Consider the following 72,089-nt stretch of genomic DNA (forward strand, 5'->3'; position numbering starts at 1 on the left):
CATATAAGAATCTTCATACATATAACTTACTATGATTTGATTGTTTTGGTTTTATTTTAAAGAAACTCCACATATATTTGTGCAGAAACTGATCTTATAATTGAATGAAAATCATAGTTCTAAAATCACTTAATATTCCTTCCAATTTAGTTGAAGACCACCTTTTCTGATTACCATCAGAAAGTTTCTTCTTTCTTGTTCAGTTTTCTTTTACATCTATATGCATACATATACATATACAATTTATAATATATGTAATCAATGAAATTGTATATATATTTATACACTTTTTAATTTATTTGTCTATTAATATTTACTTTGAAAGTAAGGGTGAAAAATATTTTAGTTGTTTTTCTTCTCTTGATTCACCTGATTTTACACAGAATATTCCATACACTATTTCATACTTTGAGGAAGACTGGTGCTCCATTATTTACATTAAATCACTCTGAAATATCCAATATTAAAGTTTGGTTTTATTGCTCTAAGTAGAGAAGCCCTTAAAAGAAGTATTCACATGTCTAGAGGCAAAGAAAAGTTTACTCTGAGAAATAACTCTGTGAATCTTATCAGCAAATGTTGGTCTGGATGTTTATGGATGTTTTTAACTTCAATGGTATTTTTATCTAAGTCATCTATCTAGAAAAATTGCTTGACACCACTTGACTTTGTAGACAAAGCCTATATGGAACACTTTTAAAATTCTATATTCATTCTTTTTATTGTCATTAAGGTAAAAATTCACATAACATAAAATTGACTACTTTAAAGTAAACAATTAGTGTAATCATTCATTTTTATTGATAACTTACATTAAGCTAGACTGTGTGCTATGCAAGGGGTATGAGTAGGGGGGAATTGGAATTCAAAACATTGGGCCCATTCATTTATTTAAACAAACAAACAAACAAACAAACAACACTTTATCTGGAAGCATTTCCTAATCCCTCCTTCACTCCTAATCCTTCATCTTCTATATTCCAAAATAACTTTTCATCCTTCTTAAAATACTACATTATTAGGAATGTGTATATTTCCTGCCTGCAACAGGAAAGACCACCATTTTCGTGATGGTGGTCTTTCCTATGATATGAACAGAGTTGATGTTCAATAAATGTGTTTTAAATTTAAATGTTAAGTTTTATACAGAGGAGCTAGCAAGATAAAAGACAGAGCTACAGTAAGACCCAAAAGTGCCTGAGCTCATATCTCCAGGAGGAGCCGTTCAGGTGGCATAGGTTATCAGTAAGTTAGAGCTGTGCTAATCAAGTTTGATGCAGAAATTGGTGTCAGCCCTCTGTTACCAATTCATGATATGATAAGTATAAAAATTAGCGTTAAGTATCCAGAAACGTTTATAGCTGTCTTGACAGAGTGATATATTGATTGATTCTAACAATGAAAAAGACAACGTGTATTTTATGTCTTTTTAATTTAGTTTTCTAATGATCTATTTTACTAGATTACTGATCCAAAAAATTGGGTGGCAGGAAGAAAAAAACAAACTATTTCTTTTCAGAGAGTTTTAGAATCATTGTAATACAGGGCGTTCAACAGTTGAAGAAATAATAATGAGGGTTAGGTGGTCTTTGGAGCATTACTCTTCATGGCACAGTAGGAACAGAATGTGAGGTGCTAGTTTGAGTCCTTATGTTTAAAGGGGCTTCAATGTCAAATAGGTTTATGCTCTACTCTATCAGTGAGGAGAATTCACAGAAGATGTTTAATTAGAGGGTAAAATGAGAAACACTGTAATAAGAAGGATTCTCCTGTTGTTTGTAGAGGGATCACATACAATATTATTTATTGATCCAGACATTCTTTTCAATCCCATTTCTTTCTCTTTCCTTTCTTCCCATTCCAGCTCTACCACCTCATCCCATAACCCAGTTCCTCAGACATGAACATATGAAAGAGCTCTCTAAGCCATTACTCGTGAGAATTTGTATTGTCTGTTAGCATGATCTTCTTTGAGTCAGATATCTGTGAAATCCCAGCTCTCCCATTCACTATCTGTGTGACCTCAGATACTTCATCTTTCTGAGCCTTGGTTTCTTTATTTGTAAATTTTTAGAATCCATCTTGATCGGTTATTGTGGGATTTAAAAAATTTAAGAATAAAGTAAAACAGAAAACACTTCAGCTGTGTGATTCTTCTGTTAATTCTTGCTTCCCAACCTATTTTCTTGGCACTCTGAAATACATCACCTTTTGTGAAGATTTCTGAAATTCCCCTATTTCTTCCTCCTACTAAAACTTTTTAGATAACATTTTCTACAACAGTTGTACACAACTGCAACATTTACTGCAACAGTTGCAAACACAAAAAAGTAAAGAATATGATGCTTACTCCAAGGCAAAATTAAGTTCTTAACAGACAGTAATCTTGTATCATTCATCTTTGTATCATAAAGCCTAACTAAAATACAAATACACACTGCAATTAACACTAGAATTTTGAGAGGGAGAGAAGGATGAAAAAAGAGAAAGGGAAATTCACCATCTAGGAATGTTAAAAATTAGTCGTGGAACCTAGGTTCAAATAAGCACTTTGGAGAGATATTAACATTATTGTGCCTTAAAACTGGATGAAAAATGATAAAATTACTTGCACAAATAGTTTTGTTTGTGTGTGTGTGTGTCTGAGAGAGACAGAGAATAGTTTAAAAAAGTAACATGTCCAGACGAATGTCCCCTTAAGAGCAAAACTGCCCCCATTTAAGAGCCACTGTCCTAGTGATTCTCAAAGCTCCCAGGTGATGCTGATGCTATTGGTCCAGGGCCACACTTTGAGAAGACCTGCTTCAGAGAATCAACTCAGAGCTCACCTCCCAACTCAGCTATGAACAGATGGCATACTTCCTCCTCTCTGTCCTTGCAGGCACACTGTTGAGGCTGCTCTTCTTCCTTGGTTACTGCTTCCAGAGGACACTAACCCCTCAAAGGTGAAGAAAAAGAGACATACGCTTCCATCCTCATACTTCTTCCACCAGATAAGTTTTTCTACCCTGTGCCACCACTTTTGTACAGATGACCCTCTAGTATAAGACTCAGGCTAGAGAGTTTCTCCCAAATAAATCCTGAAATAAGTTACCCTCTCCTTTGGTGGCACATGACAGGGGGAGGGGGAGGGTCTTTCTAAAATACAAACCTGTTATGCCAGATTCCTGCTTCAAGACCATCATTGACAGACACCTACTGGACAGAGTCTACTTTCTCGATATATTAGTTCTGACTTGCCTTTCCTTAGGCACCACCACTCTCTGTTACAAGTATGCTCTGTCTTTGCCTTGCTCTTTGACATATACCACTCTCTTAGAGCTTCACATTAATGAAAGGCATGAAAATGGGAGTGAAAATCCATATGCTCTAATCCAACGTCGCTGAAGGGGAGCAGAATTTGCAACCCCATAATATGCTTTGACATAAGGATTATTTTGAGCTGATTATTTTTTAAGAAACTGCAGACATAGAAGCTCTATAAACCAAATAAGAGTAAAAGTTATGCTTTTACTATAAATTTACATTTATAAAGGAAATCTCCATTCGTAAGGGTATTTTCTCTCTACCAGGAAGACTAGGATAGCTCTAAATAGTAAGAAACTCTTATCAACGGAGAAGGCACTGACTTAAATCTACATAACAATGATACCCTTGTTTCCTGATAACCTCCCATAACTGGCTCCCCCTCCCCCCAACACCTTCTTCTATCTTTAGCTGGAGGTGGTATTTAAGGTGGTGGCTTGGGCCACTTCTGGGAGTTAACTCAATTTTCCTTGATATCTCCCATATATACAGAAAGTATACACGTTATTAAACTTCTGTTTGTTTTCCTTTGTTAATGTGTCTTTTTATTACGGGGGTGTCTCAGCCAAGAACCTAGAAGGGTAGAAGCAAAATTATTTTTCATCCCCTACATTGCTAATATACCAGAGATGTGACTCTGCATAAGCGTTTTATCTCCATTTGACTGATTAAGAAACTGAGTCATCTGAAGGTTAATGACACCAATCTTGTTATATAGGAGATTATATATGAGCTTTTAACTTCATTATCTCATTTGATCCACTTAAGCTATATAAACAGGTAAGGTGGTACCTATTATATTTTGAGTTCCCTGTTTAACGTTGTTCTTCTATTGCCATAGTGTACATGAGTATCAGGAGATGCATTTTTTTAAATGTTTGCTGAGGAACAAAATGTTGCTGCTCTATTCGTCAAACCTTTCAGCAAAACTTGCCTTCAAGATTAAATAAAAATGAATTATTCTTTATTTGAATTGGTCAAACTTTCTTTTAGATGTTTTTTATATAATCTACACATTCTCTGGGACTTGGGGCTGAGGAAAGGGGAAAAGACTTCTCACCTGATCTTACCAAGGGACCGAAAATCACCTCTTTCTTTCTCTCCTAAAGAAGAAGATACAATAACCCAGAGCGCTACCTGCCTGATGCTCAGTGCCTATTCTGTAACATTTCTTCCTTCCTTCAAAGATTCAAGTGCTGAAAGAGTACTGAGAAGCAACAATGTCTAGATTTTGAAAAAAAATGCAGAAATTTCATGCATGAAGACATTTTCTCCCCTATGAGAAGGCACAGTAAAAATTCTCATTCGAGACAGCTCAAAAATGGAATAGTTAGAAATCAAGAGAAAGATGAGAGAAACAAATGGACTGAACTTATTTTCAACAACAAAGTATGATCAAAGCTGACAGAACTGCAGAAACTAACACACCATTGTAAAGCAATAATACTCCAATAAAGATGTTAAAAAAAAAAAAGCTGATAGAATGGACTTCCCTGGTGGCGCAGTGGTTAAGAATCCGCCGGCCAATGCAGGGGACACAGGTTCTAGCCCTGGTCCGGGAAGATCCCACATGCCGTGGAGCAACTAAGCCCGTGCGCCACAACTACCGAGCCTGCATTCTAGAGCCCACGAGCCACAACTATTGAGCCCATGTGCCGCAACTACTGCAGCCTGCACACCTAGAGCCCGTGCTCCACAACAAGAGAAGCCACTGCAATGAGAAGCCCGCGCACCACAACAAAGACTAGCCCCCGCTCGCCGCAACCAGAGAAAGCCTGCATGCAGCAATGAAGACCCAATGCAGCCAAAATTAAATAAGTAAGTAAGTAAGTAAATTTATAAAATAAAAAAAAAAAATACTGACAGAATGCTTGAGCAAGGAAACAGTTGTGCACTCCATGCTCTCTTTTCATTCCTGAGGCAGTGTTAGTAAAATCAAAAGAATAAAAAAAGTTGATGAAGCTGACCTGCCCATTTTTTGTTTTCATATTGCCACAGTTGAATACCAGACATGGGGACCACTTACAGATTCAATTGTAGACTCATTTCATCTATTGCATATTCCCTTCCCCAACACACCTAATCATAAAACTTTGCATACTCTCCATTTCTCAAATATGACTTGTACATTCAGGTTTTTAATCCTGCTGTGACTCAAAACAAAGAGCGATTGATTGAATTTTAACCCACAATCAGCTAACCTTTCTTATTTATGTACTCCCTGACTCTAGACCTCTGTGTGAAAGGAATGTCAAAATACAGTTGGTATTGCTAAGAGAGCTTTCTGAAATGGAGCTGGGAGGCCATTGAGGAAGTGGGACTTATACACGTCTCAGTCTGAATGTAATCAGAACTTTTGACCACTTATTGTCTTAATGCAGCCATCCAGAACATCAGCACCATATTCTAGAAACTCAAGATACTTATTGGATCCTTACCCTAAATAACTCATGATAGGCTATCTACTTACCAGACAATTATCCTAAGTAACTTGTGACAGCCTATCCCTTAAGGACAAATATTTTCTTTTTGCATCAAAGTCAATCATGATTCTTGCAAGACAACTTTAATAACGTTGTGGCTGTTGCCTTTATAAGTCCCTGACTCTTTCTCTTCCTTGGAACACTCTTGGTTTTACCTGAATCTGTGTCACCCATATTGCAATTCCTAAGAACCCAAATTAAAGCTCTTCGTTCTTTGTGGCCTCTATACTGATTACTGCTCAACATTTGGAACCCAGTTTTATTTTATTTGCAAGATTCCAGGATTTCCTGGCTTTGAATCTAGATTTTGGCCCTTAAGTTTTCATTTTACCCAGCTTGGACCTGATATTCAGAGTTCTAATATCTACCTATTTTTATTTAATCTGGCTCTAGATTCCTAACTCACAGTCGATCCTCCTGATTTGGCTCAAATACCATTCACAGGTATCAGTATCTTAGACTTAGTATTCTTAGAAAAAGAAGGAACTCTGTAGGTAGCATGCACACTGCACACACCAGCAGGCATATATACACCTACACCACAGTTGTTCCATGCTGGCTATTCATCAGTATACTGTCTCCTCATCAATGTCAGAATGGCATTGACATTCTGCTTTGTTCAAATAAAAATTCAACATTCATTTCATTGACGTATTTGTTGGAGGAGTGAGAGCTGAGGAGAACTCCAATGCCAATGCACCATCTAACCCTTGTGAGCTCTCCATGAAAAATATCAAGATTAGTACTGGGCTTTGTTTGAATCACCAAACACTGAATATCTACAAATTTTCATTTACTTATTTTCACTGGGAATTTTTCCTGATGTTTTTTGTACTAAGACTATCAGGAGGTTATAAATTTAGTGGGGAGAAAGTCATTTTATAATTAATCAAACTAATGAGCTAGTAGCTTTGTTTTTAAAAAATGTTATCTTGTGTATGTTCATGCACTTAATATACAGTTGTAAATATGGGTGTTTTGAAGTGGTGTTACCAAAAAAGAGTGTTGCCTGGCACCTTCTGGTGACACAAATGGTTGTTGCTCCTCTGATATATGATTCCATGTCAGATCACAGCTAGTTTGATCACTGACACCTCCATTAATTTGTCAAGCCTTTATTTTACATCTCCTTTATAATTTATTCATCCACTCCCTGGCTACAAAGGAATCTCAAGAATGTCTTCAGCTTTATGCCTCTTATTTTCCAATATCAGACTATATACCCTGCTCTGATATCCACAGAAAGCTTTAAAGTAATATGTGATGCATCCAAATTTCTCTTTGTTTTCTAGAGTTGAGAGACAGCTATCACACAGAGGGCAATATCTGAAAAGGAACAAGGCCAATCTGAATTAATATGGCTTATGCTTATGGTTTAAAAAACTTACTAATTTTTAAATTAAAAAAACTTAGCATCACTATAATGTATAAAAAGAACATAGGTGTGATCGTGGGGGAGGCTGTGCATGTGGCGGGGGAGATACATGGGAAAACTACATTCTGCTCGACTTCGCTGTCAATATACAACTGCTCTAAAAAATAAAGTCTTTAAAGAATAATAAAAAATAAATATAAAATTTTTAAAGAGCATGGACTTAAGAAGTAGGATAATGTGCATTTCAAACCTCATTTGAATCTTAAAGAATTCTCTGGCTCAATTAACCAGTAATATCATAGGAATGAATAGCTTACACAAATCAAAGAAAAACAGATGGGAATAGGAGTCTGAGAGACAGACTGTGAAAACTCAAAACATCCAGGTAAAACTCTATCTCCTTCATCCCATGTTTCTTCTATATGATTCTCTCCATTTCTCTGAGTGATAGTCTAATTCTCTTCTCTTCTATAAATTTTCTCCAGATGGTAAAAAATAGGACATAGAAAATAGGACAATTTAGAAATCCCAGTGATATGGAAAACTCTCTCCTAGTATCCACATATTGACCTTAAGGAAGAACAGTCATTCTCCATGCTTAGGTGATGTGCCTATCTCTTGCACCAATCACTGTTGCCAGGAGTATGGTATATTGTGATTACACAACACTCTGTCCCGTGCCTAAACTTGTGTCCAAAGATCAGGATCTTATACTAGGAAGAGGAGATGAAGCTTGGAAGAAAGCCAAAATAGCTTAGCTACCACTGACATCCACATGTTATCCTTGGGAAAATTACTAAAGCATGGTGTTTCAGTATTCTCATCAGGGAAACAATTAAAATATTTTTTTTTCAAAATGAATACCAGAAGTCTATTTATCTAATGATATTTGGGTCTCATCAAATTCTGAAATATCAGCATAATATAGTTTCCTTCATGGAATGTGTTTACAAACATAAGCAAAAAACAAATAAAGCATATTGAAATGTGAAGTCTGGACATATAGTGAGAATTGCTCCTTAACTAAGTGTCGTGTCTCCCTCTGGAACACTTACTTTCCACTTCATTGTGATTTATATCCATATATTAGTTAATTTGTTACTATAATATTTTTTTGAAAATTGTCAAACCTGTAAATGTTAGTTTTGCAAATTTCAATTATTTAATAGATTAATATACAGTTATAGGATATTAAGAAGAACAATGAAATTAAAGTATTTTTAAATAAATAGATAAGAAATGGACATCTAGTTAATCCTTTATCAGGAAAAAGAAATAGAACTCTATAATTGTTAGTTACTGGTAATGTTGTCTTGAGGATTCTGAGATTTCATTTATTAATCTTTCTACTTTAGAGGTTTTATAAGTAAACTAAATGGTTTCAATTTCCTCACTTTCTTTATAACTACTGAATACTCTTGATGAGAGCATGCAGATACGTTTCTTCAGCTTAAAATCATCCTATGTTAAATGACAATGATTTTATTGGTATAATCAAAAATATATTTTATTTGCTCAAACTGCACTTGTATATACATGGCTTCTCTGAGTATGTGGGTTTATATGCACTCACATTTATTTAAAGTTATCAGTATTTTTAATCAAAGAGTAAATAATAAAACCTTAAAAGCAAAAAACATGTACAAACTGGAGCATCAAGTAAATGGCTTAAAATGAATAAAATCTACATATCAACATGATTAGTTTATTTTTTTAAATATTATTGGATGGTGGCAAGGCACAGCAACTATACTAATCATTTTCTTAACCTACAGATATGAAGAAAACTACATAAAATCTATATAATACTATTCAAAGGCACTATAAATATATTCAAAATGCTACTATCTCTAAAGAAGTTTCCAAAAGAATGATTTTACATTTTTAAAGGCCAGCCATATCTGAAACAAAACAGGTAAGCCATTTTAGTCCTTTCCTCCCAATTTTGCAATTCATATAAATGTGATTCTTTTCAACAGTTCTTAGTTCCTTCAAGCTAGTCGATCATCAGGCCAGAAACTTTTCAGGTTAAATATTAAAAATGTAACAAAAAGTAGTTAACGTGATAAAAATTTCTCTATCTTAAAATGGACATCATCTTAAAAGGAAGGTTAATTGATTCTTATCAACCTTTTATATTGCCATTAAAAATAGCTTCCTAAATGCATGGGAACTTGTCTGCAATGATACACAACAAAAGCTTAACAATGTATATAACTTGGTAGTGGTATCTGAAATGTTGGTCAGAGAAGAGTAAGAGTACACCTCTATAATTTTACAAAATTCATAATTTTTAAATATTTTATAATTTGAAATGATTATTCTTATGACATTATTTAATGCAGTAAAATTTGTAACACTGATTCTTGCCCAAGTCTTATCAATTCCATGAATGCCACTCTATCAGGATGATTTTAAGACTGGTTTTGACATTGCAGACTGTTCTGAGACTGCACAGTTAACATCTTGTTTCTAGGAATATATTTTGTTTACTTAGTGGTCTGTACCATTAAACTGAGGGGTCGTCTTTAGTTGAATACTGCGCAATTCAACAAATACCTTTGAGCAGTTCTCATGTTCCCTATCCTATGCTGGGTCCTACTTCAAGGCTAAAATCCTGAGTGAGACAGACAAGGTCCTTGTCCTACAGTGTTAGGATAAGAGTGGGGGCAAGAAGATATACATTAACTCATTAATTACAAATGGAAATTGAAAGAGAATGTACAGAGTGCTACAGAAACATACAGAAAAGAGATTTAATCTTATCTAAAGGTCACAGAAGCCCTCTGGAATACTTAAACTGTGACTTAAGGATTAATTGCTGTTAGCCAGATGGAGTACATTGCAATTAGAAGGAAGCACACTGAAAGATTTCTGGTACAAAAGGAGAATATTGTGTTTAATAAGCTGAAAAAAAGCCTCCTATAGATTGAGACATAGGCAGTAGCCTAAGTTTTACCTGAAGAGGAGGGAAAGGGCCAGGTTTGGAAGAGCAATGTAAATCATATTAGGAACTTTAGATTGAGACAGTTGGAAGTCACTGAATAATTGGAAGTAGGGACACAATACACCAAATTGCACTTTGTAAAAGCTCTTTTAAGACAGGAAATATGTCCTTACATGTTTGGGACTGACATGTACACGCAGCTATATTTAAAACAGATAACCAACAAGGACCTACTGTATAGCACAGGGAACTCTGCTCAATATTCTGTAATAACCTAAATGAGAAATGAATTTGAAAAAGAACAGACACATGTACATGTATAACTGAATCACTTTGATGTACACCTGAAACTAACACAGCATTGTTAATCAACTATACTTCAATATAAAATAAAATTTAAAAAAAAAAAGACAGGAAATATGGCCTTACTTCTCTATGTCCACCCCAAGCACAATGCCTGGCATAGATTAAGTATTCAATTTACTGAGTTGTAAATATACTGGCTTTAATGCAGAAAAGTATAAATATTGAAAACATCCTAAACAAGTCTTTGTCAAAACTGAGAAAGTTAATACTTTGAAGGTGTCAAATATTACTTGAAAGAATACATGTGAAATTCTGAAGACAACACCATCTAAATGAGGATAATTTAAATTTAGGTCCAAAATTACTCTTTATTTTCAATTTTATTTTATATCTTTTACTTTGCAATATTCTTTTCAAACAGTTATAGACCAGGAATGAGCAAACAAGGGCCCATGGGATAAATCTAGCCTATCATCTGTCTTAGTCCATGAATTAAAAATGCTTTTTATATTTTTAACTAGTTGAAAAAAATTTTTCTAAGCTTATTCTGTATGTGAAAACCTAAATTTTATGCAATTGAAATTTTGTTTTTATAAATAAGGTTTTATTGGTGCACAATCACACTTATTCATTGGCATATTGTCTATGGCTGCTTTCATGCCATTACATCAGTGTTGAGTAGTGGTGACAGTCTGTTAGGTCCACAAGGCTAAAATCCATACTAACTGGCTTGCTGCTAAAAAAGTGTGCTGGCCTCTGCTGTAGATGCTGTTACAACTTAGCCATTTAGGGCAAAGCCTTATTCTTTTAGATATATGTCCCTAGAAACATTTTTATCTCCTTTTTTAAATTTTCTCTTTTTTCAACAAAGAGACACCTTCCCCAGACCTTTTTCTTACTTTCACTGATCTTCAATGTAGAGTTTTCACATTCAGCAAAAGTAACACTCATAACTCTCAGTGTCCTGTTTTTCTTCAATTTCTTCTTGAAGCCTCCTTCAAGATCAGGTGCAGAACGAAGCCACCCACCCTAAAAGTCAGCAGGTTGTTTAGGTGTTACTCTCCCTGAAGCATTCTGAACCATCAGGGATCTGTTCTTGTCTTCTGTTTCTTGTGTCAAGACTTTGAAATCCATGAGCCAGATCTCAGTCCAGGAAAATATGAATGAAATAGGCAGCACAAATCCAAAAGCATCCTGAGAGAAAAACTTTGAGAGGATCATGGATGCTAATAAAAAGACAATGATCACTGCCATCACCAATACCATGGTCTGCTTATGGTAGTTACAAATAACATATGAAGCCTTAACACTTTAAATTAAATACTCCCCCCACCAAATCTACTGAAATAAAAGGAATAGCAGACATACTGCACCTTCTCCTTCTCTAAAATGTTTCCAATGCTTCCATTCATACTCAACTGTGTTTTCCACAGTAAGATTACAATTAAGAAGTTAAAGGCTATAAACGAATATAAAGTCCTTCAGACACCGGATATGATCTTCTTTTCTTTTCCTTATTAGAACTCAATCCTGGCCATGGGTCATGTGCAATGATGGAGTAAATTTTAGTCAATAGCTCTGAGTCCCACTGAAAGCTTATTCAGTGTTTTCCAGTATCCTGGAGGTAGGTCAAAGGAGCCTTTTTCCCAGCTTCTCTATCTCTAGAGAAAAGAAACCTGGCCAAGATGTTCCAGGCACAGCCTCTCCTGCAAACTGGTTTGTGGTCTGGCTGGAGAGTAGGCTCTCCCAAGAGGCAGGGAAGAATGCTTCAGGGCGTGGACCACAAGCAATCCACAGCCCACAGTCCAGCTGCCCAGTGACCCTTTTTGATTACTCAGTCCCTAGAATCACTTTTAAATGAAAAATAAGCCTCTTTTGTTGATCTCACTGATTTTTTTTGTTGTTGGAATAACGCTGTGTGTGTTAACAATGCTTACACTCACGTGACAGGATACAGATTCTGAATTTTGACGGAGAATAAATAAGGTCAGTTTTGTTGATACCTTGTGCTAGAGATAAGAACACATTCATACAAACTGTGAGAATACTCAATGTAAAGTAATTTGTCTTTTCAATGAGCAGCTGTAGCTATGTGAGCTCAGTGATGCCAAGCCATTTTTTTTCCTAATTTTTATTTCCTTTGATAGCACATCACCCTGTTTATAAGAGGGAGGTAGGATGTTTGAAATTAATTGAATGCATATATACTTATGACTTATTTTACTTCTTTTGCCAAGAAAATGTAATTTTCACAAATATAATGGTAATTATGACAATACCCAGATCATCTAAAACTTAGTATCAAGAGGTATCATTTTGATATTATTATTGCTCTTATTAATGCCATGTACTTTTTTATACTTAATGCTTATACTTCCCCATGTTGCTTTTAAATAATGTTCTTATGTCACTGCATATTAGAAATCTAAATCAATTTCCATTTTACTGTTAATACCAGCATCTCCTTTGTAATCTTAGGGTAATATGACTTGTAAAATTTTATAAGGTTTTACTGATGCCATACTCTCTGAACCTCACAGAAATTTCAATATGGATATCCCAAACCTGTCTAAAAAGTATACACTCTGAATAAGGTTAATAGAACAAAGAGAAAACAGCCTTAGGTATTGCCATATTTTAATGAGGCCTCTACTCTTAAGAACTCCCATCCTCATACCCATAGTAGCCCAAGTCATCGTGGGGAAAATAAAGGTTACTTTAACCATTGCCATCTTCACTTTTAATTGATGCATTTCATTTGGGATATTCCTTATCTTCACTTAATTAATGTTCTTGTAACATCTGTCATGCTATATTGGCACCAAGTCTATCACATGACCCCTCCCTCCCATGTGTCTGCCATGACAAATCAAATAACATAATTTTGCATAAATGCTATACACTAAGGGAAAGGTGGGAAGAAAAGGTAAAGTGTGCTCACCATTGCAAGAATGTTTTACATAATAGAGGAAGGCACATATGATGTTACAAGCTTAATTGTGGTACTGCAGAATCATGGGAAACTGTGGAAGAAGCTAATGAGATCAACTTTAAATTTAGTGTCTTATTGCGTCAGTGAAGGATGATGAGAATAGCTCAAACTCTCCTTAAGAAATGTATGGCTATGTATGAGTAAAGCTATAAAATGCATGAACAAATCCTTACTATGCTATATATTTTTACCCAGGGAGCTCCATTTTTACCCAAGGAACATTCTTCCAGAAAGGATTGGAATACTAAAATATGAGATTTTTACCTTCTTACTCTTTCCCTTATAAGGCAATATATTACACAAGGTTTTTTTGGTTTGTTTGTTTGGTTGGTTTTTACCAAATTACACAAGTTGCTTAAATCTCTTCTGGGTAATCGCTGCAGAAGGATTCCCTAGTCTCTGCTTTAAGACTACTGGTGACTGAGTACTCAGACTCGTTCACCCTAATGATACAAACTACCTTGTTTTTCATGGACTTCAAGGAAAAATAGAGAGCTCTCTTGCGGAGTATTAAAATGTGGCTTGTTTGAGGTGACTTCAGAAAGTGGAATTAGGCCCAGAAGGCAGAAGTTATAAAGCTAAAATATGTTTGGTTCAAAATGGAGGAGGTGTCTGTCAGAGGAACACTTTTTATTCCATTCTGACTTGTCTATCACCCCCTAGTCTGTCTTTTACTTTAATCAAGGGGTCTATCAAATATTTGAGAAAAATTCTTTCCCTTTTTTTCCTGTGACCAAACCGAAATAGAGTAAGTACACACTGAAATTTCTGTAATCTTCCCTAAAAATGCAGGCTTTCATGCCTTTGAGCTTCTATGCCCACCAGGCTGAAAATTATTTAAGAGCTTTAGCAAGAAGTTAAATGTAACTAATGAGAGACATTAATAATATTGACCCAAAAAAAAAGAATCATCTTACTAAACCCATAACCCCATGCTACCAGAGGGCTAACCATCCAAACCAATTCTCTTGAAATCCCTGCTTGCCTCAAGCAGGGATTTGAAAGTGAAGTAAACAAATAATGAGTAAACATGTCAACTTTTAAAATACTGTAATATTTCCATCTGTGAAGAGAACAAAATTAAATTCTCTCTCTCCATGCATAGACTGAGAATATTAGACTATTTGGCTGACATCTTCTATACAGAGAGGCAGCAGTGGAAGAAACTGTGGGTTTCAGTCTGGATTGAGATTGTTTTGTATGATTTTTCTAGCTTTACTTTTTAACCTCACTCATTCTGGGTGGAGGTTACTCTCTCACAAACTTTATAGGGTAGTTATGGTGATTAAGTGATAATAAATATAAATTGCTTGACAATAAATAGATGCTCACTTGTTTTTCTCCTTTAACTCCACAAATGACAAACACACAGACACACCTAAGATCCTATGTAGTCATGAAACATTCATATAGTTTGTTGTAAGGCTCAAACTGAAAGACTACATCAGTGCTAAGAATACTCAAAGCAGAAAATGTGTACCAAAATATAGAAATTGATTTTTTAAATCTACAATTTTATTCTTGTTTTTCCCAATTCAGATATATCTTACACACAATAAAGTGTACCATGTACCTCTCTATACATCTCTGCAAATGTCTACAATCATTTACCTACTAAGAGATCAAGACTTTTTAAAGTTTCTACCAGTCCAGAAGGCTCCAATCCACATCTTTCCAATAGGTAAACTGAGCTCTGCTCCCCCAAAATGTAACCAATATTCTGACTTGTATCATCATCAATTTGTTTTCTCTATTCTTGAAAATCACACTAATGAAATCAAAAGACATGTTTTCTTATGTGTGTGGTTTTTTTGCTAAGCATAGCATCCATGAAATTCATTCATGTGTAGTTTTTAGTAGTTAGTATTTTTTAGTATATTTAGTTTTTTTTTTTCTTTTACTGCTGAGCAATAAAATTACTGCTTTGATCCAAATACACACTTGACTGTTTGGGAGACTAACTAGAAGTGTGGACAGGCTTCCTACAGGCAACCTTCTGTACTTCCACCCAGCAAAGAGAAGTCTATTTCTTTTCCATCCTCTCTGCTGTTTTATCACAGTGAGTGTAAGGTTTTATTTTCTATTGCTCCTATTACCAGGAACACCTCTCTCCCTGTATATGTTTCAGCACCTCACCCCATCAATTTCCAAATGAAAACATATTTTTATTTCCCTGATAATCTATCTCAATTCCTCTCCCACTCTACTTTTTATTATTTATCGCAACAACTTTATTGCCTGACATCATAGAACAATTCTGAATTAAGTTTGAAGTACAGGCATCATACAAATCTGCTGTATTATGATCTATCATAAAATCACACTTATGTCAAGACTCAGAATAATATGGCAGTTGGTAATGAAAATGGGTAAAATCTACAAATTTAACCAAGTGATATTACAGCACAACTCACCAGTAATAAGCTCTTTCTTAAAATCCATTTCTTCAAATTCAGTCTGAGAATCCCAGAAGGTCCTTGCTACTGGGTAATTTTTTTTTTTTAATGTTTCAGATGAACTCTCTAAACAACTTATTTTTAATTGGAGGACATTACCCTAAGGAACATTTAAACCACAATGAGGAGCTTCAGACTCAGAACATGCCTTTCTCTGAGGAAGTTGCAATTAATTTATTTCCCTCCTGGAGGCACTGCTTAACATGTCAAAGAAAGAAATCTCTACTGGTGAGAAACAGCAAACCTAAGGAAACTGACCATCTGAACTCTACTGAACTTTTTTCTTAAATATTCTTTAGCCTTCATTCTGGACATATCTTTTAGTTTAAAGAGGAATATCAGGTTAGATTCTAACAGTTGTCTCACTCCACTGGTACGTATAATGAGCAGGAGAAAGACGATGTACAACAAACTCACTGATTGATTTTATGTGAGTCACTAGGGAGCTTCACAAACCTGAAGTTATTATTTTTCTCTCTGTTCACTGGAATTAACCTGCAGATAGTATAACAGAGGTACATTTGTAAAACTTCAAAGATGTTTTCACTTAAAATTATTTGTGGAAACAGAAATAATTTTCTTAGATTTTCTTGAAATCTTTTTTATAGCCTATAATCATTCCATCAGATAAGCTTTCCAGAAAAAAATCAGCCTAGATTATTAAATAATGATAGCTACCGTTTACTGAGCACATATTGTATGCCAGAGACTATGCTTTGTACTATATGAACTGTAATATATGCATTTCATTATACTCTTATGAGCTACCAATTCACATTTTTCCTAGAAGGAAGGGATTCAAAGTTCAGAAATGTCAAGCAAGATATACAAGATCACAAGTTTACACAAAGAGTGAATGTCAGACCTCTATCTGTTATGTTCCATTTTCAAAAGCTTATGTCACCTAACTGTAATTATATCTCCATTACTTTTTTTTTTTTTTGGTGGGTCAGAAAGAGTGAGCAGTTTTTCCATTTAAATATTCATGGGGATGAATTAAGATTCTACCCAATAAGGAACTGGAAATTAATTGCACTCTTTTATATCATTGATAATGCACAAAAATTATGATAGTATTAATGTATCACAGATCTTTTTTGAGACTCATTTGTCACTGCTTCCTTAGAGCTACAGCCTATGTAACTTGACCTGTATCTTATGCAAAATTAACCACAAATTACTGAGACAATAAGATACTTATTCATACACAAGAAGAAGTTTTTGAGAGATTCGTTGTAAATGTGTCAGAAAATTCTGAGGACTTTTAAAATATATAGGAGAGAAAAAGAAGAAAAATAAAATAAACAAAGAAAAATAAAAAGAGGAGACAGAAAAGAAAAGAAAGGGAAAGGAAAAGGGAAAGGGAAAGGAAAGGAAGAAAGGAAAAGAAAAAATGGAGTGAAGCACTCAGGAGGAAAATCTTCCTTTGCTCTTACTGTCTTTTATTTAGACTGGCCCCTTTGTTTTGTTTTGTTTTTCCATATTTCTTTTTGATGTTGTTTTTTGATCTGTGTTTGTGAAAGCAGATCTTTTGCTTCTTCATGTTTGCCCATTTTTGTTCCCCTCTAACCTTAAAAAAAACTAATTATAGGAATGAGGTCACTAGGGAATTTAACCTAACTCCTGACTTATGCTCTCTTGAATGCACACCATGCCTTGCCTAACCTGTTGATTATTTTCCTAGATTAAAAGAAGTAAGTATGAAGAATTTAGTAAAGAATGACTAGCTCTCTACCCCACAACAGCCGTCTTAGCAATCCTGCAGGCAGGCAGATTGCAAGTGGGCGGGATAACACCTGAAGAAGGAGTCAGCCAGTCTGCATGCAATGGAGAATGATGCAGAATCCAATATCCTGCCTTGATGATTCACTGGGATTCTTCCCCCTTTTTTTCCCTTTAAAGATTGTCATGACTGAGCAGAATCTTCAGAGTTGGTCTTGGGACACGAGTCCACCTTCTCCCCAGATTGCTGGATTTTCAGATCAAAGCAACTTTCCTTTCTACCAACACTTGCCTCTTGAGTATTGGCTTTTGAGCAGTGAACAGCTGAACCTGAGTTTGACTGCTTGCCAAACTTTGTGTTTGCAAATAGTTGATTAGATGGTTAGATTCTTTACAGTAATGGAATTAAGCCATCCAGTTCCACTGGCATTGTTCAAGAGGACACAACAAGTATAACAACATCCTTTAAGCGTACCTCTATTATAGACCTGCCTATACAACACTGTAATATGTCTATTCCAATATGAAAAATACAATGAGATGTTTCAAGCCATGGTGTTTGGCATCATTCCCATATCTGCCACCCTTAGCACAGGTTCTGCAGCAAAAAGTCTTTATTCAATGTAGGTTCAATGGAGGAACAAATAAATGAATGAAGGATTGAATTTGCTTTCTTCAACATTCAAAAATCTTGGGATATAGTCATAGAATAAACGGATCAAATTTCACAGTTACTGGATCATCACTCTCATCTTTCAAAAACCCATTCATAACTTTCTTTCTTCAGGCTCTGGTTACTGTCCAGTATTTTACCAGTTTTCCAGACCTTAAGACACTAAAATCCTCTCCCTCCTTTAATCCATATCTGCCACAGGCCATTGTCCTCATTCAAGCCAGAGTTCACCGCCTTTTTTTTTTTTTTAATTTAATTTTATTTTTTTAACATCTTTATTGGAGTATAATTGCTTTACACTGTTGTGTTAGCTGCTGCTGTATAACAAAATTAATCAGCTATATGTACACATATATCCCCATATCCCCTCCCTCTCGCATCTCCCTCCCACCCTCCCTATCCCACCTTTCTAGGTGGTCTCAAAGCACCCGAGTTGATCTCCCTGTGCTATGTGGCTGCTTCCCACTAGTGATCTATTTTACATTTGGTAGTGTATATATGTCCATGCCACTCTCTCACTTCCTCCCAGCTTACCCTTCCCCCTCACCGTGTCCTCAAGGCCATTCTCTACGTCTGCATCTTTATTCCTGTCCTGTCCTTAGGTTCTTCAGAAACTTTTTTTTTTTTTTTAGATTCCATATGTATGTGTTAGCATACGGTATTTGTTTTTCTCTTTCTGACTTACTTCACTCTGTAGGACAGACTCTAGGTCCATCCACCTCACTACAAATAACTCAATTTCATTTCTTTCTATGGCTGAGTAATATTCCATTGTATATATGTGCCACATCTTCTTTATCCATTTATCTGTCGATGGACACTTAGGTTGCTTCCATGTCCTGGCTATTGTAAATAGAGCTGCAATGAACATTGTGCTACATGTCTCTTTTTGAATTATGGTTTTCTCAGGGTATATGTGCAGTAGTGGGACTGCTGGGTCATATGGTAGTTCTATTCTTAGTTTTTTAAGGAACCTCCATACTGTTCTCCATAGTGGTTGTATCAGTTTACATTCCCACCAACAGTGCAAGAGGGTTCCCTTTTCTCCACACCTCTACAGCATTTGTTGTTTGTAGATTTTCTGATCATGCCCATTCTAACTGGTGTGAGGTGATACCTCATTGTAGTTTTGATTTGCATTTCTCTAATAATTAGTGATGCTGAGCGGCTTTTCATGTGCTTCTTGGCCATCTATATGTCTTCTTTGGAGAAATGTCTATTTAGGTCTTCTGCCCATTTTCGGATTGGGCTGTCTTTTTGATATTGAGCTATATGAGCTGCTTATATATTTTGGAGATTAATCCTTTGTCAGTTGCGTCGTTTGCAAATATTTTCTCCCATTCTGAGGGTTGTCTTTCGTCTTGTTTATGGTATCCTGTGCTATGCAAAGCTTTTAAGTTTCATTAGGTCCCATTGGTTTATTTTTGCTTTTATTTCCATTTCTCTAGGAGGTGGGTCAAAAAGGATCTTGCTGTGATTTATGTCATAGAGTGTTCTACCTATGTTTTCCTCTAAGAGTTTTATAGTGTCTGACCTTACATTTAGGTCTTCAATCCATTTTGAGTTTATTTTTGTGTATTGTATTAGGGAGTGTTCTAATACTATTCTTTTACATGTAGCTGTCCAGTTTTCCCAGCACCACTTATTGAAGAGGCTGTCTTTTCTCCACTGTATATTCTTGCCTCCTTTATCAAAGATAAGGTGACCATAGCTGCATGGGTTTATCTCTGGGCTTTCTATCCTGTTCCATTGATCTATATTTCTGTTTTTGTGCCAGTACCATACTGTCTTGATTACTGTAGCTTTGTAGTAGAGTCTGAAGTCTGGAGCCTGATTACTCCAGCTCTGTTTTTCTTTCTCAAGATTGCTTTGGCTATTCAGGGTCTTTTGTGTTTCCCTACAAATTGTGAAATTTTTTGTTCTAGTTCTCTGAAAAATGCCATTGGTAGTTTGATAGGGATTGCATTGAATCTGTAGATTGCTTTGGGTAGTATAGTCATTTTCACAATGTTGATTCTTCCAATTCAAGAACATGGCATATCTCTCCATCTGTTTGTATCATCTTTAATTTCCCTCATCAGTGTTTTATAGTTTTCTGCATACAGGTCTTTTGTCTCCTTTGGTAGGTTTTTTCTGAGGTATTTTATTCTTTCTGTTGCAGTGGTCAATGGGAGTGTCTCCTTAATTTCTCTTTCAGATTTTTCATCATTAGTGTATAGGAATGCAAGAGATTTCTGTGTATTAATTTTGTATCCTGCTACTTTACCAAATTCATTGATTAGCTCTAGTAGTTTTCTGGTAGCATCTTTAGGATTCTCTATGTATAGTATCATGTCATCTGCAAACAGTGACAGTTTTACTTCTTCTTTTCCAATTTAGATTCCTTTTATTTCTTTTTCGTCTCTGATTGCTCTGGCTAAAGCTTCCAAAACTATGTTGAATAATAGTGGTGAGACTGGGCAACCTAGTCTTGTTCCTGATCTTAGTGGAAATGGTTTCAGTTTTTCACCGCTGAGAACGATGTTGGCTGTGGGTTTGTCATATATGGCCTTTATTATGTTGAGGTAAGTTCCCTCTATGTCTACATTCTGGAGGATTTTTATCATAAATGGGTGCTGAATTTTGTCGAAAGCTTTCTCTGCATCTATTGACATGATCATATGGTTTTTGTCCTTCAGTTTGTTAATATGGTATATCACATGGATTGATTTGTATACATTGAATAATCCTTGCATTCCTGGGATAAACCCCACTTGATCATGGTGTGTGATCCTTTTAATGTGCTGTTGGATTCTGTTTGCTAGTATTTTGTTAAGGATTTTTGCATCTATGTTCATCAGTGATATTAGCCTATAGTTTTCTTTTTTTGTGACATCTTTGTCTCGTTTTGGTATCAGGGTGATGGTGGCCTCATAGAATGAGTTGGGGAGTGTTCCTCCCTCTGCTATACTTTAGAAGAGTTTGAGAAGGATAAGTATTAGCTCCTCTCTAAATGTTTGATAGAATTCACCTCTGAATCCATCTGGTCCTGGGCTTTTGTTTGTTGGAAGATTTTTAATCACAGTTTCAATTTCAGTTATTCTGATTAGTCTGTTTATATTTTCTGCTTCTTCCTGGTTCATTTTCAGAAGGTTGTGCTTTTCTAAGAATTTGTCCATTTCTCCAGGTTGTCCATTTTATTGGCATATAGTTGCTTGTAGTAATCTCTCATGATCCTTTGTATTTCTGCAATGTCAGTTGTTACTTCTCCTTTTTCATTTCCAATTAGATTGATGTGAGTCTTCTCCCTTTTTTCCTTGATGAGTCTGGCTAATGGTGTGTCAATTTTGTTTACCTTCTCAAAGAACCAGCTTTTACTTTTATTGATCTTTGATATCATTTTCTTCATTTCTTTTTCATTTATTTCTGATCTGTTGTTTATGATTTCCTTCCTTCTGCTAACTTTGGGGTTTTTTTGTTCTTCTTTCTCTAAATGCTTTAGGTGTAAGGTTAGGTTGTTTATTTGAGATGTTTCTTGTTTCTTGAGGTAGGATTGTGTTGCTATAAACTTCCGTCTTAGAACTGCTTTAGCTGCATCCCATAGGTTGTGGGCCGTCGTGTTTTCATTGTCATTTTTTTCAAGGTATTTTTTGATTTCTGTGATCTCTTGGTTATTTAGCAGTGTATGGTTTAGCCTCCATGTGTTTGTATTTTTTACAATTTTTTTCCTGTAATTGATATCTAGTCTCATAGTGTTATTGTCAGAAAAGATACTTGATATGATTTCAATTTTCTTAAGTTTACCAAAGCTTGATTTGTGACCCAAGATATGATCTATCCTGGAAAATGTTCCATGAGCACTTGAGAAGAAAGTATATTCTGTTGTTTTTGGATGGAATGTCCTATAAATATCAATTAAGTCCATGTTGTTTAATGTGTCATTTAAAGCTTGTGTTTCCTTATTTATCTTCATTCTGGATAATCTGTCCACTGGTGAAAGTGCGGTGTTAAAGTCCCCTACTATTCATTGTGTTACTGTCAATTTCCCCTTTTATGGCTGTTAACATTTGCCTGATGTATTGAGGTGCTCCTATGTTGTTGTATGCATAGGTATTTACAATTGCTATATCTTCTTCTTGGATTGATCCCTTGATCATTATGTAGTGTCCCTCTTTGTATCTTGTAATAGTCTTTATTTTAAAGTCTATTTTGTCTGATATGAGTATTGCTACTCCAGCTTTCTTTTGATTTCCATTTGCATGGAATATTTTTTCCCATCCCCTCACTTTCAGTCTGTATGTGTCCCTAGGTCTGAAGTGGGTCTCTTGTAGACAGCGTATATAAGGGTCTTGTTTTTGTATCCATTCAGCCAGTCTATGTCTTTTGGTTGGAGCATTTAATCCATTTACATTTAAGGTAATTATCGATATGTATGTTCCTATTACCATTTTCTTGATTGTTTTGGGTTTGTTATTGTAGGGCTTTTCCTTCTCTTGTGTTTCATGCCTAGAGAAGTTACTTTAGCATTTGTTGTAATGCTGGTTTGGTGGTGCTGAATTCTCTTAACTTTTGCTTCTCTGTAAAGGTTTTAATTTCTCCGTCGAATCTGTATGAGATCCTTGCTGGGTAGAGTAATCTTGGTTGTAGGTTTTTCCCTTTCATCACTTTAAATATGTCCTGCGACTCCCTTCTGGCCTGCAGAGTTTCTGCTGAAAGATCAGCTGTTAACCTTATGGGGATTCCCTTGTATGTTATTTGTTGCTTTTCCCTTGCTGCTTTTAATATTTTTTCCTTTATTTAATTTTTGATAGTTTGATTAATATGTCTTGGCATGTTTCTCCTTGGATTTATCCTGTATGGTACGCTCTGCACTTCCTGGACTTGACTATATCCTTTCCCATATTAGGGAAGTTTTCAACTATAATCTCTTCAAATATTTTCAGTCCCTTTCTTTTTCTCTCCTTCTTCTGGGACCCCCTATAATTTGAATGTTGGTGCATTTAATGTTGTCCCAGAGGTCTCTGAGATTGTCCTCAATTCTTTTCATTCTTTTTTCTTTATTCTGCTCTGTGGTAGTTATTTCCACTATTTTATCTTCCAGGTCGCTTATCCATTCTTCTGCCTCAGTTATTCTGCTATTGATTCCTTCTAGAGAATTTTTCATTTCATTTATTGTGTTGTTCATCATTGTTTGTTTGCTCTTTAGTTCTTCTAAGTTCTTGTTCAACGTTTCTTGTATTTTCTCCATTCTATTTCCAAGATTTTGGATCATCTTTACTATCAGTACTCTGAATTCTTTTTCAGGTAGACTGCCTATTTCCTCTTCATTTGTTTGGTCTGGTGGGTTTTAATCTTGCTTCTTCATCTGCTGCATATTTCTCTGTCTTCTCATTTTGCTTAACTTACTGCGTTTGGGGTCTCCTTTTCGCAGGCTGCAGGTTCATAGTTCCCGTTGTTTTTGGTGTCTGACCCCAGTGGGTAAGGTTGGTTCAGTAGGTTTTGTAGGCTTCCTGGGGGAGGGGACTGGTGCCTGTGTTCTGGTGGATGAGGCTGGATCTTGTCTTTCTGGTGGGCAGGACCGAGTCGGGTGGTGTGTTTTGGGATGTTGGGCTTTTATAAAAATGCCTGCTATGTTCTATGCTCTCCTCAGCCAAAAGTGGGCAGAAATCCTGAGAGTGAAGCAACAGATCACCTGCCACGTAGGTCAGGGCAAAACTAAGTAGAAAGGGGCTACTTATTTCCCAGGATCTCTGTTCCACAATAGAACGGAGTTTGTTGGCAGTACCTCTGTATATTACCTATGTCTACACAGGGCAAGTAATGAGAATATCTAATGCCCTAAATAGACAGAAATAGCTGTTCAATTAGAAATTTTTGTTTTTTATCTAGATTGATGGCTATGTGTAAGGTATACTTGAAACTCATTAGTAAGAACATATTAAACATCAATCCCTAAACTAAAAGCTTCCTCTGCAGTAGCTTATTAAATTCTCACTTTACACCTCTAAAGCAGATGCCATTATGCCAATGTTACAGGTAAGAAAATATAGCTCTGAAAGTTTAAGAAACTTACCTAATATCCCATAGTTAGGAGGCACAGAATTGGGGTTTGAGTACAGGCTGTCTCAGAACCTTGCTCTGATAACTAGGCAATGCTATTGTGTTGATCAAGGTGGGAAGAAGGGCACCAGATATACCATTTGTCTGCTTTAACCTGTGGTTCTTTGCACTGACAATCATTTGCTCAAAATCATCACTTGATGGAAGCAGTTGAGGAAAAGTGTAAACAGTAGCATAAAATGAAAGAAAGGTATCATTTTTATATTTTAGCACATAGTGTTCAACTGTGAAGTAAAGTAGCTATATTTAATTGAGTTTGTTAACATCAAACTTTATGCATAGTGTTTTATATATGTATATACATGCACACACACACACATATATATACATACATATATACACACACACACAATTTTAAGGTCCTTAAGTCATTTAAAGTCATTTAAGGTATAACATACATATTTCACATGGAGGAAAAATAATATAAACATCTTGAAGAATAGCAATCAAAATAACCAAAAGGAATGCACTCACCCTTGGTAGATATTTCTGCACTCTCCAAATAACGGGAAATGAGAAGCCCACTGCTATGTGGGGATAACTTCATGGTACTTGACATAGCTGATAAGCTGTAAGTCACTTGGATACTGAACTTCTATCCATCTGATGTGCTCAGTGTCTCCAATTCCACAATAAATTCTGCCCCATCTGACTTAGTTTTAGTAAATATTCCACAGAGATTTCTGCTTGCTTTCTTCAAATTTCAGAGACTACCTGCAAAGAAATAAGTTTCTTTCATCCACTGCTGCACACACAATCATTGCTGTTGGATATAAAAATTATACTATTATGATTTTAATAGAATACATAAAACTAGATAAAATAGAGAGCAGAGGCCAATCTTCTATCATTAATTAACACTAGGACCTGACCCCCTACTGCCTTTCATTTTTATGTCAAAAGGAAAATGTGGGGTAAGATTACCTTCAATTATCTGTTTGGCTAGGATCTCTCCTGTCTAGCCCATTTCCATACCTCATAAAGACCAATTTAGCCACTCAGCTTACCCCCCTACCCACACCCCAGGTGGGTTCTCCCAGTTGGCCACGCAGAGGCAGAGACGCTCTCCTGAAGGGGCTGCTGCTGGGGAGCAGGGACAAAGAGATGCGTGGTGATTACAGGTCACAATGAGCAGGACTGGATAAAAGGGGCCCCGTGGGCTGGCCTAAGCCCAGTTGGAGGCTCCTGAGGAAGAACAGCAGCAGCTCCCTTGGAGGCATCTAAAGCAGACATGATGACTAGGGGCGTCAGACTCGCAGAAGCCCCCCCGAGCGTGCCCATGTCTCCAAGCCCTGGGCAGCATGGTCTGGGTCCAAGTCAGAAAGGTGTCAAATCATCCTCAGTCACTCAGGAGCCTCCCTCCCTTCCAGGGCTCTTAGGCTGAGAGCCACAGCAGAGGATGCTGCTCCCCCATCTGCCAGAGAAGCAGGAACATGGGAGCCCTGCGAGGTGTGGTAAGGGAAGTGTAAAGGAGCCATGAGGAACTGTCCTCATAAAGATAGCCCTGAGCAGCAAATCCCTATTTCCATATTACAAGCCCTGATGCAGCCCTGCAGTGCACATGCTTAATACGCCCACAGGGAAACTACAGCGACAACTGTACAGGAGAATATACTGTATTCAAGAACACACCAATATTTGAGAACAAATGTAACCAAGATCAGCAAAAGAGATGTGATCGATGTGCACAGCCATGTCCTAATGGTGACAGTGGGCATCGAGGTCTTACCTTGTCCAGCCATAGCCTTGCACAACCTACTGCCATGATGCTGGCTAGATTAGCCACAAGGTATGAAGAATATGCCAGACATGGATGTGACATCCAGGCAAGAGGCCACAAGCTTAGTAAGACCTTAGAGCTAATGAGGTTGATACATTAAAGTTTGTAAAATATGTGTCCCTGATATTGGAAAGCAGCAGCTCTGGCTGAAGTTTGCCACTGGCTGTTCTTTTTTGCCTTTCAGCTGTGCCCCACTTCAGACACAAAAGATCTTTCTGTTTAATGGAAAAGTCCCCTCATTCACCTCTGATACTATCAGTGGAGAGTTACAGCAGCACCCAGGCCATGCCAGCTGCAGACACAACATAACAGACAAGCCTGTGTTTGAGACAGAGGCCAAGAGCTCAGTGGTAAGTCTTTGCAGAGGTTCTAGAAGACAAGACCAAGGAGCATTGGGAGAGCAGCTAAAAGCTAGTCTTGCAAAGCCTTTGGTTTTCTACAAAATGGTTTGCATTTAGAAGTGTTCAGGACCATGTAAACCACCGTTTGGAGGACTTGTCACATCAGAGAGGCTACTTGCACTTCTCCAAAGTGTTCCTCAATGCTGAATTCCAGAGATTCCTCAGATGTCAGTTCCTCTAATCTCATGCCCAATGTTGTTATGCCCTAGAGAGCATCCTGACCATCCAAAGTATTTTTGAATACTTACTACTCAAATTCAGGTAGTTTGGGACATTTTTAACTATTAGAAAGTCCTTCCTTTGATCCATAATCTGTCTCCCAAGACTGTTACGAGCAGATTTTATAGAGGGAATTTCTGCATAAACAGGAGACTGCACTTGATCATCTCAAAGGTTCTTCTAATTATAAGCTTTTGAGTTTTTCAGCTACAGAGGCGAGAGGACCAGACCTTTTTGGTTTCACTTGCCTCTACTTTGCTTGTTTTTCCTCCCACTCTGCCCAGGCTATGGAACTTCCTGGAGAAGGAAATCAAGATCAGGTCAACGTCAGGAGCCTTCACATGGTCCCTTTTTGGGGCCACCTCTTTTGGTAATGCTGGTGGGGGAAGAAACTCAACATGCAGACTCAGGACAAATAAACAGAGTGCTGGCAGGATCAGCCTTCATGGATCCAGGAGGAAGCAGAACCAACATGGCCAGGCAAGGCGCTTCCAACACAACAGTAGAGTCTTATCATGTATGTTGCAAGTGCTACAAACACATTCTTGCCCTCAGAGGATACTTCAAGCATGTCAACAGAAACTTCCAATCTCTCACCAGTAAGCAACTTGCAAGGGATGGGCAAGCCTATTGTAGAAACAGCTAAAAGTTCTATAATGGGATCCCTCAACTCCACCTTGCAGAGTAAAGTTTATATGAGTGAACAGGATGAAAGCCAGATGGTCTTCCAACACAATACTGAATCCCAAAGAAAAATAAAGGAAAAAGTCACGACTTCCAAAAGGCATTCCCATAACCATGGAAGTGGGAAGGATAAGTTGACCCCAACATCATCCTTCTCCTGGTCCTTAGCTTTCTATGGAGCCATTAGGGGTGAGAAAAAGGGAAAAGGCCAGAACAGCCCAGTAGACAGAGGATACAGTTTTCCCCCCACAAAACTCCAGCCTTAGTTCTACTGCAAAAGTAGTCTAGGTTATCTCAAAATTTTGAGAGGTCTAGTTCAAGGTCTTCAAGTAAGATCTCCCAAAGGATTAGACCTTCGAAGCATACCCGACTGCACAGACTAGTCCTAGGTTCTCCAAGTAAGAGAACCAAGAAGACTGACTCTTTCCTGAAAAAGCTCAAAGCACCTACTACACAAACTGAAGTCTCAGGTCATGAAAACGTAGACCCAGCAAGACTGGCTGTTCAGAGTCTGCTGAACTGCATGTGGTCAGAGGTGGACCTCATGTCTGAGGTTGTGGAGGAGAGCAGCATGGATACCGTTATGCAGCCAGCAGAGTGTGGTGAGGGACTGACCATAATATTGAAGAGAAAGGAGACAGTAACCTTGAATTCCATAAAAAAAAAAAAAAAAGAAAAAAAAGAAACCAGAGCATGGGGACTAAGGTGCTTCTAGTTTAGACTCAATTTTAAATAAATATTTTTTTTAAAAATCAATATATTCATAGGAAAAAAATAATTTGAGATGGCTGTACTCCTTTCAAAAATATTCTTTTGGCATTTAGGTATAAGACAGTAAACTCAACATATGTTGCCTACTCTATTTGAGAGAAGTACTCAAATTAACTGTTCATACTTGATAATCTCCTTTTCTCCAGTCTCTGCCTTGTTTCCTTATCACTCAGCTGCAGTTGCTGGGTGATGAATGTTAGAAGTAACTTTTAGAAAGGTTAAACATCTGAAGCTGTTTCAATGAATCATGAATATTTTGATTTTTTGATTTCCACTTCGGTTTGAAACGATCCTGAGGGACTGTGTTTATCAAATAGGGCTATTAATAAGGGGTTAAAATGAAAAGCCTATTTTGGTTGCTAGTGAAATAGTTTTGTTTTTTTTTTTGTTTTTTTTTTTACTAATTAGACTATTTTAGAAAGTGCTAATTGCTATCCTCTGTAGGTATTTCTCTGATGCTGCCCTTGTGAGAGGTGGATGCTTTGGTGATATAATTTCAAGAATTTCACTGAGCCCAACGTTCTATCAGGTCCACTCCACACTGAAAACATGAAATTCACATACATAACCGCACACAAACTCATATTCACAGGCACAAAGAAGCACGTGCCTCTTTGCTCTTTCCAGTATAAATGTGTTTCCCACAGGAAAACTGTTATTGCACAGTGGGTGACAAAGTCTAAAATTGTAAAGTTTTACTGAACATAGGTTGAAGCGTGATTAAAGGAAAGACCATGGAGTTTGGAATCAGACAGACAGCCCTGGACTTGAATCCTTATTCTACTCACTGGGGATCCCTGAGTAAGTAACACACTACAGTAGAGGTCTGATTCCTCAGCTGTTGTGATTATTGAATCAGATCACACATCTAAAGCACCTAGTACTTAGCAGTGGGACATTTTAAGTTCCCCCTTCTCATTCAATTGCTTAAATACATATGGCTGGTATGCTACACGCAGTGACCGCAAGATCGCATATTCTGGAAAAAAAAAAAAAAAAAGAGTGAATAAGTAAACTCAGTTGAAGCTGACAAGCCGATTCTATTACAGGTATTTTCTACATTTGAATGTGCCTTAAATAACTTGTTGAGAGATAAGAAGTTGCTGAAATACCTAATCCTGGATTATATGATTTTTTTCCCTGTTTGGGAGAACTGAAGTCCACTTGTAAAAGCTGTAGTGGAATAATACAAACACCACCAACGGAATTTCAAACCTGCCATATCTATCACCTTTACCACCACTTTGAATATTACAATAATATTGACATGGAGTTATACTAAGAACTCACCACCCTAACCCATGTTCCTCTTAACCATCTCCAACCAAATCATTCCTTACACGAATGCTACAGTGTTATTTCAAAATAACTTATTTTTACCATTTTTTTTCTTATCTTCAAAACACTTCCCAACATTTTTCATGTCAAAGTATACATAAAAAATTACATGAGTACAGCATATTGGGTTAAAGGGTGAGACTGGTGTAGCTGCTATTAGCTGCTGTGGGCAATTTCAAGGGCTGAAATGATTTTTTGAGGGGCATATAACTTTCTGAGGCTGTTTATATTTTTGAGAATCATTTCCCTAACTTCCTTCAATAATTATTATAAGGAAAAGAAAAAACACAATAGGGGGACTTCCCTGGTGGCGCAATGGTTAAGAGTCCGCCTGCCAATGCAGGGGACACGGGTTCGATCTCTGTTCCGGGAAGATCCCACATGCCAGGGAGCAACTAAGCCCGTGTGCCACAACTACTGAAGCCCGCGTGCCTAGAACCCATGCTCTGCAACAAGAGAAGCCACCACAATGAGAAGCCCGCACACCAAAACGAAGAGTAGCCCCTGCTCGCTGCAACTAGAGAAAGCCCACACGCAGCAATGAAGACCCAGTGCAGCCAAAAATAAATAAATAAAAAAATAAAATAAATAAATTTATTAAAAAAAAACACACAATAGGAGCTAACTTTCACTGACCATATCAAACTTGTTAGGTATGTGTGATGCATTTTCATGTTTCATCCAACAAACACTCTCTGGGGAACGTAACTTCCCCATTTCACAGATGAGGAAAACTGAGTATGTGGGTTATCTGAAGCACCAAGATTCTTATATATTCTGACCCATTCACTAAACTAAAGTCCCCAAGGGATTGACCTGGGAATTGACCTCAGGCAGTCTTATTGCTGAGCCCTCTCTCTAAACAAATTTTTAAAAACCCAAGAAAGTTATTTTTGAGTTCCTTCACTAATTAATGCCCTTCCTTTGCCAGTGTTTCACTCTATCAGATTATTATTTAAGGAATGATTCTTGGAGCTAAACACGGTGTCAGGCATTTTTCCATCCCAATCAGAGCCAAATATCTAAAAACAGTGGCCTGAGACATACTCAGCTTCCCTGGTAGCCACATCAAATCACTGATGTACATTCAACTCTTCTTCACAGGGTCATCTCTTAAATGATATCTCCCCCATCCTCTATATTTGCTTTGTTTTTCCGGGCTTACTGTCACTGCCTTAAATAGTTAAAATGTAAATGAAATTCATAGGGATATGGCACATCATTCCAGATTATAATGAAGCACTTGAATCTTATTTCTATTATTCAACTTATTTACTTCTCTCATTTCCTGGTTACCTGAAAATGTGATCACCTTATTATGGCATTATGCATGATATCTGCAAATATGCTAAACATGTCAAGAACAATAACAGCCTGCCAGAATCCCAGGCCTACTTCCATCACATGTGGAATGTGTGTGTGTGTGTGTGTGTGTGTGTGTGTGTTTTGTAAAACCCAAATTGCAGTCCAGGGCTTTCTTTTATCCTGTGGAATTAACATCATCAATCTGGGATATGGCGTGATTGACAAGGAAAAAAACAACAGAATTGACCCATATCTACTAATGCAGCATGTAAATAGAAAATTAAAGCAATTTTAAAACAGAAGAAAAGGAAAAGAGATTGAGACAGAAATCATACCACATTTACGCTACTTATTCCTGAGTGATGTTAGTGAAATGTATAAAAATATTAATTCAGGTCAATCACCTTAATTAAAGATAATACTACTTTTAAGAACAATGACTAAAGAAGCAATAGTTGAAAAATGGTCCTCAACACACTGATAATTAATGAAAGTGAAAAAAGCCTCAGTCATTATTTTGAATTCTCCATCCTCAGATTTAGGATATTTTTTTCATGCATGTTGAATTTTACTCAGATTGTTCAATTTAATACAAGACATGTTAAAAAATCCTGGTTTTCAGAAACAGTAAAATAAAAAGATAAAAGAACTATGATATCCAGCTTTGAAAAAGAGTTAAAGAACATTACAATAAAATAAAGAAGGCATCAAGAAAGTGTGTGAATGCAGTTGGGGAAATAGATACATTTTTTTATCTCCAATGTAAAGAAAAAAGCTCATTTACTCTCCAATGTCTTTTTTTTTTTTTTTTCATTCAAATCATATGGCTGTAGCTCTGTGAGAAAAGACTTGAGCTACTGGCTCTAGTGAGAGGCATTCTAGTCTATGCTTCTAAGCTTCTTACATACCAGATCAGAAACTGGAAGTCCTGAAAATTCCATCAAAATTGTTGGAATATTTGTTCCACATATCCAGAGGAATCATCACATTAACTAAGAGGGTTAGTTTTCCAAGAGGAAGCTGCTTTTTTATTCCCAAAGAAAATAGATGCATCTGCTCTACTCCTGCCTTAGCCAGACACTCACGTCTGGAAGAATGATTGGACAAGAGAGTGTGACATGTTCTCCTTGATTAAATGAGCCTGGAACTACCACATAGAGAGAACTCCCTAAGCATAAAGTCAACCCAAAGTAAAGTAGGTCTAAGCTATGGAAGGAACAGAGCTTCCCGGACAAATTATTTGAGCACCTGGGCTCATCCAGTTCTGAAGACAAGAACAAATCTGTATTTTTCAGTTCCGTAAGGCAGTAAACTTCAACTCACCCCCACTTCTTTCCACTTATTCTATTTCGAGTTGGGTTTCTCTCACTAGCAACCGTAAGAATTCTGACCAACAAAACCCTCCTTCCTTTCACTCTACAGAAGTACTCTGACTTCATTCACCACTTCAGAGGATATAATAGTGGTGTTTTAGATGCACAGTAACTTGAGTAATTTTTAGACTGGTGGTTAGGTGTAATATTTAGTCTCTTCTTTACCATGGTTTAAATAACGGAGAATTTTCCATATGTTCCCATAGATGTGCCCTGATCCTATTCCCAGTAAGCAAACGTTGACAGCTGTAGCTCCACCTAAATGCCTTTAAAACCTCAAAACATAACAAAACACAGTAACAACAAAACACATTTGACCTGTTTTGTAAGGCTTATTAACCTCCTCTTAATTATGCAAGTTTCTATCTCGTACATAAAATTTCCCCTCTTTTTCTTTTTTTAACCATAAACTCTATGTTTTCTATATATTCTCTCAACAAGTGTTTATGAATATCAACTGTGTACCAGGGATTATACTGTATGTTGACTGAAAATAAAAACAAATATGGTAATTATTAAAAAAAAAGTATATTTGACAGTTGTTTAAGATCACTACAGAAAAGCCAGGAATAGAATCCAGCTTCCTGACACCTCTCACAATGCTCCTTTTTAAATAAAAACTTATTTCTTCTATAGAGTAACACTGATATTTTCTCACTTGGGTAGACAGGGAAAAATCTGCATTCTTTTGCCTAGAAGTAACGAAAATGGCCCAAACATCAGTCTACTCAAAGGGAGGGGTAGGGAATGCTTTCCAGTGTGTACAATTTATCAAGAAGATACAAAAATACCACTCTCATTTACTAGAGCTTAGTCATGAAAGCACATTTACCTCATCAAAGAAAACATTTAAAAATTAAGCTTCTGTTTAGAATGTCCGGTTTTAGAACTTCTGTGGTGGTGCAGTGTTTAAGAATCCGCCTGCCAATGCAGGGGACATGGGTTCCAGCCCTGGTCTGGGAAGATCCCATATGCCACGGAGCAACTAAGCCTGTGTGCCACAACTACTGAGCCTGTGCTCTACAGCCCGCGAGCCATAACTACTGAGCCTGCGTACCACAACTACTGAAGTCCATGTGCCTAGAGCCCGTGCTCCACAACGAGAAGCCACCGCAATGAGAAGCACACACACCGCAAGGAAGAGTAGCCCCCGCTCGCCGCAACTAGAGAAAGCCCACGCGCAGCAACAAAGACACAACACAGCCAAAAATAAATAAATAAATAAATAAATTTGTAAAAAAAATAAAATATCCACTTTTACTAATTGAAAAGAGTATTGCCAATAACATTTTGACAATCCTAGCCTTGCAAGTTTTAACTGACTTTTAGGATAAGTGCTGAAATGGCTTATTTTTTGTCAGTGACACCCAGATATATATTTGAGAAAGACATGGGCTACATATGGAGACACCTTGGACCTTGCCTCAGTTCTGCACCTGACCTGCTCTGTGACTTTTGGCAAATTCTCAACTTCTGGGCCTGAAAATTCAACCAGTATAAACGTCTTATTTTTAAATGTGCAAGGGATAAAACTTCACATTTTGTTAAAATTGAGAAGTCTGCTTACTTTGAACTCGATTCCAAAGAGTCAAATAGGGATTCACATTAATAGCTGTCATCATTATCTATGTAAGCCTGAGAGTCACTAATTCCTTATTCATTCATGCATTCATTCATTCATTTGTTCATTTTTACTTTCTTCATTCAGTCAGTCCACTCCTGCATTTTATTCCTTGGTGGATAAAAAGCCAACATTTTCTCTAAAGGGGCAGATAATAAGTATCATTATCTCATTACAAACAGGCAGATAGATAAATATCTTAGTCTCTGCAGGCTACATAGTCTATGTCACAGGGATTCAACTGTACCATTGTAACAGGAAAGTAGCCATAGACAGAACATAAACAAACAGCTGTGCTTGTATTATAGTAACTTCATTTATAAAAACAGGTGAGGAGCCAGATTTTGCCCAAGAGCTATAAGGCTATCCCCTACTTTAAACAAAAAAGAGGCACAATTTGAATGGGGCAACTGGCACCATGGTAATATTTTTACATGATTATTCTGTTTACTCCTCACACACACAAAAAATCCATTCATTCAATGTGCAGAATATGGTAGAAAACAAGACAGATGCCACACTCTCACAGATTTTAAATTTTGAATAGGAAGAAATTCAATCCATCAATATTAAATAAGTAAATTATATGAAGAAAAAGCAGAGTAAAGGCATAGAAAGTGACAGAGTACTCTTTTATATGGATTAATCCAGAAGTTCTCTCTGATAACATTTGGGCAGAGACCTGAATGAAGTGAGGACACGCTTCTTACAGATATCTGGGGAGGGCTGTTTCAGGAAGAAGAAAGAGAAAGGGAGAAAATTTAAAGACCTGGGCTGGGAGTATACTTGTCCCGTTAAAGGAACAATCAGGTATTTCATGTGAGAGGAGTGACATCAGCAAGATGACCAGAGAAGTCCCCTGCTCACCTGCTTGTATCGCCCCTCAACAACGATAATTTGGCATCAGTGCAAAGACGAAAGTGTACTGTGGGAGCTTTAGGATACAAGTAGGAGTTTGTGAAACCTCGGTGCAGCCCAAGACCAAGGAGAGACACTTAGAGAAGCTACTGGAGAAGGCAGGCTCTCACCCACTTGACTTGCCGACCATGGACCCAAGTACTGACCCAGAAACAGTTCTGTACTGTTTGGCCCTGTTTGGCCTTGGTCCTGTCACCAGCAACATATACCAAGCGACCTGGGAGGAGTCAAGCCCGTCTCAGCTGTGGACTTGAAGTGGCTTGTGAATTGGGTCCAGCCCCCTCAGGTCCTGCAACTCCTGAAGGTCAGCCCCCAAACTCAGTCCAACTGTAGATTCTGAAAGGACCCTTTAGCTGATTACCTGCTTTTTGCCTATTACTCCTCGGGGAATATGATATCTGAGCAAATAGGGAGAGATTTGGTACAGAAGGAGCACAGTAGGAAGACAGCAAAGGAAGTGCTTACAGATATCAAACACACACACACAACGCCATCAACTGCTCCAACACCTTCCTTGAGGTTACAGTCCAGTTTGAGGACATTCCTGTTTTAGGATATCATGGATTTGAGGAGTCTGCCACCTATCTCCCTCCCTAATCTAGCCAGTTCACACCTTCCCAGTTTAGGCCAGTGTCCTCTAGAATACTTTTTGCAGCAGATATTAGGATGGGATAGAGCGAAAAGTCAGAGCCAATGGTTGGTTGAGTCCAGAAGCCAGAACCAAACTCAGCACCAACCTCAGCACAACAGGATATCAGCTGGCTCACAGGACAGACTGGTTTCTAGATCCCCTTTGATTATAACATGGGCAAACATTAATTTGACTAACATTAAGAGTCTAGTGTATGAACACCCTATGCTGATCATAGTTATGTCAATAGTTTTCAAAGTATATTTTTAGAAATATTTTTTTATTTTGTAATAACTTTAGTTTTTTAAATTTTTTATTGGAGTATAGTGGATTTACAACATAGTATTAGCTTCAGGTGTACAGCAAAGTGAATCAGTTATACATATACATATATCCACTCTTTTTTTTTTTTTTAATATTCTTTTCTCATATAGGCCACTACAGAGTACTGAGTAGAGTTCCCTCTGCTATACAGCAGGTTCTTATTAGTTATCTATTTTTTTTATATAGTAGTGTGTATATGTCAGTTCAAATCTCCCAATTTATCTCTCCCCCACCCTTATCCCCTGGTAACCATAAGTTTGTTTTCTACATTGGTGACTCTACTTCTGTTTTATAAAAAGTTCATTTGTACCCTTTTTTTTAGATTCCACATATAAGTGATATGGTATTTGTCTTTCTGTGTCTTACTTCACTCAGTATGATAATCTCTAGATCCATTCATGTTGCTGCAAATGGCATTATTTTGTTCTTTATTATGGCTGACTATATATGTACCATTGTATATATGTACCACATCTTCTTTATCCATTTATCCTTTATCTTATCTTCTCTGGGTATATGCCCAGGAGTGGGATTGCTGGGTCATATGGTAGCTTTTGCACAGCAAAGGAAACCATAAACAAAACAAAAAGACAACCCTCAGAATGGGAGAAAATATTTGGAAACAAAGCAAATGACAAGGGATTAATCTCCAAAATGTACAAATAGCTCATGCAGCTCAATATCAAAAATAATAATAATAATAATAACCCAATCAAAAAATGGGCAAAGATCTAAATAGACATTTCTCCAAGGAAGACATACAGATGGTCAAAAAGCACATGAAAAGGTGCTCAACATCATTAATTATTAAAGAAATGCAAATCAAAACTACAATGAGGTATCACCTCACGCCGGCCAGAATGGCCACCATCAACAAATCTACAAACGATAAATGCTGGAGAGGGCGTGGAGAAAAGGGAATCTTCCTACACTGTTGGTGGGAATGTAAATTGGTATAGCCATTATGGAGAACAGTACAGAGGTTGCTTAAAAAACTAAAAATAGAAATGTCTTATTTTTTATCAAAAATTTATCAACTATTATCAAATGAAAAACAAGTCTTACATCAAAGCTACAGCAGATACACCTCAGTCTTTGAGTGGTGGAACTCTGAGGTGTGTTTCATACTATCTTGCAGAGTTTCCCCAGCTGGACTGAGCCTCATTTACCCATAGTGGTAATCTGCCTGTTAACACACACTTTACTGGTTTTCTTCATTTCCCTAACTTCTCTATTTCCCTGTGGGTGCTTCCTGGGAGCACCTTGCAAATAAACTATTTAAATTTACATCTTTGTCCCACAATCTGATTCTGGAGTATTCCAACCTAAGACAAAGCTAATATATAACTCTGATGTGCATTTAGTATGTTGCTAATTGGGGCCCCCCACCTTTATTCCTTACAGCATATCCTTAGATTCTTTGACCCACACAGTTAGGTAAGGAGCTTGGATGCTAAATTATATAGACTGGATTTTAGCCAAAGTTCTTTCATGTATTAGTTGCATGACTTTGGCAAAGTCAATTAACATCTCCTAAACTTCAGAGTCTTCATCTATCTGTACACTAACGATAATCTTTCCATCTCGCTTATTCTCATTCTTACTCAAAAAATACCAGGTGATTTAAATCTTACAGCTTTACCAGTCATGCCCTTCTTATTAAAATATTAACTACATACCAATCTATCTTGGCACAGGTTTACACACCATAGGCCTTTTATTTATTTTATACTTTCCCTACCGTTCTGGGTAGAAAATTACCTCAAAAATCAGTACACAGACATGCATATTAATTTCATCATCAAAATTCAGACAGGGAAACATGTCTACTTTTTATTGGGTTAATATTGGACATTTTCTTCTGCTATAATCATTGGACCTTCTTCTGGAATAATGATAACTAATGATAAACATTTCTAACATTGTGTTACATTCTTTTGAGCATTTACATTAAATTCCATACAATCACAAAATTCCTACAAGGCAGGTATTGTTTTCCTTATTAGTTGTGAAAACTGAGGCTCAGCACAATAACTAAGATTTACTTAGTTCACAGGTAAAAAATGTTGAAGCCAATATTTGACACTAAAGCAAGAAGTATTTGAAGCAAGCTTATGTGTATTTCATTAAACATGATACATTATGCTTAAGCTCAAATCATCTTTCTCACTTTGTACTTTTATCTAATACTAATTATTGACCCACAAATCAACCAAGAAGAAATGGTATACAGTAAGTAGTCAATAACTGGTATCTTCTAGTATTACTATTACTGTGATAATTATTATTTAAAAAGTATATTTTGGGAGTTCATAATACTTATTTCTGATTTATTTCTATTTATATTTGAGAAAAGAATCATACATAGCTAACCTCAGGAATCCAGTAAACAGATGTGTCTGATATCAAAATACACAAGACTTGTACTTGGAATCTATGTCTAATCAAACTTTGATTTTTCCATAAAAAGAGCTCCATCCTTCTATGTTATACTGGAACAGCCAACATAACCAAAAGTGCAGCAACCTAAGAGTGGTTAAGCTGTAGTTCAGCCTCATCACTAAATTCCTCTCCAGAATTCCTTGCTTGTGGTTTATTGGTTTTTTTTGTTTTTGTTTTTGTTTTCACTTTATAGCTTCCAAGTCTGACTTTTAGAGAATTCCAGAAGTTCTACAAATTATTTAATATCCTTTGATAATACACTTTTCCCTTAAAGCAGAGTAGGGTCTACTTTTTGTAACCAAAACTATTCAGTATCCAACAATAGTAATTAATACATGGCAAAGCCTCAATAGATTAATCACTGAAAATATAACGTAGGAACCTCTGGGTTTCAGAATAGTTTTGATGCAAACGCCTGGAAAACTCTGGGTTACTTCTGCTTTCCTCAAACAAATCAAAACTTAAATATTTCCAAACTATCTTATGTGGTTTTCCGTATTTCTGTTTTCTAAATTCTCCTAGCTAGGAAAGAAACGGAGTTCTAAACTTAAACGCATTTACTTCAGTGACTCAAATCTTTCAAACCGTTAATATGAGGTACACACAATCAACAACAACAAAAAGGGAATCTACATTTATCTTTTAACAAGCCTTTGCTGTTCTCCATCAAAGGGTAGAATACATAATCAAATTAGGTTTACTTATTCTTCATATACTTTTCCTATGTTTATGTTGAGAACATAAATGTTTTCTCTATTTTAATAATAATGACTTTCTCCAAATTTAGCCTCTACATTTTAAACTTGACCAACCATCTACTGAATTAAGGTTAAACACACATACATGCGTGCACAAACGCACAAATATTTATTTTTTCATTTCTATAAAACCTTTCAAATTCAGTACTAAATAGTAAACTGTTGAGTTGATACTGGAAAATGTTCCCCTAAGTAGCACAAGTTCCTCGCATAATCAAATTGGACAAAACACATGATTTTTTTTGCGATATATTGAAACATTATTTGTTACATATCACTATGTGATGGATTGTATTGACAAAAATATGCATAATTTAGGTGTTATAAAAACAAGAAATCCAAAAGTTTATCATCTGAATTACAATTTATCCCACAACAGAAAAATTCCTTTTGAATGCTGATGAGTAGCAAAATATATTAGGTATAATATATTTAAATAAAAATGTATTCTTCTCAACCAAGGTTTCTCAAAGATACCAATTTAAGATTCTATAGAGAGGAGAAAAGTGTTGCACTATAGATGCATGTTTATCATACTGAACTGCATTTGAAATTGCAACATTGGACTTTGGGAAGTATCTTAATTTTAATCTTTTCACTTTGTTTTGCTCTTTCTCATGAAATATTCAATTTCCAGTGGCAGCTCCAGGGTACATTTGAAACTTTTAAGACATGGCAAGAAAACCCAAAGAAAAGGGCTTTCAATTTCTTACCACAATTTTGTAAGCACAAACCAACTTTTAAATACCTTTAAAAAGGAGGAGCTGGAACATTCAAAAGTTCAGCTTGTATATTTGCTCAACTTCAACCCTCACGAAGAATACTAAACAGTAAGCAAATAAACCATATAGAGGAAGTACAAACTGGAAAATATTATAGTATTTTATGGTGTAGAGAATTCTAGTTTTTAAAATATGACAAAGAGAACTTCTTAAAATGGTAGTACAGCTTCTATCAGGATTAGAGTTACTTTACATTTTATTAATATTCCATTTTAAGAAGAGAGGCCACTTTTGGTGCATCTTCATCACACTGAATGACTTCATAATTGTCCACATCCCAGGTCTGTCAGGAAAATAATGGAGGTATTACATACGTTCAGCTCTGGAGCTGAACAAACTGTTAAGGCTCTTTCTTTTTCCTTCACCTTTTGTCAGAATGTGTTCTATGTTATAAGAGGGCAGGAGAGTCAGCTTACTGCAGAGCACTGTTATCTTCCTAAAACCTTCTTGGTCGGGATATGCTGCATTTTGAAATACACCAAGGACACTTCTCATGGGAAAGTGGCATTTAATCCCTTGCTAGCATTAGGAGCAAAGGCTGTCACTGATGCAGGATTCACCAGAGTACAAGTCTATTTCTTCTCAAAAGACTCTGCACTAATATACATGAAATGCATCTTGACACTCCCTCTTTGAGAAATACTCTCTTTAAAGTAGTCAGAAGGTGGCCTATCAGGTGATTTTTCCTGATTTGCACTTACTGTTAAGAAAACAATCAGAAAATCACCCTTACAGATTCTTCTGCTTGGGAATCCATTCTTGTGAACAGAAAGAATCTCAGCTGTGTGTCACTTTATAGTCCTAACAGAAACTTGATAAATTTAAAAAGAGATTGTTTTAATTATTCCTGTGAGTCTAGTATTGTTCTAGGAGCTACTTATGACACAAAGGAGGTATAGGACAACATCTTATTTTTCCTGAGAATGGTTTATAATCTAGGCTTACCTGACAATAGTTGTGAAATTTATCTTAGTTCTGAATATGAAATTATTTATTGGTAATATTGTGTGAACTATAATGGCCATATTGCATAATGGTAAAGTCAGTGAAATAGCCTTAAAAGTAATCTATCATTTTTGATTTGATACATATAAAAAAATTTTCATAGGGAAATGCAAATTAGGTTTTATTGCTATATATTTAATAAAATACCTTTTCATGGGGGGAAAAAAGTATAATTACTTGCAATTTAGACTATCTTTGAAACTACAGAATGTGATTTTGCAGGGATGATTCAGAAATCAAAATGGGCCAGACAAATCTCGCATGTCTTGAGATTAGTATTTGGTCAGGAAATGAGATGCAGAAAAGTTGGTCAGAAGAAAAAGGACTGGAGAAATGAGGGGACAGTGAAAAGAAGAGCAGCAGGGTAGAGAAAGGGTTTTGTTGGAGGAAAAATAGAAAATACGTTTGGCCATGAAAGGCAGTCATAGCCAGTGTAAGGCCTGACTGGAATATGATGACAGATAGTAGACACTCTGATATGTCACCCAGATCCCTCCTCACTAAAGGACCTGTTAATCCCACTGCTGGTGTCTGTCAGCAGGCATCTTTCAGCTCTCAGCCCTTTCAGCAATTACCTCTGCTGCAGAAAGCCACCTTGATCAAAGTCACACATACCATAACAGATCAACGAGGGAACATAAATCTGAACATCCTGCCTCAATTTGGGACAATTCTGAAGGGTCATTCTAGTTCTAAACTTGCTAAGAAGTTGGGCACATCTGCTATTACAAATGCATCACATTTTGACCTCTCCCTCTGTCCACTCCTGCTCTCTCCTCCCTTCTGCTGGTATTGATCCCAAGTTTTCCTTAATATAAACTTCCTGCAAACTAAATTCCACCTTAGAGCTAGCTTTCCTGGGAACCCAACTTGCGACTCCATGGGGACTGGAAGAAAGGATATTTGGCAAAGCTGTTGATGAACAAACTTTGCTTACTTAGCTGCAAGAAAGGGAATGCAATAGGATCTGAAGTGGAAAGCTGTTTATTCTTTTAAATTATGTTAAACTTTGGAAGAAAAGAAAGATTGATCATTAGTTTTCCCTTCCCTTTAATTGTACAGTTAATTCCCCAGATAGGGTAGTATGTTTTCTGAAAATTAATGAGTCAACCTATATTACCCTTATTTTAAAATCACTGAAGAGTTGAGTTTGTGCCTGTGGATACCAGACTTTAGAAAATTCATAGCTTTTGTTCATATTTGATTATGTCATGCTTTTACAGTTAACTGTGCCATAGTTAATTCTGTGTTTTAGAAAATGGCTCTGCATCTAAGTACATCTTCATGTCCTTGTTCTTATGTCTCAAGGTAGTGTGGGATTAAAAAAAATAATAATAAAAAAATTTAAAAATCATAGCCCTTGAAATAAAGGAAAGTTGGGTTCAAAAGTAGAGTCTCCCACTGACTACTATGTGATATTTACCAAATTTCTGTCATTATCATGTTTTAATCTTCCCTCATAAGGTTAGAAAGTTTAAGTTAAATAGCTTATGTAAGTCAAAGATAACTCCATAGACAAGGATGAAAAACACTTTTTCATCTTATTTGAAAATTTGATCCACTGGTAATAGGGAGTGCTTTATTGAGATGTATTCTGAACCTACACTGAGTTTGTTTATTTATTTATTTATTTTTAATTATTTTTTTAAACCAGTACCAGTGGTATGTTGTAGCTAACTTGTACAGGCAGACCTCAGAGATAACAGGGTAGGTTCCAGACTACCACAATAAAGCAAATACTGCAATAAAGGGAGTCACTTTTTTTTTCTAGTTTCCCGCACATATAAAATTATGTTTACACTATAGTGTAGTCGTTTAACTGTGCAATAGCATTATGTCTAAAAAACAATGTACGTACCTTAATTTAAAAATATTTTATTGTTAAAAAATGCTAACCATCACCTGAGCTTTCAGCAAGTCACAGTATTAACACCAAAGATCGCTGATCTCAAATCACCATAATAAATATAATAATAATGAAAATGCTTGAAATATTGCGAAAATTACCAAAATGTGACACAGCGACACAAAGTGAGCAAATACTGTTGTGCTGATAAACTTCCTTGATGCAGGGTTGTCACAAAACTTCAATTTGTGAAAAGCACAATAATGTGAAGTGCAATAAAATGAGGTGTGCCTGTATAGACTTGCAAGAGCCAACCGTTATATAATTAGAAATTCTGTGAACCGGTGGTTAAACATAAACATTAATTTAAAAATAAATAATATAAATGCACAATTGTATTATAAACAAAGGTAAGCATGTTCTTGGATTGGAAGAATCAAGATTGTGAAAATGACTATACTACCCAAAGCAATCTACACATTCAATGCAATCCTTATCAAACTACCAATGGCATTTTTCACAGAACTAGAAAAAAAAATTTCACAATTTGTATGGAAACACAAAAGACCCTGAATAGTCAAAGCAATCTTGAGAAAGAAAAACAGAGCTGGAGGAATCAGCCTCCCTGACTTCAGACTATACTACAAAGCTACAGTAATCAAGACAGTATGGTAGTGGCACAAAAACAGACATATAGCTCAATGGAACAGGATAGAAAGCCCAGAGATAAACCCACGCACCTATGGTCACCTTATCTTTGATAAAGGAGGTAAGAATATACAATGGAGAAAAGACAGCCTCTTCAATAAGCGATGCTGGGAAAACTGGACAGCTACATGTAAAAGAATAGTATTAGAACACTCCCTAACACCATACACAAAATAAACTCCAAATAGATTAAAGACCTAAATGTAAGGTCAGACACTATAAAACTCTTAGAGGAAAACATAGGCAGAAAACTCTATGACATAAATCACAGCAAGATCCTTTTTGACCCACCTCCTAGAGAAATGGAAATAAAAACAAAAATAAACAAATGGGACCTAATAAAACTTAAAAGCTTTTGCACAGCAAAGGAAACCATAAACAAGATGAAAAGACAACCCTCAGAATGGGAGAAAATATTTGCAAATGAAGCAGCTGACAAAGGATTAATCTCCAAAATTTACAAGCAGCTCATGCAGCTCAATATCAAAACACAAACAACCCAATCCAAAAATGGGCAGAAGAACTAAATAGACATTTCTCCAAAGAAGGTATACAGATTGCCAACAAACACATGAAAGGATGCTCAACATCACTAATCAGTAGAGAAATGCCCATCAAAACTACAATGAGGTATCACCTCACACCAGTCAGAATGGCCATGATCAAAAAATCTACAAACAATAAATGCTGGAGAGGGTGTGGAGAAAAGGGAACCCTCTTGCACTGTTGGTGGGAATGTAAATTGATACAGCCACTATGGAGAACAGTATGGAGGCTCCTTAAAAAAGTAAAAACAGAACTACCGTATGACCCAGCAATCCCACTACTGGGCATATACCCTGAGAAAACCATAATTCAAAAAGAATCATGTACCACAATGTTCACTGCAGCTCTGTTTACAATAGCCAGGACATGGAAGCAACCTAAGTGTCCATCGACAGATGAATGGATAAAGAAGATGTGGCACATATATACCATGGAATATTGTGCTCAGCCATAAAAAGAAACGAAACTGAGTTATTTGTAGTGAGGTGGATGGACCTAGAGTCTGTCATACAGAGTGAAGTAAGTCAGAAAGAGAAAAACAAATACCGTGTGCTAACACATATATATGGAATCTAAAAAAAAAAAAAAAAAGGGGTTCTGATGAACCTAGGGGCAGGACAGGAATAAAGATGCAGACGTAGAGAATGGGCTTCAGGACACGGGGAGGGGGAAGGGTAAGCTGGGACGAAGTGAGACAGTCACATGGACATATATACACAACCAAATGTAAAACAGATAGCTAGTGGGAAGCAGCCGCATAGCACAGGGAGATCAGCTCCGTGCTTTGTTACCACCTATAGGGTGGGATAGGGAGGGTGGGAGGGAGACCCAAGAGGGAGGAGATATGGGAACATATGTATATGTATAGCTGATTCACTTCATTATAAAGCAGAAACTAACACAACATTGTAAAGCAATTACACTGCAATAAAGATGTTAAAAAAAACCCACAAAAAACAAAGGTAATACAAAAATTTATTGCCTCCTAATTATTTTTACTACATTTTAATAATATCTATGCACTTGAGGTTATTTACATCTCCTTTATTTATATAGTGAAAATCTGTGTTCCAAATGCTACTGTGCAATTCCTTCCAATACAATTTAGTGATGCCACATTGGAGCTTGAAATTGGCCATAGTGGTATTATTTACACCCAACAAACACTACAAATCAAGGCCCTCTCCACCTTACTCCACAGAGCCAGTTGTTAAACATTTACTAGCGCACCACTGTAAAATGTTTATTGTGTGACAGACATTGTTGTAAGTGCTCAACTCATATTAAACGCTTTAATTAGATCATCTACAAGTCTATGGAGTAGCTGTTATTATGTCAATGTACAGATGAGGAACCTAAGGCAAGTTGTTTGATCTCTCAATTGCCCGTGGCCCACACTTTGAAAGTGGTGGAGCCAGGACCTGAATCTGGGCAAACTTTGCCTCACAGACGGCTCCCAAACACTTCACTCTGCTTTACACATTGTGATTGATGATCATCTCTGCCAAGGAAAAAAAACTGAAGAGTAGTTAGAGCCATCTTACTGTACATCCTAGTTTATGTGAGTGGCATTCCCCAGGATTATACAGAGCATAGTCTGACCTGCTACATGTGACGGTCTGTGCTCCAGGGTCCTTAAATGGAAAATGTGAACAGCAATAATCTCTACTTCTGTCTAATCGAGGTTGAAATGAGATAATATATGTAAAGCATTTAGCACGGCGTCTGATACTTAGCAAGCCTCTTAATCTCAGTTGTTTTCTTACTACTTTGTTCTATGTCCTATGTAGATTATCATTTTATATAACTAGAGCAATTTTATACAAGCAATGGTTTTCTTGCAAATTAAAGAAACAAGTTAGAGCAAGAATGAATATGCTAAAGAAAGATAATATAGTAGATAGTAAAGTAAAGGGAGGTTAGAAAAGAGAATGATAGGGAAATAAAAGGTATAGAGGACATGAAAGAGAAAATACATGACAGAAAGTAGAGACTACAAATGTAGAAAAGAGAAAAATGAAGAAGGAACATAGAATGTTTCAATAAGTTCCTGAATAATCTTAATGCTGATAATGTTATTATTAACAAATTTCAAGATTACTTATAAACAGGGAAAATAATTCAGCCTTCCTTTAATACACACTATTATAACCCTTTCCAGATACTGTTGTCATGTACTTAGAAGTGTTTGCCAAGATAGACTGAGATTTTTGAAAGCAGGAATTTTATTTTATACCTCTTCAAATTTCTATCATTTAGCAGCTTCTGTAACACAGACAGAACTCAATAAAAGTTGAAGTTAAATATCAAAGTTTGACACATTTAAACAAATATGCCATGTCTTGTGAATTTTCCATAACAGGGATACATTTTTAACAATCATAGATTCTCATTATCCCTCAAATCCATTTTATGATGATTTAGGAGTGGGTGACTGTTCTACAAAATGGTATGCTGAAAAAGAATCTACGTTTTATGGCATATGATTCAAAGTTAATTTTTATTGTAAGTATTTGCCCTAAGTAATGATCTTCAAAAACTGAAAAGGAGGCATGGCAGAAACATTTGCTGTGCTTCTAAGTTGGTGGTTGCCTATGGATCAATTTTACTCAAATTAATTTAGGTCCTTTGGCACATTTTTACTAAACATCATATTATTACAAATGTAAAATATGCCAAGACAGATACTGAGAGGAACGTATTTCAGTGTGAGCTGCACTTAAATTTTTATTGGTACACAATTATGAAATATGTGATAAATCTAAAACATAAAATAAACATAATTATTGCATAACATTCTTAGAAGAAAATGAGATTTTTCATAAGTTCAGAGGAGACATTATGATGATTAATATTTGAGATATATGTCACAGAAATATTCCAAATAGGAGGAAACCCTTCCCTTCAGCATCAGAAGGCAGCATGCTCCTTGTCATTGTGCTTGCAGGTAGGTTCTGCTTGAAACTTCCACCTGACATAGATGGTGGGGGGACATGTGTGCAAGGGGAAGGAGACTGGACCAGAGTTTGGCCAGTAGGCTTTTTCATGAGTACTGTCATATGACTTCCACCCATATCCAACTGATGTTCTGAATCAAGAACTTATTTTTATTATGAGTAAAATTTCAGAGCATAGTTATTGATCATTTAAGACAAGACCTTATGCTAAATGCAAGAGATAAAATGGTGCATTTATTTACTCACTCATCCAACAATAACAACAAAAAAAGATAGTGAACACATCTAATATATACCTGAAATTATGCTAGGTTCTGGGAATATAACAGTGGTAACACACAGCTCCCTTTCTTTAAAGAGTTAAGGAAAGCACGATCCTTCTATCAATAGAAGGCCATGTGGTCAGTGGAAAGAGCACATCCAACGGGATGAGGCAGACTTGCCTTTTATCCCTGTACTCTTCACCTATTCTAATTGTCATGTAAATCAGATAAACTTGCCAAAACTAGTTTCTCATATTTAAAATTGATGCAATGCCTAACTCACAGGATAGTTGTGAGAATCAAATAAGACATTTTGAGACTCTAGCACAGCAACTAACACGTTATAGACATTGAGTCAATGTAATTATTGATCATATCCTCATCATAAGCTCCATAACATTCATACTGGTGTTATTATGAATACATGTTGTATCAATATGATATGCTTATTAATCCTCATATTATACATTAGTCTCCATAAACAAAGACTTTGATTGCAAATACTGATATATTGTTTTTACCATCCACCTATAGCTAGACTTAAGAGTCTTCTTACTATCTTAAGATTCAGGGAAATAAAACCCTCTCTGAATATATGATTGTTCTTACACTACTGAATGGAAAACTTCATTTCAATAAACAGTATGACATTCTACAGTTGTTAAAATGACAAGAAATATAGTTAACCATTCAGCAAGTTATGGATAGTTACTATTTTGGGGAAAGGTGGCATTGACTATTAGGGAAACAGAAAAATATTTTAATTTAAAGATACCATAAATTAAACCAAGTCTAAGGAACTATTCTGACTTACCTTTGGAGGTTAAATTGTAATAGAGAAAGGAGGACAAAGGAATATTGAAGAAATTATCATGTATATGTATCTCCTATGTATTAGGCATGATGCTAAATAAGCACCTACCAATTAGGTATATCAAGATAGTAAAGATGTAAGGTACATGATATTGCCCTTAATTTGCCATGAGAAAGATGAAAGAGATGAGGAAATGGGCACCAGAGCATGAGTTTTAAAAAATCCACATGACATTTGTCCCAGGTCAAATGATGGGTTTAGCAGAGCCACATTTTAAACACAAGTCTATGGGTCTAGCATCTTTTGGGGGAAAGATCGCTGCTCTGAAACCAGGTAGCAACTTTTGCCTAAGACGAGGCTAAAGAAATAAATCTAATGTTGCTGCATGACTATGTGTATTTTTACTGCCTCAAATACAATCTAAGTCTTAATAATCATAGATGCATCTTCCATTCCAAAAATGGAAGAATAAATTAAATTCCAAAGCCTGTATGTAACTGGAAAGTAATTTTCATGTTTGGTAGTGAGCTGAATTATTACCTATTTTGTTTTACAGTAATACAATATGTGAAGATCTATTTTTATTTATTTATTTTTAGAAACTAGTTATAGATAAACTAATGTCCATATCCCGTATGGTTGACAACACATGTATCAGGTTTTATATGCTATGATAACCAATGTAAAATGCATAAGGCCAATTTGAGCCTTTTTTAAATGAGTCATATCAGAAAGGGCCGAAACTAACTGGAGAAGAGGAGAACGTTGGATGCTCTGCTTGTTATGGCTCAATATTTCTGGATGACTAAGAAAGGTGCAGCAAAGCTTGTCTGTTGAGTAGTTCTCAGAAAGCTAGTCTCAGACTCCATTCCTCTCCCTACAATTTTAATTGCTAATTCATGTGTAAATATTAATCCACCTCAAGAAGTGGCAATGAATGTTATCCTATATAATGTGCATGATGTGTGATGAACTAAAACTCTGTAATATGTTCAAAAATCAACTGTGGCTTTCTGTGTATTAGTGCATTCCCCTCCGCTATTAAGAGGAAAGAAAAAACAGATAAGGCTGGGCTGTATGGTACACTGGCTTCTCATAATCCGTGCTGATATCTGTCAGCATTATTTCCTTTGGTTTATCACTTGCAGCAAACAGATTAGTAAACACCATTAGCTTGAGTCTAGTAACTACAATCAAATTATCTTTGACTGGAGAAATAACCACACAAGAAATTGTTTGCCACTAATGGGATCTGAGTGTCCTACTGAAGAGAAAACCCTGGTTATAATTGCTGCAAGATGGTGTACCGAGAATTTAAAAAAATGATTTCCAGGAGTCAACATTATCTCATCAAAACTGTGCAAATCTTCATTGTAAGAAATCAAATTGATTTTAGAATATTTAGAAAACAAGGGGTCAGAGCCCAATAAATAGAAACTTGCATTTACACTTAGTGGTTAGGGAAAATGGTAGGAGTTAAGTGTAGTGAGGTTGAGATACATACTCTGGAGTATCATCAAGTGTCAAACCCCTTTTTAACTATTTTTCCAAGATGGAAAAGTAATCCAAGACCTTTCTTTAATATTCATGCTTTGAAGTGTAATGTTCAATTCATCACATACATCTAAAAAAATTCCCCAACTTCAGTTTGTATTACTAAGTATTCATAAACATTATACACCTTCTACTCCTTTTTTTTACCTTTTTTTTTTTTTAGGAACCATGACATTTATTGAAACAACCAAGCAGTCATAATTTAAGAAAAAAATAGTTAATTGGCAGAAGATATGGTTCTTGTTGTTCCATCTGCCACAGGGTAATTACGAGAAGATTGTGATGCTCTGTTCTCCAATTTCGCCAGTTGAAAATTACAATTAATAACATACGCAGAAATCACTATTTTTTAAAAAATATTTCATCATTACAAAAAAATTAGTTGGGATAGAAACGTTAACCTGTGTCCTTAAAAAGACAATAATTATCAAAAGAGCTGTGTTTTGACCTTGCTTTGTTTCGGATATGCTCCGACTATGAATGAATGTTTCTTTTCAACTTTTGGCTATAGATTTAACACCAAAGCACTGCTGATAAACTAACAGAAATTAGATGATAGAGCACTTTGCATTCCTCATAGGGCAGGGAGAAAAAAAGAAAAAAAACACCTTCCCCAAAACAACTCAATGTCTCACTAAATTTTCAAAAATACAGATTTCTGAAGCAATTCAGGTTTTCTCAGGAGGATAATTAAATGACTCCTCCTTAAAACTTCTTTGCTGGAATCATTTGGATCAATTCCATTTCAAATTATTTAAACAATACAACACCTACTCCTATAATGTTCATCTCATAAACATTATACACCTTCAAATGGAATACTTCCAAAAGCCTATTGAACTGTAAGTTTTCAAAAACTGGACCGTGACGAAGGCACTTTCCTTTATGTTCCAAGAAGCAGCATTTTAGTTACTGCTGTATAGATATGTCTTACAGAAGTGAGGTTTAAAAAATGAATTTGGGGCTTCCAGACAAATGATAAGCTATTAATAATTTTTGATCTAATGTTCAATTACATGCCTCTAGCTTGAGAGTCAGAGTCTTATGGTATAATGCCACTTTAAGGATAAAATTTTCAACCTCTGATAATGTCAGTTGTTTACACGGAATAAAAGCCCTTTAGAATCTAGCCCAATTATTTGTTCTTTGGGCTTTAGAGATAAAATTAAATCTTTCCAAAACCTTTTTTTTTTCCCAAACAAATGTCTAAAGGATTTTTTACATTCAATATAGAAAACTTACTTTGTATTCTGATTTAATGGGGATATGTTCATTCTTTCTGCTAACATTATTCCTGAGATAATTCAAAATGACTGCAACTCTTACTTAGAGAAATATTACTTGGTGAATCAGCAGATATGAATTTGGATGAAATTTAGATATAAGATCAAAGGCAGGACCGATCTTTTGTTAATCCTTGATGTTAACAATTGTTGGAAAACGGGGCAGTAAAAATATCTGTTACCTTAATACTTTTTCATTATCAGGTTGTCTAGATAAGGTACAAAATGGCATACTAATTCTGAAAAATCTACTAAATCTGTTCCACCTAAGTCCTGGGAAGTCAAAAACACATACATTAAAAACTTAACAGTAAGTAGTTTCTGCCTAAAATATACTCAATTTAGGAATAAATCAGAATGTGTATCTTGCTTTGAGATGAAAATCCTTACCAATTATCCCAGCTTCTATTCTTCCCCATTCAGAGCATCATAGAAATGATAGTCAATAAATATATATTGTAATATAAGTAGAGATATCATTTCATAAAAATTTGTCCAAATCATCTAGATTGTTTGCTAAAATGCAGTATTACAGACCAAACCTAAGACAATAGATTCAGTATCTCCAGAAATTAGAGCTGAGAAATCTATACTTTAATCATCTTTACATGACTTGTAAACTCATTAAAGACTGAGGTCCACTGGGATAGAAATCTGAAAAGAAAATTTGGACTTTGTTATAACAAGTTCCTTAGCTTATTGGAGGCCCTTCCTACTCTCTCTGGTCATTACCAAAGAAAGGAGGAGAGTTATACATTATTCATGCTCCAACCAACCACATGTGGTTGTGGGAGTTCATTGTTTTTCACTCATTCTTGTTTTGATAACTGTATTCAAGGTTTCACATTTTCCCAGGTACTGCTGTAGTGGTATCACACAAATTTTAAAGTGGAGTGCTTTCCTTGTTAATAAAGTCCACGTATTGCACAATGCTTCTGGCTTCTTGATATGTAACTCGAAATGCAGGTCCAAATGGAAACCATTTTAAAATAGCAGTTATAAATAAATGAAATAATGCTATTGCTATAATAGCACTTCAAGTATACTGGAGTTTAAATAAGGTTTTTTGGCTGCTGTCTGCAATTCCAAAGATTAATCTACCATCATTTTTATGGAACAATGAGCTATAAATTAAAAACAAGTATTTGTAAAAATAATTCTTATAGTATACAAACATTTTAATGTCGATGACTGCATATATTGGTAATGACGGCCTTTATTGTATAAAGCTATACCACACTGCAGCTCTAAGAACACGCAAGATGTTGATTCTAGCCCTTTCCATATTTATATATATATATAATTTTTAAAAATAATGATATAGATATCTTAACAGAAAAAGTTCTCAAAAATTCCCTTTGCCCAAGTTCTTCAAAAGCAAAATGCCGTTTCTCTCCTCCATGCTCTTGACTTGCTAAGCCAACATAACACTTAACAAACTTAAACGGACAATATTTGTGATGTGGTGGACTTTAACATTTCTAGATTTTTTCGAAGTTTGAGGCAGGCAAACAGTTGGCAGGGGAAGATGTTTTGAGCAGAGGACCTGGTCTCCCAATATTGGATACGTCCTGCTGTCAATGTGGTTCCTTAAGAAGAGAATAGAACTGAACAGAACTAGGTGAAAAACTGTCCAGAGTACTGGGCAGATAATAACCATTTTAAAAAATTTATTCTAACTAGTAAATTTATAATCTTTTTAAATTGGCTACACCTCAATTTCCTAATCCACAAATGCCAAATCCAGGAACCAGGCCATTTTCTGATTCTATTAATCAACTCTGAAAGTCTGAACTGTTTTCTGTACTCTAAACTCTATAGTTTTTAGGCTCCAAATTCAAAAAAGGAAAATACTGATGGTTCTTTGGTCACAGGAATGTATGACCACCAGAACTGACTATAAACCCACCAGAATTGATTAATGTCAACCTCTCATCAGAATGAACACAAGCTTCTGAAAGCCAGTCAATAACCAATACCCTATCATATTGAAAGTCAGCCACATAGTAATAGCTACAATGGAGTAATTAATTCTGTTGTTAAAAGTGAATAAATCACAAAAAACTGCCACTTCTGAAGTCCTGTAATCCGTGCACTCCTGACTGCTCTAACCCTATACTATACTATCAGTCTGAAGCTTCAGAGAAATTATTTCTTAACACTTCACCATCCCTTTGCATTGGAAGCAAAATGAATTCAATTTTTGTTTCAGGTGTTGAATGGGAATAGTGGCCTCTTCTTTACTAATAGCAAAACTGCATTAACTATATGAGTCTTTACATTTTAAGGGGCAGAAATCAATTTTGGCTTATCTAGTGTGGTAAATGGAGTATATTTTTGTTAAAGCAATCATTAAGTAGGGAAATCTAAATGGGACATGCACACACACACACATTTAGGTCCCACTGTCATAAAGCACAGTTTCCTCTCCAATTCAAACCAAATATTAGAGCCAAATGTTTAAAGAATAAATGAGAAGTGAATACCATGTTAATATGCCTCAGAGTTAAAGCTATAAATATGAGCTTTAAAACTTGTTTCTACTAGAAAAGGGAAAGAAAAAAGAGGACAGAGTAATGTTTTCCTTGACAATCATTTATTTTTTAGTGGCTAAACCACAATTTTCTTTGGGAGATGAATTTCCTAATAGAAGATCTCAAGGCCAGTATCATCTGTTAGATACACCATAGATTGAGACAGAAGGCATAACCAATCTGTATGTAAACCTTTGTCCATCATGCTTAGTATCTGATATTCACCCAGGGACATGATTATATGATGAACATGTGCATGGTTTCTGGGAAGAACAATAATTATCTGTGGGTAGTAATGTGCAAGGATTGGAAGGAAAACTTAAAACTTATGTTGCAAGACCCCCAGTGGATGACTGAAATCTTGGATAATACTAAACCCTATGTGTACTGTTTTTTTCCTATACATACATATCTAGGATAAAGTTTAATTTATAATTAGGCAAAGAGATTAATAACAATAATAAAACAGATCAGTCTGACAATATACAGCAATAAAAGTTATGTGAATGTGGTCTCTCTCTCTCTCTCAAAATATGTTATTGTACAAATTTAATACGCTTTCCATCTTAATTAAGCACTTACAACACACTGTGGCAGTAACTTCTGCCGTTTGAGGTGCCATAGCAAAACTAGCACAAATTTCTTTTTCTTTCTTCACAATTGCATGGATAGAAGATCCATTCTTACCATAGAACTTAGCAATCTCAGCATATAATTTTCTTTCCTTAAGTTGAAAACTTTCACTATTTTACGAAGCACTTTAGACCTTCCCTTTGGTATATCCAAATTGCCAGCTTCATCACTCCTGCACTTTGGGACCATTATTAAATAAAGTAAGGGTTACTTGAACACAAGTCCTGCAACAATCATGAGAGCTGATCTGATAAGTGAGATGGCTACTAATTGATTAAAGGGTGGGATACACTGGATAAAGGAATGATTCATGTTCTGGGCAGGATGGAGCCTGATGACACAATATTGCATCACGCTACTCAGAATGGTGCAAAGTTTAAAACTTATAAATTGTTTGTTTCTGGAACTTTCTATTTAATGTTTTCATACCATAGTTGACTGTGGGTAGCTGAAACTGTGGAAAGTGAAACCACAGATAAGAGGTCTCCTGTATCTTGAATCTACAGATCAGTCAGAGAGATTTCACTTCGTAATATTATTGAGCCTTCCAGTTCAAGAACATGTTATATTGTTTCCTTTACCTAGATAAATTTGATTGATTCATTGTTCTATAACTTTTAGCATAGATCACACACATATTTTGTTAAGATTCACACATATTTCATGTTTCTTTGAGCCCACTGTAAATGTCATTTTATATAAAAATTCTCTGCAATTGTTCCATGTTAGCCTACAGATATAAAATTGCTTAGTGTATATTGACATTGTATCTTACAACCTTGCTAAACTCACTCACTATTTTTAAGAATTTTTTCACAGATTCCTTGAGATTTCCTAAGCAAAAAAAAAAAAAAAAAAATTATTTCATTTTTGGATACACAGTTTTAAAGTTTTAGTTTGCAATCTCTATGACTTTTACTATTTTATTAAATTGTCTAGGATTTCTTATACAATGCACTGGTGCCACATTTGTAACTTGACAAATAGGGCCTGCACTTTTACCAATTCTATGAGACGAAAAGAGAGAAAAAATAATGGGGATTCTTTCAACATAATTTAGTCCACAGGGGCCTTTTCTGCCATTTCTTCTGGCTAGAAAGATGAGTTTTTTCTTGGAGTTTCAGTTGCCTGCTGCCTCTGCCACAGCTCTAGGCCTGGATTCTATCTTCAGGGCACAGGCAGAAGAGATAACAGAAGGATAAAAAGATAGGAAGAAAAATGGAGATCTCCTTTACATCCTCCATCTTTCAAAGGCCCACTTTCCTGGTCTTCTTGCAAGAAAAATGGAGATTTCTCTCAGAATTATTGATGACCAGATTGCCTAATAGCAGTGTACATACTGATCAACCTCTGATCAAAGGACTGAAAGAAATGCATTAAAAAAGTAAATGGGAAACTTTACATGAGCTTCTCCAAATTTTGACTTTCCTTCCAACTATGCCTGATTCAGAATTTTCAAGTAGTTGTGTTTTGTCCAGAAATTTCTGTTATAATCTGTGAGAAAAGAAGGCTCTAATAAGCTTATCTGTTTTTTTCTAGCACCAGTAGGATTAGATACTTTTATATAAAAATATAAAAACATTTAAGGAAAAAAATATGCAACTGTCATACAAAGTCTTCAAGGAAATAAAGAGAAAACATTACTCAATTCCTTGCATGAAGCCAATATCTCTTTGAACACAAGATCAAAAATGGGCACCACGTAAAAGAAAAATTCTGGGCCAAACTAAATAAACTTAGGTGTTTACATTTATATGTAACTCATACAATGGATTAGTGTAGTCATTAAAATAAATATGAAGATCTATACTTAGTTACTGGAAAATATCTTTAAAATAAATTAGCATGTGAGTAAGTACATGCTACAAAGTTTTTAAATCACCATAATATTTAAATAAATTTACTTAAAAATATGCAAGACATGTATGTCTGTATGTAAATTATATGCCTATAAATAATAAAAACATTGAAATATTAGCAGTGGTTATCTTTGGGTGGAGGAATTCTGGTGACTTTTTGTCACTTCTTTTTCTAATTTTCAATAATGTACCTGGATTTACTGTGTAAAAGAAATATAAATGCATTTATCGTATTGGTAAGTGAAATATGTTTTTAAAAGTTTTAAGGCACATTACAATTCTCTGCAACAGAGAGGGAGAAGGAACAGAATGTGTTCCTGTGTGTTGAATTTTAAACAGAGCACTATTTACAATAAGAACTAGATCCCAGTACACTAGATATTGAATGATTAATGAAACAAACATCTTATTTTATAATGTGTATTTTGAAATTGCTATTTTATTGAGGCTTTTCTTCATTTCATGGGGTTTTCAGTAGCTTATAATAGAGTCAGGTGGAAGACCAGTTAACATTAACAGTGTACAAATTCAGAAGACCTGGGTTCAAACAATGGGTCTTTCACTTCCTCTTTGTGTGATCTTAGACTTGCTGCAAATTATTTTCAATGACTGCTATAAACCTGAATTGAATAGTTTCTCTTGCTCCACTTAACAGCCATGCATCAATGTTTGAAAAAGAATTGGCAACTGTGGGAATTGCTGAGAAGGGTAAATGAGACTAGAAGGTAGTTGTGAGATGAAAACTTACTTTTCATTGCACACCCCCTGAATCTTTTGAATTGTTATGGTATGTATACTTTACATATTTAAAATTAAATTTAAAGTAACAAAAAACTGATGGCGGGGAGAGAGACAGAGAATAAAAATAATCTGGCAACTAATGACTAATTGTGTACATATATATGTATGTGTATATGTATGTACACACATATATGTAATTTCATTTGCATAACAGTATACACACACCTTATACATGATTATGCAAATTAAAATAACATTTTCTATCTCACAGGTTCTTATGAGTGTTAAGTGAGCTAATTCATGCAAATATGGGCTAGATTATAATACTCAAATGTCAGCTATCATTATAGTTACTGTTACTATAAGCACACATTAAGCATATTAAATGAAAAGTGTGGCTCCTACTGGGTTAGATTATTTTATGTAGAGTTGCTCCTGTGAAAACTAGCTGGATTATAACCAGGAACAATCATTTTAAGCAGCTGCCCTTCTCTTCTCTTTCTATGGTGGCTTCATGATTATGGTACTTCTCTCTATGGTCAGCATTCATGAGGTGCTCTTGAATTTAGTTTTTGCTCTTCAAAAGAAGCACTGCCTTCTTCTTAAGGTGCTGTACAGCTCCCCTACCCCAAGAAAATTTTATATGTGACAAACTATACATATTTTACAGTGAATTAAACCTACACATACCCCAAATGTGTCACACAGCACATACTCACCAACCTCAACCACACAGAGATATTCACAGAGATTCAACATGTTTAAATAAATCTAACTTCTAAAAATTTCTCTGTTCTTTAGTTTCAACTATGATAATGTAACTGAGCAGGACCCTATGAGGCCTTCCCCACCCCTGTCCTCCACTTGCCTTTTGTATGCAGAAAAACTTTAGTCAAAGAATAAGTTTAATCAGAGAAGTGAGACAATGCAGAAAGAAAGGAAAACAGTCAAGCAACACAAAATAATAATACTGTAGCCATTAAATGAAGTCAAGGACCTTTAGTTCTTCCTCAAGGACTATGGATAATATTCTGAGCCACATTTTGAGCTGTTTTGCAGACACTGAAACCCCCACCAGGTGGAAGAAGTTAACTGTCTAGTGCCTACAAACATGTAGACCCCAGAACAACTGGAACCAAAAGGTTGATGATGCTGACTCCCAATTACCTCACCACCAACCAATAAGAAGAATGATCCACAAGCTGATCACTCCCTGATCCTTTAACACTATAAGACTCCTTACTACGCCCTCCAGGGTGTGTCACACAGTCTTGACGGCATTAGCCACTGTGGCCCTCTTTGCCTGGCAAAGCAATAAAAGCTACTCTTTCTACTTCACCCCAAAATCTGTCTCTGTGTTTCTATTTGACAGCAGTGAACAGAGGCCAAGTTTCGACAACAAGACAGTTATATTAATAGCAATGCTCACAATAGCAATGCTCACAAAGATTGTAATATGAAATACTTTTTAGCCTGATAAACTCTTGAAATAGTTTTGCTTTAACTGGTTTTTAATCATTATTGTAACATGGCTAAATGAAAGAATATCATGATATAATATATTAAAAATAAAGAATATCCACATACATATCATACCTTGTATTAAAATAAGCAATTACAAGGAAAATCATTTAATTTACCTAAATGTTAACAGTGGCCCTGTTCACAAAGAGAAATTGAGAGATAACTTTATTTTTTTCTTCTTTTATTTATTATTTTATATTTTCTATCGTATATTTTACTTACTATATCATATATCTTATATTTGTGTAATAATACATAAATAAATTCAAAAGTATATTTTCCAGTGGCATATTTTCCCAAAAGTTTTAAAGCAAATTGTAAAATTAAAACGTATATCGGGCAGGGGGGGTGGGATGAATTGGGAGATTGGGATTGACATATATACACTAATATGTATAAAATAGATAACTAATAAGAACCTGCTGTATAGCACAGGGAACTCCATTTCGCTATACAGTAGAAACTAACACATTATAAAGCAACTATACCCCAATAAAAAAATAAATAAAAATAAAATGTATACACCCACCATATAGGAAAGACCAGTGCATTTGTTGTTGTTTCTGTTGTTTTTGTGATTTATTAAAGTCATAAATCCTAAAGATTTGACTACTGATTCCAAATTTTAAAAAATGTTTCATTTTAATTATCCCCAAAAAGTAAAGAACACTTCTTACTAATTTTATTTATTTATTTTTTATTGGGGTATAGTTGTTTTACAATGCTGTGTTAGTTTCTACTGTACAGTTAGGTGAAGTAGAGTTCCCTGTGCTATACAGCAGGTTCTGATTAGTTATCTGTTTTATACATATTAGTGTATATATGTCAATCCCTATCTCCCAGTTCATCCCACCCCTCCCTTCCCCCTCTTGGTGTCCATACGTTTGTTCTCTACATCTGTGTCTCTATTTCTACCTTGCAAACGAGTTCATCTGTACCATTTTTCTAGATTCCACATATATGTGTTAATATACGATATTTGTTTTTCTCTTTCTGACTTATTTCCTTCTGTATGACAGTCTCTAGGTCCATCCATGTCTCTACAAATGACCCAATTTCGTTCTTTTTTATGGCTGAGTAATATTCCATTGTATACATGTACCACATCTTCTTTATCCATTTGTCTGTCAATGGGCAATTAGGTTGCTTCCATGACCTGGCTATTGTAAACAGCGCTGCAATGAACACTGGGGTGCATGTGTCTTTTTGAATTATGGATTTCTCTGGGTATACGCCCAGGAGTGGTATTGCTGGGTCATATGGTAATTCTATTTTTAGTTTTTTGAGGAACCTCCATACTGTTCTCCATAGTGGCTGTATCAATTTACATTCCCACCAACAGTGCAAGAGGGTTCCCTTTTCTCCACACCCTCTCCAGTATTTGTTGTTTGTAGATTTTTTGATGATGGCCCTTCTGACTGGTGTGAGGTGATACTTCATTGTAGTTTTGATTTGCATTTCTCTAATGATTAGTGATGTTGAGCATCTTTTCATGTGCCTCTTGGCCATCTGTGTCTTCTTTGGAGAAATGTCTATTTAGGTCTTCTGCCCATTTTTTGATTGGGTTGTTTTTTTAATATTGAGCTGCATGAGCTGTTTATATATTTTGGAGATTAATCCTTTGTCCATTGTTTCGTTTGCAAATCTTTTCTCCCATTCTGAGGGTTGTCTTTCGTCTTGTTTATGTTTTCCTTTGCTATGCAAAAGCTTTTAAGTTTCATTAGGTCCCATTTAGTTTTGTTTTTATTTCCATTACTCTAGTTACAAAATTTAAATCTATTAAAACTATTGCTATTTTGGAAAGAAGATGAACTCCTTGGATGTTTCATATGGGAAGTGGAAGAACATCAAGAGATCATTAACCTGTTTGAGTGTGGGTTTATATTTAGCAGAAGAATTATAAAGTCAAAATACCCTAGGAATTCCCCTGGAGTACAACATTTTTGGGCAGGCATAAAATGACTACGTCAAAAACTTTAGAGAATGTGAAAATTGTCTTATTCACAAGCAATCCCAGGACCCAGGCATTGTGAGTCACATAGTAGGGCTTTTATGTTATGCTGATAACTATTTATAATTTTCACTAATAGTAGTTTTGGAATAATAAAGTGAAAGCAAATAACGTAATAATGTAACTAACAGACTCTTTAGAAATATAGTGAAAATTAATAAAAAGAATTTTTGGTGGTAGAAATGTTTGGAACTAGAGTCTTGACTTTGAATTATAAAACATATACAATAGATCATAGAAAGTTTTAATACAGATTTCTAAAGAAAGTATTATTTTAAATATTGTTAAGTTATGAGTGCTTATTATATCTTGATTTAGGATTGAGATGTGATATACTTAATATACTGGGGGCAAGGATTTACATTAAATAAAAAGGAGGTTAATCATTTTATTTAAAGAAAATATTCCAAATTCCATAAAAGTAGAAACCTTAAATGAAATATATTATTTAATTTTTGTCCCCTACAGTATATAAAATATATGTTGCATTCAGTACTAAACATGATTGAAGTATTTCTTATTAGTACAAGAAATTTATTAGCCTTAATATATTTATTGAAAATAATAAAAATGTTTCAAGGTGCGCCATAAAATTAAATAGTTCAATCTTTGAAAGTTTAAGTATTGAAGATTGAGATTGCTATGTTAACTACAATTATTCTTATAAGATAATTGGTTTAAAACTATTATTATTAAGCAAAACAAAATTTGGTAACTGAGGAATCAATGTACCATATACTTAAATGTGCTCTAGAGGCCAATTAGTCCTGACCCTCCAAACTCTAGATCCATATTTGAATAATACTAGTTGTTTAAAACTATCTAAAAGGATGGTTTTCTTCAGCTAAAGTATGTGTTTATTGCACCCTCCGTTGGAACAGAAAATCTGAAGAACCTGTGAGCAAGTTCCTTTGGCTTCTAGTCAACAACTAACAGCAATATATACATATATTACTTCATAATGAATGCACATCAGCAAAGAAGTACAACTTATTTACTTTTCCTTTAAAATATACGGTTGCCATTTGGATTCTGCATCTCAACGGCTCTGTCTCTGATGCTGTGTCTCATGGGCATCATTTAAAGCGACAAGCCTAAAAATTATGGCTCTCCTTCTGTCTTCCCCATAACTGCTAAAGAATCGCAAATCTGTTCCCCAGTTTTGCTTGATTAATAAAGATGTGCAAAATAGGAATTATCTGCTCACCCTCACTTGGGAAAGAAAAACAGGGGGCTCAGGAATACTAAACAAATTATGTATGAAGCAAAATCTTTCCCATCAGCTCAGTGCCAGGAGGGATTAGACCATTGTTTACATATGGATAGCCTCTAATTTTAGTGGTGCAACAATTTGCTAGACTTGAAAGGATCTTTTCTCCTTAATTTTGGAGTTGAAAAGAGATACTATTTTGGTAAAATCACAAGGATAAAAATGGGTTCTAGATCTGTGTCTGCCAACAATCTGCAGTAAGGCAATTACATTGTCATACTATTTGGATTTAAATAATAATTGTTTGTCACACAAAAATCATTCATATTTTTTTTCTCTTCTACAGCTTCTGCCTTAATGATACTGAGTTTACTCAAATAGCATTGAGTATGGTTTGAGGAAAGAAAAAATGAAAACACAGATGGAGAATATATTTACTTTATATTAATTCAAGTAGTATTGATTGAGTACCTTCTATGTCAGAATTAAACAGAGGAAAAGACATTGGAAATTATTTTGATTAGCTACATAATATTAGTTTTCATGGATGTCTCAGAATTTGTTACAATAATGTCATATTTTTGAAATTCCAATTTTTTATCTCTATATGAAACACAGCAAAGTACATCCTAAAACAAACACTTCTTTGCTCATTTCCCAAGGATATATTCCTAGAAGTAAAATTTGGGCTAAGTAGTATGTAAATTTTTAAGACACTGGCACTTCCGTGCACTGCTGGTAGGAAAGGAATTTGATTCAATTTTCAATGAGGAACATTTGACAATATGTATACAATTTCTTCCACCTTTAACAATAATCTATCTTTCTGTATATATGTCACATTTTGCAACTTAAACGAAGTGTTGAGATCTAGGTCATCTCACATTTGGGGGAGAAAAGTTTTTTTGTAATTTATGCCAAAGCAGTGAAAACTCCATGAATAAGTGGTTAATAAAACAGACTCTTCGTCTTCCGTGATTATTCAGTGTAAGTTTTATTACAGTTATACCAATTGAACCAGTAGTCTAAAATTAGTACAGGCTCTGTCAACACTTGGTTGAGATTGGGGTTCTGTCTACTTTAAGTGCAAACAAATAGACATCTGAAGCACCTGCTTTTCAAAAGAGTGACCACCAGATATAATAGATAGAACACAGGATCTAATGCTACCATAGTGAGGATGGCATTTTATTGTTCCTCCAAGATTAGTGATTTTGTTCTGTTTGTTAACTGGTAAAACCATGTTTGTAAATAACTTAATTTCCACTTTATACAGCCAGAATTTACTATATCCCATTTCAAATTCCTACTATATAATTAATAAAGCGGGAAGAGCAGTGACTGTTCTTAGGACTTTTCCTAAAAACAGTATCTCCAGGTTACTGAAAAACACAATAAAATCTTGATGGAGTAAATTATCATTGGTACACACAGCACATATTTTAAAGCTTTCAACTTAGCATGTTATCAAACACAAAACTAAATATCATAGATTTGTGTAAATTAGACTTCAGTTACAATGGAAAAAAAGGCATAAAAATGATGAGAGGAATCTGACTCCCCTTTCTTAAAACTGAGAAATATATCTTGTTTTCTAGTGCCAAAAATAGGGTTGTTATTACCTATCATGTGAAACTTTTTAGAGAAGTAGTTGGAGAAAAAAAAAATTCTCAAAAAAAATTTTTTTGTTTTCCAGTTGAGCAAAATCACACGCAATGCTACTAGGCTGCCAACACATGACGTTCTAACTTCCAAGCCCAAAACACAAGCCTTTAAGACCCTAGCTATCTAGGAATCTTCTGTCTTTGAGCAATGGGAATCTAAATTCATCTAAATTCACTTGTACAAGCCACCCAATATTCATGTAACCTCATTTAGGACTGGATGACATATTTGTTAAACTGGAGACTGAGATTTGGTTCATGTTAAAATCAACTGAGTTTGTGAGATACAATTTTTAATAAAGTACAAATGGATACAAGTCTAAATTCTAAGCTTAAAACTCAGAACAGCAAATTGATTAAGTCTAGGTGGAACCTCATTACAAAGATTCAGCATCTTAAATATGCTCTGTGTTTTGCTCTTTAGGAAGATCCTGGTGATAAATGATAAAATTATACACACACACACAGACACACACACACACACACACACATATGCAAGTTTATACCAGGTTCAGTGTTTTAAAATTAGCCAATGTAATTCATCACAGTAACATAATAAAACAGAAATATTTTATTTTAAAATCACTTGCTATCAAGAATAAGACAATTATGTCCCCTCTTACTATTCCTTTTCAATATCACATGAGAGTTTCAACTAATGTAATAGGATAAGAAGAGGTATAAAGTATATAGATTGAGAAGAAACAAAACTATCTTTTCAGATGACATGATTATCTATAGACATAATAAAAAAAAATCAACAAAAAATACTCCTGAACTAACAAGTAATTATAGCAAGATTGCAGGATACAAGGTAAAAGTAATTTTTCTATATACCAGCAAAGAACAAGTGAATTGGAAATTAGAAATACAATACCATTTACCTTAGCACCCCAAAAATAAAATACTCAGATATAATGAACTATAAAAAAGATCTACATGAGGAAAACTACAAAACTCTGATATCACAAAACTTTGATAAAAGATATCAAAGAAAAACTAAAACTAAATGGAGAGATATTCCATGTTTATGGATTGGAAGACTCAATATTGCCAAGATGTCATTTCTTCCGAGTTTGATCTTTAGAGTAAAAAAAATCCCAATCAAAAGCCCAGCAAGTTACTGTTTATAAGGAGAGGCAAAAAAGACTCAGAATTGCCGACATATATTACAGAAGAAAAACAGAGTAAAGGTTTGACAGAATCTGACTTCAAGACTTTTTAATAAGATTACATTAATCAAGACAGTATGGTATTTGTGAAAGAATAGACAGATCAATGGAACAGAACAGAGGGCCAAGAAAGGGACCCAAATAAATACAGTCAACTGATCTTTGATAAAGAAGCACAGACAATACACTGATTTAAAGATAGTGTTTTCAACAAGTGGTACTAGAACAAAAGGATATCCACATGCAAAATAATGTATCTAGACACAGACCTTACTCCTTTCATAAAAATTAATGCAAATGGATAACAGACTTAAATGTAAAATGTAAACCCCTAGAAGATAACATAGGAGAAAATCTAGGTAACCTTGGGCATGGCAATGACTTTTTAGATACAACACTAAAGGCATGATCCATGAAATAAATAATTGATAAGTAGACTTCATTAAAAACTTTTGCTCTGCAAAAGACACTGTCAAGAGAATGAGAAGACAACCCACAGATGGGGAGAAAATATTTGCAAAAGACATGTCTGATTAAGGAATGCTATCCAAAGTATACAAAGAACTCTTGAAACTCAACAATAGGGGGAAAAAAAACTTGATTAAAAAATGGGCAAAAGACCTGAAAAGACACTTCAGCAAAGAAGATTTGGAGATGGCAAATAAGCATATGAAAAAATGTTCCATATCATGTATCATTATGGAAATGCAAATTAAACAATGAGATACCACTACATGGCTATTAGAATGCACAAAATCTGAAACACTGATGACACCAAATCCTGGTGACAATTCGGAGCAATAGGAACTCTCATATATTGGTGGTGGGAATGCAAAGTGGTACAGCCACTTTGGAAAACAATTTGGCAGTTTCTTGCAAAACTAAGCACACTTATACCATCAGATCCAACAGTCACACTCCTTGGTATTTACCCAAATGAGTTGAAAACTTATGTCCATATATAAACAAGATGTTTTTAACAGCTTCATTAATAATTGCTAATATATACAACACTGTAAATCAACTATACTTCAATACAATAAGTTTTTTAAAAAGAAATAATTGCCAAAACTTGGAAGCGATTAAAAATGGTCTTCAGTAGTAAATGGCTAAATAAACTATTTTGTGGGGTATTCAAACAATGGAATATTATTCAGCACTAAAAAGATAAGAGCTATAATCAAGACTTCAAAAAAACATGGAGAAAATGTAAACGCATATTACTAAGTAAAAGAAGCCAATGTGAAAAGGCTACTTACCATATGATCCTAACTATATGACATTCATTCTGGAAAAGGCAAAACTATGGAGACAAAAGAGTTCAGTGGTTGTTAGTGGGGAGGGACCTGTTTACAATAAGTGGTGCAGGATTTTTAGGGTACTTAAAAAACTCTGTATGATATTAAAAAGTTTTATACTTGTCATTATACGTTTTTCAAAACCATAGAACATACAACGTTAGAGTGAACCCTGATGCAAACTATGCACTTTGGATGAGAATGATGTGTCAATGTAGCTTCATCAATAATAACAAATTTACCACTCTACAATGTTGACAGCAAGGGAGGCTGTGCCAGTGGGGTTTTGGGATTACTTGAGAACTCTGTACTTTCTGCTGAATTTTGCTGCAAACGTAATATTGCTTCTGAAAATAAAGTCTGTTTAGGGGATGAGAGGAAGTAAGATAAAAAATAAATAAAACAACAACAAGGGAAAATGAAATTAAATAAAATCATTTTCTAAGCCAATTCTATGCACAGTGCATTAAAAAAAACTCATTGCAAAGTAGAACTAGGAAGAAACATCTATAATCTAATTCTGTAGAAAATCAGCTAATACATTTTACTTATAAAATGTCCTATATCAAAAAGTGATAAAATTTTCAAAAATTATACAAAGACTATCCATATACAAAGGGTTCTGAAACTTTCTAGTTTCACACCATCCCTAGAGGTTCAGAATTTTTTTCACCTCACTCCAGGCCAAAACAAATACTTAAAAGTTTCCTTTAAAAAGTACTAAAAAGTCCAAACTATATAATAAGCATCTGTATTCTAAAAACTTAACAGTCATTTGAAAAAAGTAATAAAAATAAATTGTAAAAGAAAATCTTCACTTTTAAAAACCACAATTATTGTGGGGTTTTTTTTTTGATATAACACTTTTTTTTAACATCTTTATTGGAGTATAATTGCTTTACAATGGTGTGTTAGTTGCTTCTGTATAACAAAGTGAATCAGCTATATGTATACATATATCCCCATATCTCCTCCCTCTTGCGTCTCCCTCCCACCCTCCATATCCCACCCCTATAGGTGGTCACAAAGCACTGAGCTGATCTCCCTGTGCTATGCGGCTGCTTCCCACTAGCTACTGATTTTACATTTGGTAGTGTATATATGTCCATGCCACTCTCCCACTTCGTCCCACCTTACACTTCCCCCTCCACGTGTCCTCAAGTCCATTCTCTATGTTTGTGTCTTTATTCCTGTACTACCCCTAGGTTCTTCAGAACCTTTATTTTTTTTAATAGATTCCATATGTATGCGTTAGCATACGGTATTTCTTTTCCTCTTTCTGACTTACTTCACTCTGTATGACAGGCTCTAGGTCCATCCACCTCACAACAAATAACTCAATTTCGTTTCTTTTTATGGCTGAGTAATATTCCATTGTATATATGTGCCACATCTTCTTTATCCATTCATCTGTCGATGGACACTTAGGTTGCTTCCACATCCTGGCGATTGTAAAGAGAGCTGCAGTGAACGTTGTGGTACATGACTCTTTTTGAATTACGGTTTTCTCAGGGTATATGCCCAGTAGTGGGATTGCTGAGTTGTACAGTAGTTCTATTTTTAGTTTTTTAAGGAACCTCCATACTCTTCTCCATAGTGGCTGTGTCAATTTACATTCCCACCAACAGTGCAAGAGGGTTCCCTTTTCTCCACACCCTCTCCAGCATTTATTGTTTGTAGATTTTTTGACCATGGCCATTCTGATGATGGCCAGTGTGAGGTGATACCGCATTGTAGTTTTGATTTGCGTTTCTCTAATGATTAGCGATGTTGAGCATCCTTTCATGTGTTTGTTGGCAATCTGTGTATCTTCTTTGCAGAAATGTCTATTTAGTTCTTCTGCCCATTTTTGGATTGGGTTGTTTGTTTTTTTGATATTGAGCTACATGAGCTGCTTGTAAATTTTGGAGATTAATCCTTTGTCAGTTGCTTCATTTGCAAATGTTTTCTTCCATCTGAGAGTTGTCTTTTCATCTTGTTTACAGTTTCCTTTGCTGTGCAAACGCTTTTAAGTTTCATTAGGTCCTATTTGATTATTTTTATTTCCATTTCTCTAGGAAGTGGGTCAAAAAGGATCTTGCTGTGATTTATGTCAGAGTGTTCTGTCTATGTTTTCCTCTAAGAGTTTTATAGTGTTTGGCCTTACATTTAGGTCTTTAATCCATTTTGAGTTTATTTTTGTGTATGGTGTTAGGGGGTGTTCTAATTTCATTCCTTTACATGTAGCTGTCCAGTGTGCCCAGCACCACTTATTGAAGAGGCTGTCTCTTCTCCATTGTATATTCTTGCCTCCTTTATCAAAAATAAGGTGACCATACGTGCGTGGGTTTATCTCTGGACTTTCTATCCTGTTCCATTGATCTATATTTCTGTTTTTGTGCCACTACCATACTGTTTTGATTACTGTAGCTTTATAGTACAGTCAGAAGTCGGGGAGTCTGATTCTTCCTGCTCCGTTTTTCTTTCTCAAGATTGCTTTGGCTGTTTCGGGTCTTTTTTGTTTCCATACAAATTGTGAAATTTTTTGTTCTAGTTCTGTGAAAAATGCCATTGGTAGTTTGATAGGGATTGCACTGAATCTGTAGATTGCTTTGGGTAGCATAGTCATTTTCACAATGTTGATTCTTCCAATCCAAGAACATGGTATATCTCTCCATCTGTTTGTATCATCTTTAATTTCTCTCATCAGTGTCTTATACTTTTCTGCATACAGGTCTTTTGTCTCCTTAGGTAGGATTATTCCTAGGTACTTTATTATTTTTGTTGCAGTGGTAAATGGGAGTGTTTCCTTAATCAGGAACAAGGCAAGGTTGCCCACTCTCACCACTATTATTCAACATAGTTTTGGAAGTTTTAGCCACAGCAATCAGAGAAGAAAAAAAAATAAAGGGAAACCAAATCGGAAAAGAAGAAGTAAAGGTGTCACGGTTTGCAGATGATATGATACTATACACAGAGAATCCTAAAGACTCTACCAGAAAACTACTAGAGCTCTTTAACTAGAGCTCTAGTAAAGTAGCAGGATATAAAATGAATGCACAGAAATCTCTTGCATTCCTATACACTAATGATGAAAAACCTGAAAGGGAAATTAAGGAAACACAATTACTGTTGATATACCTATGCCTAAAAAGCCCCGCATACCTTCTCAAGTCTAGAAACCAGATTAGACATCACCAACCTCCTTAACTATTCCACGGAGATTTTTGATATTTTATTTTTGCTGTTAGCGTCATTAATTACAATGATGGAAAAATCTAAATTGTTAATAAAGATATGATATTATCAAAGCAATGTAACGTGATTTAATGCTGAAGCACAGAATTATCTCAAGCTAGTAATGCATACAGTATCTGAAAGATATCAAGTTTGCTGTGTTTTCTTTGAAAAGGTAAAATATCTTGTGGGTCTTGGATTACCTCAGTTAACCAGTTTGGACTGATGATCATATACTCTTTCAAAGATTTCCTAGTATTAACATTTACCACATTTGCTTTAATGTTGGATAAAAGTGTCATAAATACATTTTTGAAATCTACCAAGTGATGGTTAGAAAGTATATTTTAAATATTAATATGTTAATATCCTCCAGACTAAAATTAGTTTGTAATTGTACCAAGTGTTTATTTGTCTTATCATTTACAGTTAGAGCAAAACACACTAATTTGCTAAACAATGCACCATATACCTGTACTTTTTTTTTAACTTTTGAGTCCAGCTCATTCTAGGGTCTTAAATCAAATGAAGTTAATAAAAAAAACAATACAAACAAACAAAAAGACATCTCTGTCCCCAGGACATAAAGCCAAAGCAAAACCATAAAAGAATAAAAATGTGAGTCACTGTTTTCTAATACAAGAACGCAACTACTGAGCAACAGTCAGCTCTACCCACCACCAGAGCCTCCCATCAAGCCTCTTAGATAGCCTCAACCACCAGAGGACAGACAGCAGAATCAAGAAAAACTACAATCCTGCAGCCTGTGGACCAAAACCCACAGTTACAGAAAGACAGACAGGATGAAAAGGCAGAGGGCTATATATCAGATGAAGGAACAAGAAAAAACCCCAGAAAAACAACTAAATGAAGTGGAGATAGGCAACCTTCCAGAGAAAGAATTCAGAATAATGATAGTGAAGATGATCCAGGACCTCGGAATAAGAATGGAGGCAAAGATTGAGAAGATGCAAGAAATGATTAACAAAGACCTAGAAGAACTAAAGAACAAACAAACAGAGATGACCAATACAATAACTGAAATGAAAACTACACTAGAAGGAATCAATAGCAGAATAACTGAGGCAGAAGAACGGATAAGTGACCTGGAAGACAGAATGGTGGAATTCACTGCTGCGGAACAGACTAAAGAAAAAAGAATGAAAAGAAATGAAGACAGCCTAAGAGACCTCTGGGACAACATTAAACGCAACAACATTCGCATTATAGGGGTCCCAGAAGGAGAAAAGAGAGAGAAAGGGCCAGAGAAAATATGTGAAGAGATTATAGTCGAAAACTTCCCTAACATGGGAAAGGAAATAGCCACCCAAGTCCAGGAAGCGCACAGGGTCCCATACAGGATAAACCCAAGGACAAACACGCCGAGACACATAGTAATCAAAGTGGCAAAAATTAAAGACAAAGAAAAATTATTGAAAGAAGCAAGGGAAAAACGACAAATAACATACAAGGGAACTCCCATAAGGTTAACAGCTGATTTCTCAGCAGAAACTCTGCAAGCCAGAAGGCAGTGGCATGATATACTTAAAGTGATGAAAGGGAAGAACCTACAACCAAGATTACTCTACCTGGCAAGGATCCCATTTAGATTTGATGGAGAAATCAAAAGCTTTACAGACAAGCAAAAGCTAAGAGAATTCAGCACCACCAAACCAGCTCTACAACAAATGCTAAAGGAACTTCTCTAAGTGGGAAACACAAGAGAAGAAAAGGACCTACAAAAACAAACCCAAAACAATTAAGAAAATGGTCATAGGAACATACATATCGATAATTACCTTAAACATGAATGGATTAAATGCCCCAACCAAAAGACATAGACTGGCTGAATGGATACAAAAACAAGACCCATATATATGCTGTCTACAAGAGACTCACTTTAGACCTAGGGACACATACAGACTGAAAGTGAGGGGATGGAAAAAGATATTCCATGCAAATGGAAATCAAAAGAAAGCTGGAGTAGCTATACTCATAACAGATAAAATAGACTTTAAAATAAAGAATGTTACAAGAGACAAGGAAGGACACTACATAATGATCCAGGGATCAATCCAAGAAGAAGATATAACAATTATAAATATATATGCACCCAACATAGGAGCACCTCAATACATAAGGCAACTGCTAACAGCTATAAAAGAGGAAATTGACAGTAACACAATCATAGTGGGGGACTTTAACACCTCACTTACACCAATGGACAGATCAGCCAAAATGAAAATAAATAAGGGAACAGAAGCTTTAAATGACACAATAGACCAGATAGATTTAATTGATATATATAGGACATTCCATCCAAAAACAGCAGATTACACGTTCTTCTCAAGTGCGCACGGAACATTCTCCAGGATAGATCACATCTTGGGTCACAAATCAAGCCTCAGTAAATTTAAGAAAATTGAAATCATATCAAGCATCTTTTCTGACCACAACGCTATGAGATTAGAAATGAATTACAGGGAAAAAAACGTAAAAAAGACAAACACATGGAGGCTAAACAATACGTTACTAAATAACCAAGAGATCACTGAAGAAATCAAAGAGGAAATCAAAAAATACCTAGAGACAAATGACAATGAAAACACGACGACCCAAAACCTATGGGATGCAGCAAAAGCAGTTCTAAGAGGGAAGTTTATAGCTATACAAGCCTACCTCAAGAAACAAGAAAAATCTCAAGTAAACAATCTAACCTTACACCTAAAGAAACTAGAGAAAGAAGAACAAACAAAACCCAAAGTTAGCAGAAGGAAAGAAATCATAAAGATCAGAGCAGAAATAAATGAAATAGAAACAAAGAAAACAATAGCAAAGATCAATAAAACTAAAAGCTGGTTCTTTGAGAAGATAAACAAAATTGATGAGCCATTAGCCAGACTCATCAAGAAAAAGAGGGAGAGGACTCAAATCAATAAAATCAGAAATGAAAAAGGAGAAGTTACAACAGACACCGCAGAAATACAAAGCATCCTAAGAGACTACTACAAGCAACTTTATGCCAATAAAATGGACAACCTGGAAGAAATGGACAAATTTTTAGAAAGGTATAAACTTCCAAGACTGAACCAGGAAGAAACAGAAAATATGAACAGACCAATCACAAGTAATGAAATTGAAACTGTGATTAAAAATCTTCCAACAAACAAAAGTCCAGGACCAGATGGCTTCACAGGTGAATTCTATCAAACATTTAGAGAAGAGCTAACACCTATCCTTCTCAAACTCTTCCAAAAAATTGCAGAGGAAGGAACACTCCCAAACTCATTCTATGAGGCCACCATCACCCTGATACCAAAACCAGACAAAGACACTACAAAAAAAGAAAATTACAGACCAATATCACTGATGAATATAGATGCAAAAATCCTCAACAAAACACTAGCAAACAGAATCCAACAACACATTAAAAGGATCATACACCACGATCAAGTGGGATTTATCCCAGGGATGCAAGGATTCTTCAATATACACAAATCAATCAGTGTGATACACCATATTAACAAATTGAAGAATAAAAACCA

This window comes from Eschrichtius robustus, chromosome 19 (assembly GCF_028021215.1).
Source record: "Eschrichtius robustus isolate mEscRob2 chromosome 19, mEscRob2.pri, whole genome shotgun sequence".
In the NCBI taxonomy this organism is placed as follows: domain Eukaryota; kingdom Metazoa; phylum Chordata; class Mammalia; order Artiodactyla; family Eschrichtiidae; genus Eschrichtius; species Eschrichtius robustus.